This window comes from Lynx canadensis, chromosome A1 (genome assembly GCF_007474595.2).
Source record: "Lynx canadensis isolate LIC74 chromosome A1, mLynCan4.pri.v2, whole genome shotgun sequence".
In the NCBI taxonomy this organism is placed as follows: domain Eukaryota; kingdom Metazoa; phylum Chordata; class Mammalia; order Carnivora; family Felidae; genus Lynx; species Lynx canadensis.
Window position 1 is genome coordinate 148,128,540 of NC_044303.2, and position 72,089 is coordinate 148,200,628.

Consider the following 72,089-nt stretch of genomic DNA (forward strand, 5'->3'; position numbering starts at 1 on the left):
TTCTACTGAAATACTGATTTATCCAAAATTTTTAATGTGAGTTTCATGATCCTAAAGTTTTATTCAGTAACATAGGAGCTAAAGCATCACTCCTAGTTATTATCGCAAATTAAAGAAAAAATAAGTATTATGGTGGTGAGCTCCTAAGAAATCAAAACACCCTTGGCAATAGGTGGATTCTGTCTACATTCACATAAATTTTGACCTATTTTAAAAGTTGAATACTCCTACACTTACATATTCATAAATATAGTGTCTGTACTTTATTTCATGTTTTAAATTGGCAAATTAAGCAGATAAATTCATTCTATCATTATATGACCCCAGTATTCCATTGTTTTTTATATTTTTTTAAAATTTTCATATAGTAAAGTCCACATATCAAAAGAATGAACACAGCAAAGGGTTAATCATGTACCTACTCTCTGGCCCCATTTTAGTAGAAATGTAATGCTTACAACTGGATCTGTAGTAATCAATAATACATTCATATAGTACTTCCTCATCTACCATTCCTATGGCAAACATATAAAATATGCATAATATGCCAGGAAATATGCAAAGTGTCTTCATTTTAAAACACAAACTTCTGCCTTCAAAGAGTTTATATTTTCTAGTGACAGATTTGGTGAAAGAAATATACCAAAGTATCTGCATTAATTTTAAGATAGAGATTTATAGAGCATACAGTAGAACAAAAGAGAAGGTGTCAGTGCTACTTGATGGGAGGATGGGAGTTAAGATGAAAAAAATTGTCATAGTATCTAAGATATCACAGAGAAATGAATCAAGGCACAGAAGCATTAAAACAGCATGGTTTTCTGGAGAAGTTCTAAATGGATTGTCTTGGAAAAGAGGGTCCTGGGATGAAAGGAGAAGATGAAGTAGACTGAGGTGACCAATCTGTTCAGGGTCTTACAGGCTAAAATATTATTTGGACTTGGTCTCATAGTGGAAAACATTAAACATTGTTAAGAAACAATGTCTTGAGTACATTTATACAGATCTCGCTGGCAGCAAAGAATTTAAGATGGCTTAGGAAAATACAGATGGCAAAAAGCAATGAAATGAATAGTTGAGGAAATCAGGGATAAAGCATGAAGATGATAGAGTCTGGGCCAAGCTAGCAAACAATTGGCAAGAAGGGCCAAATTTGATTCTGAGCTTCCTGAATGCATGGTAGAGAAAGAAAGGCAGACAAATGAATGATCCCTAATATTCATGAGCTAAAGAGCCTCCTCACTTGTAAGAGGAAAAAGCAGTCACCTGCCAGATTTTATGCCCAAAGGGGGGGGGGGGGAAGCAAATAGTAATTAAGAATGAGCATCTTCTGAAATAGCTGAGAGGGGCATCCGCGTGGCTGAGTTGGTTAAGCGCTGACCTTGTCTCAGGTCACAATCTCACTGCTCTTGAGTTCGAGCCATGCTTTGGGCTGTATATGGCCATCTCAGAGCTTGGAGCCTGCTTTGGATTCTTTGTCTCCCTCTCTCTGGCCCTACCCTGCTCATGCTCTGTCTCTCTCTCACTCTCTCTCAAAAATGAATAAACGTTTACAAATTTTTTTAAATTGCTGAGAAAAATTTCTCCTGAGAGTCTTCTTAAAAAAAGCATTGTATTATACACTGCAGCATGTTCTCAACAGCATCTCCAAAATATAAATAATTACAAGTTTATAGTATTTATTATTTCTCATGCCCTTAATTGTCAGTTGGTAGGATAAATCCAGAATCAATTCGATAAAAGCATTTAGATGAAAGACCGAAACGGCAGAATCCAAAGCTCTTTAGTGGTCTAGACTGATCCAAGGATAAAGTTGAGATTATCAAATGGACTGGATGAACTGAGGATATCAGCGTATCACAGGAGCCAGAGCAAGTATCTTCTCTTCTGAAAGATTCTTCCAGTACTTGGGGATGTACTCTCGTTGTTAATTCATGTCATTTATGCTTCATCTGTGTGGAACATAAAAGCTTCATTCTGTAATGAAAAACTTCCAAGTTCTTGTTCTTCCAAACTATAAGAAATGTGAACATTTCTAACAGTTCATGTGCTTTCACCAATACCAAAGGAGGTACTGTCAGTAAATAGGGAAAACATTATACTACCCATGCAGCCTCATGATCACACAGTGCAAACTTCCCTTCATAAAATAGTCAAACAGGGGCGCATAGGTGTCTCAGTCGGTTGAGCATGCAACTTCCTCTCGGGTCATGATCTCGCAGTTCACGTGTTTGAGTCCTGGACCAGGCTCTGTGCTGACAGCTCAGAGCCTAGAGCCTGCTTCGGATTCTGGTTCTCCCTCTCTCTCTGCCCCTCCCTCATTCATGCTCTGTCTCTGTGTCTCTCTCAAAAATAAATAAACATAACATTAATTTATTAATAGACATTAATAAAAATTTTAAACAATAAATAAAATAGCCAAACAACCTATCTATAAATTTTGAGACAAAAAAAAAACAAAAACAAACAAACATGTAAGATCTAGGAATAGTGTCAAAAGTAAATAGGGACTCATTCTCTCAAAGCCAAACATAGATGTAAATGTTAGTTTAATGAAATGGTGCAAATTAAGGAAAATGCTATGCCTTATTATTTAACAAACAAACTTGTTCACTCCTTTATTTAATACATCACTGCCTGGCATCATGCCAAGTGTCATGATGTTGGTATGAATAGCATTCGGAGTTTACATTTCATTGGAGGGGACAGTCAAAAAAACAAATGAAAAATAAACATGATCTTGACAATGGCTATGAGGACAAAATGCTGATTATGAGAACAGCAAGCTGAACTTAACATTACAATATCGAAGGGTATGTCAGCAAAGAAACTGGTAACTTGAATAAAGATTCCTGAGTTATGGTGTCAGTTCTAACAGTAGCTTTTCTAGCTTATAATTCATTTTAGGCTAGGCATAATTTTATTCAGGCCCAAAACCTTACTGGTCTTGTCATTTGCATAACTAAAAAAGAGACCTTCTTGGAGTAGGATAGAAAAAAAAAAAATCAGCTGAAATTGTTCTCGTAAAGGTTGCTTCAGGCCAAACAGGCAATAATAAGGTAATAAATAAGACTTTATATGAGTTCATGGAAAGAACTCATTAAAAGATGACTATATTCTACTCCAGAACTTTTGTCCTAGGTAGTCTGCAAAGTAGAATTTCAGATTTTAGATTATTGCTCTTATGTGGAGAGTCTGGCTGTACTTGTGATATCATTTATTGTAATTAAATAAAGTGAGATGTGAATTTATCTTTTTTGATATTTCTTCTCTTTCTTAATAGGATTTTTAAGTGAACATAATTCTTAATTTAAGCTTTATTTTCCTAAGTGATACATCTATCAGTGTTTTAGTACCAATACAGATTCTCTCCTTTTCAAAACTGATTGATGAAAAGTTCAGATTCCCTAAGAAAAAAATAAGTCTCTGATTTTTCTCTTATGCATGAATTTTACCAACACAAGTAAGGACTGTTTCCTGATTTATTATGTCTGTGGCCATTCTGTTATTGCAGTGTCCATGAAGGAATATTTTCTGTGCTTCATAATTGAGAAATAAGACATGGACAAGTGCCTTCCTCTGTCTCCAGAGAATATTTACAAGAGTTAAGGCTGAAGTGCAAGTGATTTCAATCATCAGAACAGTGTGATAATCTCAAAGGAAAAAAATAAAAACTAATAGCCTCTTTATGCTATTAAAAATAGAAATCATAAAAATGGAAACATCTCCAACTACTGGGTCATTCAGTAGGTGTGATTAATTCGGGAGGCTGTTCTTGGCAGCAAACCAGAAACTTCCATTTGTGTCAAGAGTCCTGAACCTGTTCCACAATGAGAAGTTACTTAGTTCTCTACTGACATTCTCAAAGAAAATGGCTTATCCCTGAAATTCACTTGATAGTAAAACTATGCAAATATATCCCAGGAGAAAATGCTAACTTTGAACAAAGAAGGAAATTTCATTGATTATTTGCTTGTTTCCAGACTTGGAAGCTGGAGAATGACTCAGTCTCTGATAGAAAACACCCTATTTAAATCCTTAATTCATTCCTGAGCTACAAAAATTTGTATTTGTTATTGCCTTTTGAAGTAAAAAATATAAGTGAAATCATATTCTGTTCTATATAGTCATTATCAGCATAGTATGAGGCAGAAATCTGAAGCATATATTTATTGAACCTGAAATAACGGAAATCCAAATGTTTGGAAAATACTTAACAAATTTAAAGAAATAATCTGAGATAACTCCAATGCAGATAAAGATTCAACACTAGGAAAGAAAATCAGATTATTTACCATTATCTAAGAAGATAAAGTATTAGCTGCAATCATATTTTTTTTTTCAATTAACTGCATGGCTGTCAGGGAAGATGACAGTTGTACTAAAAGCTGTTTTGCAGAACCTGAGTGACATGCAAGACTAAGAGGCTTAATCATTACATTATTACTAGTTGGTGCTCATCAAAACTCTACTAGGCCAGTCAGGTGGTCTCTACAGGAAAGGCCAGTGGTAATTCTTTTCTCTTTTTAAAGGCAACAAAATATATTGGGGTCTCTGGGGGTGGAGCGTGGGACTCCTGATCTCAGGATCATGAGTTCAAGCCCCACCTTGGGTGTAGAGATTACTTAAAACAAAAACAAAAACAAAACAACTTATATATGATGCAGTTAGAGGAGCTCAAACTCCACTCCAATTGAAGACATTGAGATGTAAGGACAGGTTTACCATTAGCATTTGCAGGGCCTAGCACAAGAACCTAAATCAAGGATAGGGTATAAACCTCAATCTTAACAGTTATAAATGAAGCCACAGATTTTAAGTAAACCATGTTTCATCTTCCTTCCTGGATATCTACAAGTATCAAAATAATATTTAAAACACCCACGTTTTAACATGTTTAAACTTGGTAAAATATTCTAAAAATTAAATTCAATGATTACTGCACATGTCTGGGTATTCCGGCAGTGTCTGAGTTAGTAATAAGGACAATTCATATTTTTGTATTTCTATTAAACGCAGGTGCTTTGATTTAATTTCAGAAATAAAATCTTTTATTATAATTAGGATGTTAGTGTAACTTGTGCTTTGTTGAGAGTAATGCCATATTAAACTTTCTTGAGTGATTCTAATTCTTATATATATTTTTTTATTTTAATTCCAATATAGTTAATATACAGTTAGTTTCACTGTATGGCTTATTTCACTTAGCATCACACTCTCCAGTTCCATCCACGTTGCTACAAAGGGCCATATTTCTTTCTTTCTCATTGCCATGTAGTACTCCATTGTGTATATAAACCACAATTTCTTTATCCATTCATCAGTTGATGGACATTTAGGCAGATACCATATGGTTTCACTCTTATGTGGATCCTGAGAAACTTAACAGAAACCCATGGGGGAGGGGAAGGAAAAAAAAAAAAAAGAGGTTAGAGTGGGAGAGAGCCAAAGCATAAGAGACTCTTAAAAACTGAGAACAAACTGAGGGGTGATGGGGGGTGGGAGGGAGGGGAGGCTGGGTGGTGGGTACTGAGGAGGGCACCTTTTGGGATAAGCACTGGGTGTTGTATGGAAACCAATTTGACAATAAATTTTATATGCTGAAAAAAATTAAAAATATATATATATAAAATATATACAGTTAGTTTCAGGTGTACAATATAATGATTTATACGTATTTTTAATGTTAATTTCAGTGTAAAAAAGTTTGCTGGGAACTGCCAGGTGAAGTATCTAAGATTAGCATGCTCATATCTCAATTTGGAAAAAGCCATTCATTTTACAGTGAATGTTAAGGGCTCAGACACACAAGACTGCCAAACACTACAAGGTACAAACATTGTAATGGACTTCTATATGATTAATTTGTTTAAAAAAATATTTTAATTTTTTATATAATTTTCATGTGACTTAAAAATTATTTCCTACTTCTGAAGTTCTAATTTTATTTTTTTTTATTTTTATTTTTTACTGAGAGAGAGCGAGAAAGACAACATGAGCAGGGGAGAGGGGCAGAGGGAGGTGGGGGAGGAGAGTGAGAGAGAGAGTGAGTCTCTCTCAGAGTCTCTCAGGCAGGCTCCATGTTCAGCATGGAGCCTGACACAGGGTCCATCCCAAGACCATGAGATCACGACTTGAGCCAAATCAAGTGTCAGACTCTCAACTGACTGAGCCACCTAGTCACTCCAGAAGTTCTAATTTTAATGCTGGGATATCATAAAGAAAGATTTTAAATGCACTCTGTAGACAACTTTATTAAAATGTGTCTTCAGTTAGAAATATACCTTGATATATCTATACATTGTGATTGCTAAAATATATATATATTTCGTCTTCATCCCTTTTCTTGTAGAGACCTCCTAAAACCCTTGGAATTTCCTGAGTGGTAAGACCCATACAGGTGTCTTTTATTATTCATACTAAGTGCCATTCAACCATATCTGGGTTGATGTTAATGAAGTGATTTCTAGAAACCCCCTGAGGATGGAAGGTGGTTACCAGGAGGACTATCCATATAATTTCAGGGTTGGAACTTTTAGCACTGCCCTCTAAAAACCAGGGCAAGGAGAGGGGCTGGAGAATGATCAAATCATTGACTTTTTGTGATTAATGAAGCCTCCATAAAAGCCGAAAAGGACGGGGTTCAAAGAGTTTCTGGGTTGGAGAATTTGTTAAAGTAGCAGTGGAATAATCCACCTAGAGAAGTCATGAAAGCTTTGAGCCTGAGCCCTTTCCTTATACTGTGCTCTATGCAACTGGCATTCCTGAATTGTATCCTTTTAAAACAAATGGCAATCTGGTAAGTAAACTGGTTTCCTGAGTTCTGTGGGCCATTCTAGCATATTAATTCAACCCAAGATGGGGTCACGGGAAATCGTAGCCAGTCCATCAGAGGAACAGGTGACAACCTGGTGTCTGAAGCAGTCGAGCTGTCTTGTGGGACCGAGCCCCTAACCTGTGGGATCTATCAGATTGACAATTTAAGAATTGAATTGACCCAGCTGGTGTCTGGAGAATAGAGGAATTTATTAGCATGGAAAACCCACACATTTGTTTATCATAAGTGTCAGAAGTCAAGTATTGAGAGCAGTGCTTTGACTAGAGAAAGCAACAATAGTTTTGTGTTTTTTTTATGGAGGCAAAAATAATGGTATGTGCTGTAATTAATCTCAGCATTCATTGTATGAGCTTCCACTGTCACAGAAATATTTATTTCCTTGCTGTATTTTCATTATATTAGAATATCAATTTTGTCATGTATTCTTGAAAATCTCAATTTCCTGTAAATATTTTATAATTATTTCAACAATCATTTTAAGTACAATTGTTAGTTTTCTTTGGTAAGTTTTTTACTGACATTAGTACCAAGTAGAAGGTTATACCCACTGATAAAGTAGGCAGTTAGATGTGAGCAGGGGACAAGAGCTGTCCACTGATAAAAGGGTGCAAACCAAGTTCAAGTAGCTGGGACAGACCCCAGGGGATATGCTCTCATTCTCTCCTATGACCACTTTCCTCCTGTAACCTATAGCTTCATTATAATGCATTTTCATTGTAGTTTTAACCCCCTGGTGGACGAAGACTGCCATGGCTGTTTCTGCAAGGACCACACAGGGCCCTAAAATTCCCCCTCTCCCAACAGGTAGGAGGAGTCCCTTAGATGATTGGCTGCAACCTAGTCAGGAACCGCCCCAACTATGACCCATAACGTATTCAAACATAAAAGAACAACCCTGAATCCGTGCTGCAGCTGTCACCTCTGGGTCTACCCCCCTTTCCCATCTTGAGAGTATATTTTCATTTAAACTACTCGTAAACCCTTGCTTGCTTCAGAGTGTGGCTCTGAATTCTTTCTTGGCAGAACTCAAGAACAGAGGCCAGGGAATGGGATTGCTGTAGAAATGACTATTTATAAAGCGAATGACCTCTAATGACCCTAATTTAGTTTATAGAAACCACGATTTTCTCTTAAAAATTGTCATTTCAAAAAAAAAAAAAAAGACGTTAGAGTGGGAGAGAGCCAAAGCATAAGAGACTGTTAAAAACTGAGAACAAACTGAGGGTTGATGGGGGGTGGGAGTGAGGGGAGGGTGGGTGATGGGTATTGAGGAGGGCACCTTTTGGGATGAGCACTGGGTGTTGTATGGAAACCAATTTGTCAATAAATTTCATATATATATAAAAAAATTGTCATTTCAGTAGTTTTTCTTATGCATCTTGATAAACTTAATCAAATTGCTTTAATACAAATTAGCTGACAGTCATGTGTCTGAGAGTGTCTGTAGGGTCAAGTTAGATATATGTTCCATTCACCAATATGTTTCATTTTGTGGTTGATTCAAAATGTACTATATTGAATGAATTCTTACCAAAATTGTCAGCATTTTGATGATGTCAAAATGCTGATCTTTTGATGATGTCAAAATGATGACATTTTTGGTAGCAATCCAGTAACAACCAAGGCTATGACCTGTATAATCAAATTTAAGCTAAGTGGTATATATGGCACACGCACACACATAAAATATGCTTCTGGATTTGGGGCCAAAATGCCAATAAAGCTCATTACATTGTCATATGCTTGTCATTAATATTTTAGATTTTTTTAATATCGAATTTTTCAAGTTTCTTCATGCAGGTTATATATAAATATAGACTAAGAATGTAATTGCGTAATATACCAAACATTCCTTAGCCATCATGTGCTACCATGAGAATATCCATTAATTTGTCTTATCTCTAGATAAAGGAAACAAGAAAAAATGGATACTTAGCACTGCCAGAAAATGATACTTCTTTATGAAAAGGCTATTGCATTCATCTTCTCTGAAAGGAGGAATGTGACAATTTAATTTGTTTTTATCTGTACACTTCTCCCAGTCAAATCGTCCCCATACTCTGAAGCAGTGTCCATCTCCCACTTTGGCTGTGGCACTACCCGCACATCTTTACCTCATTTGAATATTATTGCCATGTGTTAAAGACACAGGGCAAGAGATGTCAAGACTTTTCTGGGCTTCTTTGAAGCAGTTAACATTCTCTGATACTAGCAGCCCAGGGCAGGGTCTAAAAGCCAAACTGTCTACGACAAGGTATTTAATTGCTCAAGATTTATGGCCATTTGGCAACAGTTTCCTGATTCCCTGTGCAATGCTTTCTCCCCCCCCCCACCCATGCCATTTCCAGTGTAAATCTATATACAAATATTTTAGTATTTCAAATTTTATCATTCAAAGAAAGCATGAGATAGACTAAAAATGCCCTCCAGTAAACTGCATTCTGTGACTCTGGCATATCACGTATTATAGATATTATACACTTTACATAAAATGAAGAAAAATTTATGGGAGAAAAGGCCAATGAACTGAGAGTTCAGAAACCTTAATTTTAATTTCACCTTCCTAACTGGTTATGCAAATCTTCTAGTCTCTCCATTTCATGTTTTCTTATCTACATATTTTCTTATTTGTTTTGCCTAAGATGGTTTTTAATGTATGAGCCTATGAATATTTGTAGTTTATGGAAAAGTTCGAAAAAGAAGTCTTAGAACTATTATTTAATTACATGTTGGTGGAGACTTTTTTCCACACAAAAAAAAGAAAAATGCCCTGCATTTTCTTCCAAAGGTGCAGTTTTCAAAATGGGCCCCCAGAAAGAGTATTATCTGCATAATCTGACAGTATGTCACAGAAGTAAATTCTCAAGTTTGAGAACCTCTACTCCACAACCACTGGAGTACCACTGCTCTAGATACATTTATATTTAGAAAGATTTAAAGAGCAAGTGATAAAATTTGAAGGAACTAATTATAGAAGCATGTGACAGATATTAAAGATAGAAACTGTAGGTTTATATAAATAAAGCTGTATAAATGTAACCTTCCCAATATATAATACATAATTAAATGGTAATGCTCATCACTTATTTTCTCTGAGAAAAGGGTAAATCATTTGAGGCCCTAAGTGTCTTTCTATTAACCACAATAGCTAGTCCTTCAAGTAATTCAAACGGGGTCTACATTATTCCAGGTGGCACCAAAATCCCAAATGTGGCCAAGTGAATGCTTCTAGCCAAGAGTCCAGGAGTCCCAGAGAGCTTAGATTTAAGTATACAAAGAGGAACAGCACTCTCCAATCATTGTGAAGTGAGAAGCCAATATTTCCAAGTTTTTTTTTTTTTTACAAGAAAGCAGTAATTTTTAGATTAATGACTCAAATTTCAAGAACCATACTTTGAGAAACGGCATTAAGCCCAATAGCTAAGTTATCAATGTTCAAAGAAGCAAATATCTAGGATATGTGAGTAGTAAGAAGGACAGGCTCATGGAGAGCCAGTCTCTAGAAGAATAACATAACTATCCTTGCTTAATCTCATTTAGGTTAATCGGGAATTAAATAGAGAAAAAAATTTAACTACTGATACCACAAATCAGGGTGTGTTATGATGCAGTAGGTTTAGGAAACTCATTTTACTGTGTGATTTTAGTCATTTGATGTTAATTAGGAAGCATGTTTAATAAAGTTACATGTGCAGAAGAATCAGCTAGATATGGTTATTCATAAACATGTGAATTGGGTGGATTGACTATTTTAGTTCACATAGTGCATGTATAGAATGCAGTAACAAGGCTCATTGCTTCCTGCGCATGTATACCTTACTTCAGCATGACAGAAGTAACAAGGAAGAATACATTTACGTACTGAGGAGCTAAGAATAGCAAAAGATTGGGGTGCCTGGGTGGCTTAGTCAGTTGAGCATCTGACTTCGGCTCAGGTCATGATCTTATAATTTGTGGGTTCGAGCCCCACATCAGGCTCTGTGCTGACAGCTTGCTCAGAGCCTGCAGCCTGCTTCAGATTCTGTGTCTCCTTCTCTCTCTCTGACACTCCCCTGCTCATGCTCTCTCTCTCAAAAATAAATGTTTAAAAAAATTATCTAAAAAGAATAGCAAAAGATTAAAATAGAGATAACTTTGAAGAAATGGAAGAATTAAAAATTCTGGGAATACACCAATATCCCCTTAAGAGATATTGATTAGCGACAGTTATGTCAAAACGTAGTGTTATTAAAAGCTAGATAAAACCTGAAGTCACTCAAAAAAATAAATGAGGAAGTTGAACTTACAGTATGAAAACATCAGAAAGAACTATGCAAAATAGATACATAATTTAGTTTAATAGGACAATTTAATACAGTTAATATGTAGAACATTTTCCCTTTTTGAAGTATACAGAGAAAGATGGAAAGAAGTTGGTATCATTCTATAGATTTCTATTATTACTATCAAAAGTCCTATCAAACCAGACTCCTTAAAATTACTATTTCTCTAAACTCAAATTACAAGTCCCAAGTATTTAACTGTTCACTGATATTAAAGTAACTTTGGATCAATATTATTATGCACTCTTTAAAAGGCAATTAACAATATGCAAAATATTTTAATTAAGATTTCATATATTGATATTTGCATTGAGAGTAAAGCATATTATCAGTGATGTTTTCTGGCATACCAAAATATTCTCATATAGCTAAAAATTCATTATTTTGTGAAATTCAGTATTCAAGTTCAAAGAACTATTTCTAAAAATAAAATGCATCATCAGATTTCTTAAGCTTTCTACTATCTTAACTATAGACACGTAGAAGAATTTCAAGTAATTCCTTTTAAAGCCTAGTTTATCACTGCAGTTGTCTTCATACTAAAAAGTTTTTGGTTTCCATTCTGGCATGTAAGAAGCTTCAAAGTTGCTATTCCATTCTGACATGAAGTAAAAGGCTAAACAGAAAAAATTCAACAACTCTACTTAGATTCTTTAAGAATAGTAAGGTCACAGAAAACAGTACTACCCCCCAAATTGGAGAGACAGGCAAATACAGAGCATTACAATTATCAGAACAGAAATACATGAGCAGAAGCCTCCTTGGGAACCAGAGCAAGGTAAGAAAATCTACACTATTAACAGGCTAGTTCTGGAGACTCCTTATGGCCAACTTTAAGACTAAAACCTCCAGGGAGATCCAGTCACAGGGAGGCATCCCCATTTTTGTGGAAAAACTTACAGTGAATATTAGAGAGAAATCAGTTTATGCTTCCAGCAGGGGAGAAGAAAAGCAACCATTTTGAACAATACTAGAGTACTCTGTTCTTAACAAGGTCTTCCCTCGCCTAACCTGCTGGGATTTTATCAAAGCCTAAACCAGGAGAAGGGAAATGCTCCATTGCAGTCCACTCTAGACATCCTGTCCTGCTTAAGTGGTGACTAGACTGAGAAACACTTGTCAAGTTCACAGTCTAGAGGCATAAGCTCACTAAAAGACTGAATCCTAATCCAAGGACTATAGAATGCTTTCCCCTTTGCCCCACACTTCACGACAAAGCCTGTTTATAGCAGTTCTTTTTACCTAGTACATCATGTCTGGCTAACACGAAAAAATTTACAAAGCATACCAAAAAGAAAAAAAAAAATAGAGCAAGCATTAGAACCAGATATGGCAGGGATATGGATTTATCAGAGTAGGAATTTAAAACAACTGTGATTAATAATCTAAGGGCTCTAAAGGACAAAGCTGACAGCATGCAAGAACAGATTGGCAATGTAAATGGAGAGCTGGAAATCCTAAGAAAATCAAAAAGAAATTCTAGAGATCAAAAATACTACAATAGAAATGAACACCTTTGAAGGGCTAATTAGTACACTGGACATAGCTGAGGGAAGAATCTGAGAGGATTTATCAACAGAATCCTTGAAAACTGAAAAAAAAAATATCCAAAACCTATGTGTAATGGGAATACTAGAAAAATAAGAAAAAGAAAATGTTTGCAATGATAATGAGTGAGGATTTTCCCAAATTAATGTCAGACACCAAACCACAGACCCAGGAAGCTCAGAAAACATCCAGCATAAAAGTGAAAAAAACTGTATTATTCATGTAATTTTAAAACTACATAAAATCAAAGATAAAAATTCTTTCCTACACAGGGACAAAGATAATTACAACCAACTTCTCAGAAAATACGCAAAAAGCAAGTGGAGTCAAGTATTTAGGACTGAGAGAAAAAACCCACCAACCTAGAGGTTCTATACCCTCTGAAATAATTCTTCACAAGTGAAGAAGACATGAAGACTTTTTCAGACATACAAAAATTGAAGGAATTTGTTACTAATATGCCTGCCTTGCAAGAAATGTTAAAAGACGTTCTTTAGAGACACAAAACTAATATAGGTTACAAACTCCAAAGTATGTAAAGAAAAGAAGAGCACTGAAGAATGAATAATTGAAGATAAAATAATGACTTTCCTATTCTTAATTCATCCAATAGTTAAAGTTTCCAAATAATAGCAATGATGTATTCAATTATGTTATACTTATGTATGCATATATATTATTGTATCCTTATTCTAAGTTATGTGAATTGCAACAATGACACAAGGGACAGGAAAAATAATTAGGATTGTTTTTATAAGGCATATATACTACACAAGAAGCAGTAGAGTGTTATTTGGCAGTGTACTTGAATTAGTTTTAAATGTATATAGCGAATTCCAGAGCAGCACCAGTGACAATGAAAACAATAAAGAAGAAATAAAATTGATACACTAAGAAAGGAAAGAATGAGATCCTAAAATGCTCCATTAAATCCATAAATGACAGAAAAAAAGTGAAATAGAAAAACAGGATCGAGAAATATGGGCAGCAAATATAAAAGTAACAAATATGGTAGATTGTAATCCAACTATATCAGTAACTACTGAAAAGTGATCTACATGGGGGCGCCTGGGTGGCTCCGTCGGTTAGACGTTCGACTTCAGCCCAGGTCACCATCTCGCGGTCCATGAGTTCGAGCCCCGCCTCGGGCTCTGGGCTGATGGCTCGGAGCATGGAGCCTGTTTCCGATTCTGTGTCTCCCTCTCTCTCTGCCCCTCCCCCATCCATGCTCTCTCTCTCTGTCTCAAAAATAAATAAAAACGTTAAAGATTTAAAAAAAAAAAAAGTGATCTACATGAACAAATTAAAAGATTGTCAGAGTAGATCAAAAAAGACCCAAATATATGTTGTATACAAGAAATCCATTTCAATTAGAAAGACACATACTTATTAAAAGTAAAGGGAGAGTATCAAAACAGTACAGTCCTGGGCACAAAAATGAACACATAGATCAATGGAACAAATAGCCCAAAAATAAACCCACACTTATCTGGTCAATTAATCTATGACAAAGGAGGCAAGAATACACAATGGGGAAAAAGCAGTAATTTTCAATAAAGGGTATTGGGAAAAGTCAATAGCTACATGTAAAAGTATGAAACTGGACCACTTTCTTATACCTTACTCCAAAATAAACTCAAAATGGGTTAAGGATTTCAATGTGATACCTCAAACCATAAAATTTCTCAAGAAAATGTAAGTAGAAATCTCTTGGATATCAACCTTAGCAACATATTTATGGATAGGTTTCCTGAAGCAAGGGAAACAACAGCAAAGGTAAATTAGTGGGGCTAAATCAAAATAAAAAGCCTTTGCAAAGCCAAGGAAGCCACCCAAGAAATGAACAGGTAACATAGTGAATGAGAGAAGTTATTTGCAAATTACGTATCTGATAAAGGGTTAGTACTCAAAATACGTAAAAAAACGTGTACAACTCAACACACCAAAACCCACCAAAAATCTAATTAAAATGGACAGAAGTCATTAACAGACATTTCTCCAAAGAAGCCATACAGATTGTGAACAGACACATAAAAAGATACTCAACATCACTCATCAGAGGGAAATGCATATCAAAACAATAATGTTGTATCACCTCATATCTGTCAGAATGGGTAAAATCAAAAATACAAGAAACAAGTGTTAGTGAGGATGTAGAGAAAAAGGAACCCTTGCACACTATTTGTTGGAATGCAAACTGGCACAGTCACTCTGGAAAACAGTATGGACATCTCTCAAAAAATTAAAAATAGAACTACCCTACAATACAGCAATCACATTACTGAGTACTGTCAATTGGATATAATGAACATCTATACACTCCATCTTCCAACAACAGAAATACACATTCAAGCTCACATGGAACATTCACCAAAACAGACCACATCTTGGGCCATAAAACATATCTTAACAATTTAAAAGAATAGAAATCCTAGAACATCTGCTCTCAAACCACCATGGAATTAAACCGAGAATCAATACAAAAAGACAGCTGGAAAATCCCAGAATTCTTGGAGATTAAATAACTTCTACTTAACACATAGGTGAAGGAAGAAGAAAAATACTGCAAAGAAAAAATGAAAAGACAAATCAAAATTTGAGGTATGCAGTGAAAGCAGTGATTAGAGGGAGATTCATAGCATTAAATGCATATACAGTAAAACCTTGATTTGAGAGCATAATTTGTTCTAAAAACATACTTGTAATCCAAAACACTTGTATACCTAAGTGAATTTCAAGAACCGCTGGCTCAGTTGTGATCATGTGACGTTGGGCATCACATATTACTCATATTTTAAGACATCACTCATTCATCAAGTTAAAATTTGTTAGACACATTTGCCTGTATTCCAGAACACTCAGAGAACAAGTTACTCACAACCCAACGTTTTACTATATTAGGAAAGATACCTCAAATTAATCATCCAAATCATTCTACCTCAGGAAACTAGAAAAAAAGAGAAGAAGAAAGAATTAGAGTAGAAATCAATGAAACTGAAAACAGTTAATCAATATAGAAAAGTCAACAAAACCTAAAACTAATTCTTTGAAAGTATCAATAAAATCAATGAGCCTTTAGCCAAGCTAAGAAAAAAAATAAATGACACTAATTGCTAATATCAGAAATGAGAGACAGGATATGACTATAGATCATGGATGCTAACAGGATAGAAAATAAATACCATGATCAACTCCAGCCCACAAATCTGATACCTAGATGAATGGACCTATTCCTTTAAAGACAAAATTATTTATACAGGAAGAAGTAATCTGAATAGGCCTGTATCTACTAAAGAAATTGAATAAAAAATTAATAACTTTCCAAATTACAAAGTATATGGCCCAGATGGATTTATTGGTGTATTCTCACAGTAAAGTAAGAAATTTGACCCATACTCTATAATCACTGTCATAAGACAGAAGTAGAGATAACACTTTCTAACTCATGCTATGAGGCCAGTATTACCCTAATACCAAAACCAGTTGAATGAGTGGCAAATACATACCAGTATCTCTCATGAGCATAGATGAAAAAGTCAATAAAATCTTAGCAAATTGAACACAAAATTAAAAAAAAAAATACACACCATGATCAAAAGTGATTTGTCCATGTATACAAAGCTGATTCAACATTAAAAAAAAAAAACAATAAAAGTCCTATCAACAGGCTAAAGAAGAAATCACATAGTCATATTACAAGTACCATAAAAAGCATTTGACAAAATTCAATATCCATTCATGATAAACACTGTCTGTAAATTAGAAATGAGGGCATGACTTTTCAACTTGATTAAGACTATCCACAAAAACCTACAACTAACATCGTACTTGATAAAGGTGGAAGCTTTTCCACTAAGGTCAGGAACAGGCAAGAATGTCTCCTCTCATAATTGCTTCCCAACATAGCACTGATAGTACTGGAAATCCTCGTTAATACAACAAGATTGCAGTGGGGGGAGATAGACAGCTTTGAAAAAATAAACTGTCTTTATTTACAGATGACATGACTATATTCAGAATAGGCATGTAAGTATTGACAAAGTAAGACCCCCCCCACCCAAAAAAAAACCCTCATGGAATAAGTGATTGTACCAAGATTGTGGGAAAGAGGTCAACATGCAAAAGTGAATTTTCTTCCTAAATACCAGCAATAAGTGGGATTTGAAATTTGAGACGTAATTTACATTCACACCACCCATTATCTACAGATTAAATTCAATTCCAATCAAAATTCCAGAAAGTTATTTTATGCCTATCAACAAAATGTTTTTAAAGTTTGTACGGAGAGGCAAGACGGAGAAGAGCCACCACAATATTGAAGGAAAAGACCAGAGTAGGAGAAATGCACCTGAGTTCAAGGCTTACTATAATGTCATTATTCATCTGGAATTGTAGAACTGGTGAAAGAATAGACAAATGCATCAATATAAGAGAATAGAGAGCCCAGTAATAGACCCACATAGTCAACTGTTATTTGGCAAAGAAGAAAAGGCAACACAATGGAACAAAGATAATCATTTTAACAAATGGGGCTGAAATAACTGGTCATCCACATGAACAAAAATGAATCTAGACACAGACACTACACTCATAACAAAAATTAACTCAAAAGAGATCACAGACCTAGATGTAAAAAAGTAAATCTATAAACCTTCTAGAAGCAATCTAGGGGGAAACCTAGTTGATCTTGTGTTGGTAATGTCTTTTTAGATATGACACCAAAGCCATGAAAGCAAGAATGGATATGCTGAACTTTGTTAAAATTCAAGTTTTCTGCCAAAGACACTGTCAAAACCATGAATAGACAAGCCACAGACTGGGAGAATGTATTGTTAACAGACTTGTATGGTAAAAGGTTATTACCCAAAATTACAAATAGTTTAAAATTCAACAAACAACCTGATTAAAAAATGGGCCAAAGACTTTAAATGACTCCTCACCAAAAAAGCAGATACACGGGGTGGCAAATAAGCATATGAAAAGATGTTCAATATCCTAGGTCATCAGGGACATGACAATTAAAACAAAGAGATACTATGAGAAGCCTAGGATAATGGCTATAATTGGGCACACTGATAATACCAAATGCTAGTGACAATGTCGAGCAATAGTAATCCTCATTCATTGCTGGTGGAAATGAAAAATGATACAGCCACTTTGGAAGTCATTTTGGCAGTTTCTTATAAAACTAAACATACTGTTAACATACAGTCTGGTCAGTAACCATGCTCCTTCATAATCATTCAAAGGAGTTAAATTTATATTCATACAAAAATCTGCACGTGGACATGCTTTTAATGGTTTTATTCATCATGGCCCAAAATTAAAAGCAACAAAGATGTCCTTTAGTAGGTGAATGGATACTAGACTGTGGTAGAAGAAATGGAATGTGACTCAGTGCTAAGGAAAAATGACCTATCAAGCCACAAAAAGACATGCAGGAACCTTAAATGCCAATCCAAAAAGTCTTTTGACTATATTATTCCAACTATATCATATCCTGAGAAAGGCACAGCTATGACAACATTAAAAAAATCAGTTTTGGGTTTGAAGAAAGAAATAGAGAAGCAAAGAAAATTTTAGAGCAATAAAACTATTCTCTACGATGCAATAATAGTGGATACATGTCATTACGTATTTGTCCAAAGTAAGAATAAACACCACAAAAGAGTGAACCCTAGGAATAAATGTGGAGTTTGGGGATTATGACATGTCAGTACAGGTTCATTAATTGTTAACAAAAATATCATATCTGATAATGATAATGGGGGAAGCTATGCACATGTGGACCGGGGACTAAATGGGAAATCTTTGTACCTTCTGCTCAGTTTGTGGTGAACCTAAAAGTGTTCTAAAAAACAAAGTCTATTTAACCAAAAATCCAAGTACTAGGTACAACAAAAAGTATTGACTACATTTCTGAAAAAAAGGAGTGGAATAGGTTTCAAACCACTCTCAACTCTTTAAAAAAAAAACAAAAAAACAAAATGAAAATCTGTAGTTTAATATCAGATAAAAGTAATGTGGGGGTGCCTCACCTGGGTGGCTCAGTTGGTTAAGCGTCCAACTCTTGATTTTGGTGCAGGTCATGATCTCACAGCTCCTGAGTTCGAGCCCCACATTGGGCTCTACACTGACAGTGTGGAGCCTAGTTGGGATTCTCTGTCTCCCTCTCTCTCACTCTCACTCTCTGCCCCTACCCTGCTCATATGTGCTCTCTCTTTCTCAAAATAAATAAATTTGAAAAAAGAAATAAAGGTAATGTGAACACAGTAGTGCAGAGGGCCAAGTGGTGAAAGTAGCCATTTACTAGGAAACTTTTAATTTCTTAACTCTTATAACCATAATAAGAAGTGTCATGCTACTAAAATATAAACTGTCTTTGTCAAACCTCAAAAATGAAGTGAGCTGTGATCTTGGTTTATATGATCTCGCTATTATTATTAATCTTTGTTTTCTACTTGAGAATGATGGTGACATTTTAACATAGATATAGATTCATGACTTAAAAAAAGTTTTAACTTTGTTCTACCACATTATAGTGTGAAAAGTTGGTTACAGTACTTTAGATTTTCTTTCAAATTTTATGTATTTACCACATTCTATTATATTCTTATATGTAAAAATAAGTATAGATTACAATTTACAGATACATTCTTTAACAAAAGCACTTCAATTCTTTTTAATATAAATCATACTTAACTATCAGTGTTCTGTTAAATACTTATCTTTACCTCCAATGCATTCAGCCCAACTCACATACAATTGGAGTTCAACTTGTGTTACTAACTGAATACACCAATCCACATCACATGAGGTTTATACAGTGTTAGATTAACCACAGTTTGGAGAACAAGAGAGACAGTAATAGCCATGGAGACCTTAGAGAAATCATTCATATTGGCATCAGGATAGATACAGAAGTAACTACTGACCTCAAATCTCCAGAGCAGTCCAAATACTTGTCCTGACTGACCAAACATTTGCACATGCTTTTTCTTTTTTTAAACAGTTCTCAGAAATTATAATGGATTTGGAGAGAAGTCTGCACATGAATGTATTTGTTAGTTTAAAAGGAGAGTTCCACTTTTCTTCACTGGATTATTTGATATGTTGTTTGTTGTGGGAGGACTCTTGTGTCTTAAATTACAAAAAACATCCTTGAAGTTGGGATTCAGAAACTTGAATTATAAATAAGCACATGCTTGGGATCACCAAGTTAACCTATGATCTGATTACTGCTGCTAGTATTGTTTATTGTACAACCACATTTAGAGTTTGGTTCTTCACATAAATGAACTTTTTAAAGGGTTTGTTTATGTAATGGGGCACCTAGGTGGCTCAGGTGGTTAAGCATCTGCCTTCAGCCTTGAGGCTGAAGGAAGTATCAGAAACACACTGACTTTCTCTGAAGCAATTTCCTTGTACACAGAGTCTGAGCAGGGACAGCACCAGGCATTTCCCTGTAAAGGCACCTGCCAATGAGGATTTGACTAGAAGAACCTAGGCAAGAAAGGGGAACTTGTCACGTAGTCTCTGAGGGCAGGCCTGGGCTTAGCTCTTTGTACAGGGTGTGCTTAGGCCACACACGATGCTTGCCTTACTGTAAAGCTATTTGCCACAGTCCTGTTAAATAGTGTGGTCCTTTTGCAGTCTGGTGTGCATGCCATATGATCAAGACAGCTTTTCCACCTTATTTGGTCTCCTACGAGCAAGTAGGAAAAATAGTGAATTTACCCTAAAATGTCCAATCTGTATTTATGTACCTTGTCAGTGTTTTGTTGCTGAAAACAATCTGATCAATAAATCTTATCCAAATCTAAACAAAAACAAAAACAAAACCAAAAGAAAGAAAGAAAGAAAGAAAGAAAGAAAGAAAGAAAGAAAGAAAGAAAGAAAGAAAGAAAGAAAGAAAAGCCAGCCTTGAGATTCTCTGCCCCAACGCTGCTTGTTGCTGGATCCTACAAACCATGAGATGATGTCCTGAGCTGAAATTAATAATCAGACACTTAACCAACTGAGCCACCCAGGCACCCCAAGGAACAAATTAACTTTAATATCTCGCATTAGTAACTGAACAAAGAAAGCTATATTATGTCCGTTAGTTTCATTATTAGCTCTTAATTTTTAAATATGAACATATTTTTTATAATATAGCAGTAATACTTAAACTATTATAGAAAAACTCAATCTTCAAGTCAAAGTGGGGTCAGGAATTTTATATTACCTTGGAAATTTTCTCAGTTTTATAATAATACTTAGTCTTTAATTCCTTTGCTCAGGTACCTTCTGAAGTTTATACCCACAAGAGAGGTAGAGGTGCTTGACAAGCCCCACACTCCTAGACACAACCCAGTGATATGTGGTCAACTTGGTTGAAGTCTCATTAGTGAGTAGTTAGAACTCTGCCTTTCCAAATATACAGGAAAAAAATATTCTTCAGGAGAATAGAAAAAGTGAATTATTTAAATTATCAAGACCAATTAATGTCAAGTTTAATGTTCTAAATATTTAAAATACAAATCATATGGCAAAAGTGTAGTCACTCAAGTGGAGAAATGGAATGATACTGTATAAGCTTCTGACCAAAAAAAAAAAAAAAAATGTAATTCTAACCATATAGAAGTATGGACACCCGTTAGGGAAATAAAAACAAGCTACAATGGCTGAGAATCCAGATAGATGTGTTGCATTTTTCATTTTGAATAGAAAACTTGTCCTAGTTTGATGACAAAGGAAAGTGAGTAATGTAAATCCCAGAATAAGCCAGGTGTCTAGAAGCACCATAGGGAATATAACAGAAGGACACACACAACTGAAAGAAACAGGTCTTCTTAAATTACTTCTGGTAGCCACAGTACCAGAATCCAACAGACTGTGGTGTCCTCTTCATCATAACCAACACAGTGATTGATTTGGGGCTGTTCCGGCACCTATATTTGGGGATCTAGACAAACAAATGGAATTATATCTTTTACATATTTTTCTTATAAATAGTGCTCTCCCAAGATTAGTTTTCATGCTAATGAAGATATATGTATATATAATATATATCTAACACATCATGTAGAAGTCTATGCTTTGTATTAATCTATACAATGTTGAGTTGGATACCCTATTCCAGATCTTAAAAGATAGTACACGTGGTAAGTATGAGAATTATTGGTTTCCTAATTACAGTTTGCCAGACATAGATTGCTTTTCAATTTTAATAAATTATAGATTTTAAGATTAGACCCAGTATTAATTTGTCTGAGTCCCCAGTGCCTCAGTATAACGTAAAGTCTCAAATGAGAGTGTTGGATGCAAAGGCCTGTCTTTGGGACCAGGTAGAACAGGAAGGTTATGTTTTGGTGTCTATTCTGCTTACATGGAGACCAAAATTCCAAAACCTTCTCCTGAAGAGTAGCTAGCTGCTTTCAATTCTTCCAAGGTCAATACAGTATGGCCATGAAGGAAGTCACTGAGTGGAAAGTAGAACGATGGTCAGCATAGAGAAAGGCTGATATTTTAACCAGTTGAGAGTTCTACTGTATAAACTTATCAGCCATAACTGAGATATTAAAGTGTCTAGAAAGACCAATTTGCCAGTAGTGACTGCAGAAAATTGGTGACTAGAAAGAGAAGGCACATATATCTCTGAGCATGGCTCACTTCTGCAGGCAAAAACATGCAATTTAGGGCCCCTATCTGGCTCTTTCCAAGACTATGAAAATCTCTCATGGGTAACATCAGTTTAACATTTTTTTCCTACATCAAACTATTCTGCATTTGAACATACATACATTTTCCAAGATTAAAAACATCCAATGAAAAGGGAGATTGTTGGAAAGATTATCAAGATTGCCTTGACCTATGGGGCACCTTCAGAGAATTTTTATGTCCAGACTTCCTATGATTTAAGATACCTTTCACAGGTAAAGATCTTGCAAATGGGGTTTCTATTTCTCCACAGAACAGCCTCTGTAAATTTCCTGGCAACTCCAGCAAGTTAATCTCTGCTGTTGCTGTTTTGTGGTAGGCCTCTCAAGTACTAGATAGGTAATCTAGGATGATTCATTCTCCAGCTCTTACACATTCTGTTTGTGATGAATGTTCAAGAAATTCATTGATGTTCTGCCCCGATAATAAAGTTTTTGGACTGGTTTTGCAAATCTTTTACTTTAACCAAAGCAACACTGTAATACTTAAGTGCCAGACAGCATCACAGTCAAATTACATTGTCTAGAGCTGGAAAGCAATTTTTGCCAGTAAGATATAGGCTGACATAAATGAGGTGAAAGACAAATGAAGATATGCATGTATTCTGTTTGAGGTATATATTAACAGTTTTGATGTAGTATTTTCTTTGCACAGCTTTAAAAATAGACTTTTTTATAATCTTAATCTAAGTTAAGGTTTGAAGGACCCAAGGCAGACAAAAACAAAACATTTGAGTAATTGAGTAATATTCAGACAAACCCAAGCAATGCATAAAGTAGAGAAATCCAGTCACATCTATGAAGAAGTGGAATAAATCTTTAAGGCTTTCCTTATAAATATTCATTTACACAGACTACACCAAGTACTATGTATGTTTGTGTGTCTGCATATCTATCAAATGCCAAAAGTCCACTAGCTAATCTCCATAAAACTAAAACTAGCTAATCTCCACAGACTATAAACCATTAGGTAATTCCTCTCTCAAGTCTAAGTTTTGCTCATAATTTTTAGGCAGCCATTTCTATTAGCTCCTAATAGTGTGTGTGTTTGTGGTGCTGGGAATGTAGGGAGTTTTATTTTTTGCCTATCTTGTTTTCAAGGTTTACTAAACATGTATTAAGTGGCAGCTATGTGAGGACTAAAAAACCAAAGTAACAAAAACAGACACAGACCCTCCCATTAATGAGCTGTAAATAAGAAGGGGGTCTAAAACAAGTAGCATCATTCCAATAGGGCAAAATAGAGAGTAGAGAACCATTGAAGAGACATAGTATCAAACTTCCTAAGAAAGTGAGATTTATTACACGTAGGGAATTAGTTTACCAAAAAGAGAGACTCTACAAGAGGGAGGACCATGCTTAATTTTGGGTTTAAAGCATTAGGAGAGTTTCCATTCCATCCTCATTTACATGGAGTTTTATACTTTTCATGCTACTAAATCTTGGGATTTAAACAGTGAAGCATAGGATCTGCTGCATATTGGGAACAAAACTTTCTCCTTTTTTGCTGATAAACTTTGTACTGCTGTCAATATAGCATTTGATATGAAGTCTATAATTACTTTATTCACTAAAGGGACATTTTTTTTCTTTCATATGAAAGGTAATTGCTACAAAGCATTATATATTGCTTGCTAATGGAAAGCTGAGAGGAAGCGGTTTAATTTTGGAGTCTGAAAATTAACCTCCGTGGATGGTCTTAAAGAGAGGTTTGTTTTTTAAACTATCCTTTCACAGTAGTTCATTACTGTGAAAACTATCCTTTCACAGTAGTTCAATACTGTAAAATTACTAGATAAAACTTCTTTTAAATGATTATTTAAAGCATATAGAGATGGGCCAGTTTGAATGATAAACAAATTTCTTAATTCAGGGGGTAAAAGGGCCTAAAGAATGGGTATACAATTCAACAAAGTTCATTTTAAGAAGCCATATGGGTAAATAAAAAAGCAAGAAAGTATTTTCAGATAAAAGGAATATTCCACTCCCCAATACATCTCACTTTTTAATTTACCTGCTAAGTTCTTATTTGGATCAATGGTCGACCCTCTCCATGAAGCTCTTAAGTATATGTTTGCACAGGTTTTCATAAATGAGTAAATTATATGTATATCTTCAATTTGGTGTCATCAATCTTATTTCATTATATTAACTAACATTCCTGATTCATTTTTGCTTATACTCCCATATCATCATCACACCTCAGACACAAAGAAGTTCCTTGATTTAACATAGTTTTATATGCATGTATATCTTTTTATACAAAGATTAAAAATATATATGTATACATATGTGTATACATAGATGCATATGAAGAGTTTCATATAATAATTAGTTCATTTATTATCATAATTATGCTCAAACACATGTTTTTGTTCTCAAGTACCTCCATTTAGAAAAATAATGGCTTTCTTATGCAATAATCCATCACAACCCTATATGAAGTGATACAATTTTCACAGCAAGATTAGATAGTGTTTTAATCTCAAAGGTTATAGTAATGCATCATACCAACAGAAAAATAGATCAAATCTCCTTTGATCTAATTTTCATTCCAGCACACTCACATGGAATTTTCAAAAGCTTATGTCTCAATTTCCCACTTAAGGGTAGCTTATTTCCATAACCCCAGAAGGTTCTTTCCAGCTCTTTTTCAGTTAATCCTCACAACCTTTGCTCCATACCATTACTGTTTTCTTACAACATACATTAGTTCCACTTCTTCTAGAGCTTCATAAATATAAATCACATATTATATAATTTTTGTTTCTAGTTTTTGTCAACACAATGCTTTTAATATCCTTCATGCTGTTGTATCAGTTTATTCTTTTTTATTGCTAAGAAGTAATAAATTATATAATAAAATTAGTTGATCATTCTCCTGTTACTAGATATTTGAGTTGTTTCCTACTTTTGAACATTACTAATAAAGCTGTTATGAACTTCTTTGTGAATTTTCCCCATTTCTCAGGTAAGTAATAAGATTATAATTGGTGAGTCACAGGTATGTTTATATTTATTAAAAAAAATTTCACAGAGCATTTAATAGTTTTAACTTCCATTTTCTTGACGACTAATAATTCTGAGAAATTTTCATGTGTTTATTGATCATTTGTAGGTTTTTGAAGTGTGTTTACATCTTTTGCCCTTTGTGGGGGTTTGTTGAGCTTTTTTATTAAGGATTTGTAAGAGTTCTTTATATATCCTGATATAATTATTACAATGTCAGATATATGTACCATGGTTGTTTTCTTCCATTTGTAGTTTGCATTTGCATTTTCCTCAATGGTGTTTTTTATGAACATAAAAAATTTAAAAGGTAATCATTTTTTTCTTTTAAGCATCCTCTAAGGTATCTTTCCTACCTTGAAGGTTGTAAAGTTATGCTATCTGTTTCTTTTAGAAACTTTAGAGCTGTATTCTTCACATTTGTATCTATGATTCATCTCAAAGTATATGGTGTGAGGTAGGGCTTAAGGTTCATTTATTTCTTTAGGAATATCCAGGTGTGAAAATGAAATGTAATTTTCCTTAATCTTTGAAATTACATTGGCACCTTTGTTGAAAATCAACTGATTACATGTCAGTTTGTTTCTGCATCGCCTGTTTTGTTACACCTTGGTCTTATTGTTCCTTCTTAAAGTAATTTCACACTCTGTTGAGTTTTTTAGTTTTATAATAGGTCTTAAAATTAGATACTCTATCTTCCTAATAATAAAGGAACATGCCCCCAGTTTATTAGTACCAAGTCCCCTGTCACTACATTGTAGACCTAATCTCTCTCAGATCATTTTTGGTGGTTAATTTTGGAAAGCTGACTATATGAAATGATTTTAAAATTTAAGGATGATAAAATAGCTCCAATAAAATATGGATTGATCCATAGTTAAGCACGTTGATTACATTCATGTATGGGTGAATTATAGGCAAATGTTGGAGTAATCATAATGGAATGGAACCAAGATGATTCTATTTCATCAGTTTTTCATAGCAAAAGTAACTGTTGTCAAATAAATAAAAAGGTTTCTTAGTCTTGTTTCTCAAATCTCCTATTCAAGGTGATTCCCTCATTCTGTGTTCTAAAATGGTTCTCTTCCCTGGTTCCTACTTTTACACACATGCTCATGCACATACACATACCTCATCCCTCCAAAGCCTGGTATCTTTAGGTTTCCCTTTTTACAAGTCTATCTTTAACTTCCCACTCCAACATCTTTTTTCCTGTTCTTTCTATGCAAATACATTTAGATCATGCATGCCTACAAAGAAAACAAAAGTAAAAAAAACCCACTAATCTCTCTTAACATTAATAAACATGTCCTTAATTTACTGCTTATCTCTTCCCTCTCCACAATGTCCCTTGTAGTATCAATTCATATTCATTCATACTGCCTACATATTCATCTGTCCTCATCTTATTTTCAAACAATGGGCCATGTTCTAGATAGGTTCTTTTTTGTGTAGCCTTTCCTCTAGGCTTCCTTTTATCTCATTCTATTTCTCCTCTGCTTCCCCCTTTCCATTACTCAATTTGTCATTAAACCAAATACTTTGGAAATAAACCAAACATATGAAACCATTCTCAGATGGTGAAGGATTACAAAACTATGCCTGAATTTAACGTAATAGGTAGAAACCATCAATATAGAACAAAGATCTTTTTATGAAAGTGAGTAACATTAAGTTGGAGATCAAAACACTATAATAAACTGATCAAATATCTAACTATACTGTGCATAGAGATTTAATATTTTCTTTAAAAAAACCCAATTTTAAAAATTAAAATTAACAGTACAAATGTCCCAGTCATTATTAATTTAAAAAGCTTTGACCTCCTGAAAATTGTGTATACATTTTAGCATCCCACATTTCTGCCTACTGAACCTACTGAACTCATTCATTCATTTAGTAAACATTTCATGATAGTGTAGCTCATTCATGAATTTTCTATAATTGCAAATCAAAGATTAATGAAATATGGTCTTATATCCAAGAAGTTCATATCAGAAATCTAAGATGTGAGGGTTTTTTGTGGAGAGGGGATGATAAGTCTGGCAGGAACATACAAAAAAGACAAGTTCTAGGAAACAAGAAGTAGAACATTTACAAAAGTAATTTCTAAATATTTATGATTGTAAGATTCAGCTAAATCAAGTGTTTAAGAAATGGCTGCTCAGGACCCTGACTTCAAGTCTGTGACAGTGGTTTGGGTAGGAGGCAAATGGTCACACACTTTTGAGAAATATAGACTTAGGCACTATTTTGAATAGCTACGTGAGAGAGTGAACAAATTAAAACCGTGAATGTGGACATGCAAAAGGGGAATCCTGTCAAATGCTGGTTCTCAAACATGGTCTCAGAATTCACATCGCATTTGATGGAATCAGTTAGATTTAGGTAATGAGGAAAATGCGGATAGGAGTTGAGAATTCTTCCAAAATGTGTAAGTCTTTGTGTGCTCTCCACAGCCTCTCTTGTCTCATTTCTTCCTCTGCTCACTCACTCCATTCTGGCTACATTGGCACATTATTTCTCAAATATACTTCATTGTGGAGAATAAGCTTAGCAATTCCCTGAGCCTTCATTGATCGGTTAACAAGGCATAAAGAATTACAAAGCCATAGTATGATCACAGCCAAGTTTGGGTAAGCAAGATTAGGTAAATAATTATAGAGAGGCCTGGGCAAAGACCTTAATGCAAAGGTATATGAGGTAAGATTAGGCATTCAGGTATTTACCCCCCAATTTATTACCATAGCAGAAAGCTGCTTTCACAGGAAGGAAGGACCAAATTAAGTAAACAGGTAAATAGGGCTATAGACCTCTGTGGGGTGATGTTGCCCAGAGTGGAGCTAATTAGCAAAACAAAGGTGCGTTTTCGACCCTGAGGTTGTATGCTCTGTCTTATCCCCTAGGCTAGCTAAGATAAACAGATATGGTGCCTCATGTGCCTCATGTCTGCCTTTAACAACCATCTTCCCACTGCCAGGATTTTGTTTTATATTGACCTAAACCCCTAACACCATACATCTTCAAAACCCCCTTACCCTCAGGCCCATGAGTTAATGATCACAGATTTATTGTCTCTTTGTTCACATCCACCACCATGTTTGTAAGCCTTCTGATCCTAATAAAAATTGAGCAAGGATGTTTATTTGGGGCTCTTGCCTTCTCTTGGACATTAGGCATCTTTCTCATTTTAATCCTGTGTCCTGCTTTCTTGCTGGACAAGAAAGAATTCTAGACCCAGAGTGTAAAAAACTCAATCTCAAGGTCTATTTCCTGTGGCTTGAAATTCTCTCACCTGAGTTATTCATGTGGCTCAGTCCACAGTATCTTTCAGGCCTTTGGTTACAAGTCACCTCATCTGAGACTTCTGTCACCATTTCACATAACATAGCAGTCCACACCTTTCTCCCATTGTTTTGTCTTAGTACACTCTGGTATGAGGTTGATGATTAAAAAAAATTTGGTTAATTGATTTTAAAAACTCTAGTAGATATAATGAAAATTTTGATGAAATCTTTTAATATCCAAGGAATTAATCTCAAATGTTGGCGTGTCAGGCTCCTTTATAGATTTCAAAAGAGATCATTTTAAGGAAGAGAGCCTTTCCTACTTTGATGGAGATAACACAGCCATGCACTTATTTGAAAGCCCCACTGAATGGTGCTGTGTATTGTATTTGAGAAAGCAATGACCTGCAAATATCAAAGAGCTCCAAAAAAAAATTTAGCCTGACTTGTAAAATCAAGTTTCAGAGTTCATGGTTAGCGTTATTTCTAATATAACCACTGTAATATAAAATGGCTCTACTAGTGAAATGCTCAAAAGAGTTAAATATCCAGCTTCAACTTGGGTCTCCATTAACTTACTTATTATTTTTTTTTTCAAGCAGTGTCCTTAAATTAAAATGATTCCTAGGAATTTTCTGTGAAATACTGACAGGTTTGACATCAGTTTTTAAAGAATCCTGGGACTTACTCAGTTTAAGTATATTTGGTTTGTGGAACAGGGCAGATGCCAAACTGTGTACTGAATAAAAGATACAATGTGGTGATTTGTTCTGAGGGGCAATGAGCCAGAATTCTGCAATTTCACATTAGATGATAGGTTGCAACAATAAATCTCTTTTAAGAAATGAAACAAATGGGACTGATGGAAAATTTTTAGAAAGGAAATCAACAACATATAGGGACAATACCTGTAAAATGTGTTATGTATTTTGATATATATCATTTATAGTACAGCTGCTTTCTAAAAAGGCAGCAATATGAAAGCTTTTGAGAGTCTAGGTACTCCATGTGGTTATATTTTCAAATATAGGATGCATAAATCGAACTTAGTTTTATATGGTACATTTGAACAGAATGTAGAAAATAGAAAATCTACTCTCTAGAAACACTATGAATATGTAAATGATGTTTTATAAATATAGTTCTAAAAGTGAGTCTCCGTTTTCTAACATAAAAATTTCAAATAAGGCTACATCTTTAAGAGAATATTTTTAAGTAGTATTGTTGGAGAAAAAGACAACAATGTTTTAAATAACCAAGTATTTGCCCCATACAACAAGTTTTAGGAACTACTCATTAGCACAAAATATTTTTCTTTACACACCAGAATCAGATGAGAAAAGCTTTAAAAAATTATCTTTCCACTGAAAGCAAGTCTGAAACACAACAATTTAATAGTAAATATACTTACATACTTTCTATTAGCCTGAGATGTGATCAATGCCAGCATGTGACATAACAAAGATCAGAAAGTAGACAAAGAGCAGAACAGAAAATTAAATACCCTACACATTAATCTTAATTCATTCATTTATCACATATTCAATGTGTCATCTAAGTATAATTTATAGTATAGCTTTACAGTTTTCATATTACTGCCAAATACTATTATTTCCCTTTAAAAGGAAACTCAGAAGGAAGGATTTTAGGTATTTTCACATTTCTTCATGGAGAGAGTTTCCACTTCTCACTATGATAAAGTCATTTCAGGGGAGGGGGGGTTGCCTTTCTACTACCAACAATTACAAAACTGGATGAAATACATTATGTAACCATTTTTAGGCACTGGATTAGAAGTACAGAACTGAAGAGTGCCTGGGTGGCTTAGTCACTTAAGCCTCCAACTTTGGCTCAGGTCATGAACTCCTGGTCTGTGGGTTCAAGCCCTGCATCGGGCTCTGTGGTGACAGCTCAGAGCATGGAGCCTGTTTCAGATTCTGTGTCTCCCTCTCTCTCTGCCCCTCCTCCACTCACACTCTCTCTCTCAAAAATAAACATTGAAAAAAAAAAAAAAAAGACATGCAAAGAAGAAAATGTGCTCTATAAAGAAAAAAAAAAAAGCCAATTAACAGGAAGGGACCCCTACTACTCACTAGAAATACAAGAGTTTAATAATTAATATATTTAGTAACTTAAAGAAAGATCTGGTATTAAGGAATTAACAGACAGGAATTCTCAACAGAGAAATAGAGACTTAAAAACAAAAAACAACCAATCAAGAACTAGCAATTCTAGCATAAAAAGTAAAATACAAAGTTACAGATAAACTTCAAAACTGTTATTTTGAGTATAAGAAGCTAGACACAAAAGCATATGGAAGATTCCATTTATAGGAGACTACAGAATAGGGAAATTTAAGATGACAGACATAACAGAGATTTGTGGTGGGGATTAGGAGTGATGACAGAGAAATTCTCTATGATGTGTGTGGTATATGGTAGAATAATAGCCTTCCAAGGATGTCCACATCTTGTTGCCCGGAACCTGTGATTATGTTACCTCACATGGCAGAAATGGAAGGTAATGTCAAAATCATGAAAGTAGAGGTGATAACAGAAACAGAGGTTGGAGTAATGTGCTTTAAAGACAGGAAAAGGGCCCAGATAACAAGGAATGCAGATGGTCTCTAGAAGCTAGAAAAGTTCAGAAAATGGATTCATCCCTAGAACGTTCAGAAGGAACCAGCCTTGCTACATCTTTATTGATATAATAAGACTCATTTCAGGTTTCTGAACTCCAGAACTGGGAGTTAATCAGTTTCTCTTCTGTTAAGCTACCAATATGGCAATTTGTTGCAGCAGCAAGAAGAAACAAATACAAGGTGGTTGTTATCTGGGTATATAAGTTTTTTAAAAGTCACTGAAGTGTATAATCACAACTTGTGTATTTAATTGTGCGTAAATTATGCCTCAATAAATTTTCAAATACACTGAAAAAAATCTCTAGAAAATAGGTTTTGCATGACCAGTTCTAAGGCTATGTTGTCCAACACAGTAGCACCTGTTACATGCTATATGTACATGGGATTTTGAAGTTTTAGCACAAAACAATCCGTCAATAAAATTATTACATGTTAAAATATTTTGCATATGTTGGGTTAAAATGTATGAAACCAACTTTACTTGTTTATTTTGTAATGTGGCTTCTACAAAATTTAAAATTACATTTGTAACTTTCATTATATTTTAACAGACAATCCTGCCTCAAGTACTTTATGAGTTCAGAGAGGGTTAAATTCGTATCTAGTTAGAAGATTCTGGGAGGGAATTCAACCCTGGAAATTTTTCCACAATGCGAGGTTAAGAAGAGAACACAGTATTCCAGGAAATCGGAAATGCAAGGTCAGAATTAAAAGGTGAGAGCTCAATGCATGTTTGAAGAATACCAAATAATGGAGGTTAGTTAGAACAGAGAACTAATAATGACAAGTAATTGCAGATTAAGTGACTAATCTCATTAATTTTGTTTGAGGTAGCACAGATTCCCAGAATATTAGAAGAGCCCATATTCAAATGTAAACATAAATACCTTGTGATTCCAAACATAAAGGATGTTGGTATTATGGCTAATATTTTATTTTGTTTATGAGACTGTTCCATTAGCTCAGATAAATTACAAAGATAATGTCTTCCATTAGCACAGAGAGTCAATTGTCTAGGGAATCAATTTTTTTTTTTTTTTGTGGCAGTTTCATTCTTAATTTGCTCATCAAGAGAGTGAATAACCTACCAGAGGTCCCACTCTAATTTTTCTGTAGCTAAGCAGGTTTTAAATTCATGAAATGGTTAAAACATGATTACAGTATACAATTTTTAAAAGAAAAATGAAAAGATAATTGTTTAAATAGTGGTATCCAGAATATCACACATCAGTTTACATAACCTGGAATACAAAAGAACTTCTAGATCATTTGGGAAAACTATACACGTCCACATCCATTTAAATCACAGGAAATATTTGGCATGGGAAAAAATGCTCTTGAATAATGGTGATTGTTATAGATGTGTGTCTATACCATAAACACATATACCAAAATGTAGTATATACTTAAATGATAAAGAAGTTTTTGCTACTCTGGTTAATTCTGCAGACTGAACATGCATTATGGTAGCCTTTGAAAATAGGTCTTTATTTTTACATATACTAGGGAGAGATATGGGTATATAAATACACATATACACATATGAAGGGTAGATTACCTTGTACATAGGAATAAATCTTAATATATATCAAATGTCTTAATAAGCACCTCTTTTTTTAACTTTGATAAAATCAAGAGGAAAAACTAGAACCATCTATAATTTGTTGAAATAAAAAAAAACTAAATTCAATACTACCAGTTAAAAAATTAAACTTATTCTTTGTACTAGCCACTATCACAATTAATAAAATGTTAGTTCCTGCACTCAAATTGGCAATCTATGGAAGAAGACACATGCATGATAGATGCCATCCAAAGTCAAGGATACTAAGAGAGAGCTCACAAATGTTGTCTTTGGAAGGGTAGCTTGTTAATGGAAACCTCCTGTGATGTGTCAAATCTGAACAGTTTCCTTAGAAATAATGCTTTCAATGCAATGTTAATGATATACTTAATGGTTTTAAGAAGATTCTTTGGAAGTTCTAGAACAAAACGTGAAATTCTAAAAATACTGAGTAGAACATGGTACTTAATATAGAATATCATTACTACAAGAAAAAATGTTAAATTAATAATAGTGTTTTATAATATAACTTCTGTTTTAGAAAGTAAAATTATATATAATTGATCTTGAAAAATATACTATTCAAATTAGGTTAGGTACATATTATAAGCCTGATGAAATGCTGTGTCAAAGGAAATAAACACTATTGCTAAGCTGTGTTCCAACAAAGCATTTCAAAGAGGTTTCATGTTAATTAATAATAGGCTAATAGATGTTCTCTGCTTTTTAATTAAAATAACTTGAAGGTGACTGTACAAAATGATCAACTTCTTGTTTTGTGTGCTTTGTAATTTGAGAACGAAAAGCTACAGTATTTGATCCATGTTTATGTGCAGTCATTCCTTCCAAAATATTTTATTAGTACCCAGAAAAGAGATAAAGAAGGTTGATAAGCTAAGATTAGTATATAGCCCACCTAATATTGTAGTAAGATTGTCTAATTTCTAACTGGAGTTACTTATTTAAAAATTGGGGCGCCTGGGTGGCGCAGTCGGTTAAGCATCCGACTTCAGCCAGGTCACGATCTCGCAGTCCGTGAGTTCGAGCCCCGCGTCGGGCTCTGGGCTGATGGCTCAGAGCCTGGAGCCTGTTTCCGATTCTGTGTCTCCCTCTCTCTCTGCCCCTCCCCCGTTCATGCTCTGTCTCTCTCTGTCCCAAAAATAAATAAACGTTGGAAAAAAAAAATTTTAAAAATGAGTGATGTGGGATACAAGAGTTTGGATTAATGAGGAACTGGAAGGACTTCCAATTTCAGCACTATAGCTGAAAATACTTTTAGAATTCTTATTCCTAAAATGCAAATCATATCATAAAGGGGGGGAGGCAGAAAGCACTGAAGGATGGCCATAGTTGATTGGGCTGAATCAAGGTTCAGCACACTCTAGGTACAAATAGGGTGAAGAATAAAGAGCTGACTGGCCTTCCTCACTGAGGAATTGGAGGCTTTTACAACTTCAGTGTAGAGGATTCATTTTTCCTCTGTTCAGCCTAAGCCAGAGTTCCTAAAACATTGATTAGGAGACTCAATGGTAAGACAGAGGAATTTATGTTGATCATTATTATTCAGGGTCTATCTCCAACTGCCAAGCTTACAGGCTTGTAATTACAGCTTCCCTCAATGGAATAAATAATCTCAAAAAATTATAGCAATAACTGGCTGTATGACTTCAGTAACCAGCTCTCTGTTGTTGAGAACATGCAACTTTAAAACGTTTGACCATCTTCCAGTATTTGTGAAGATGAAATAAAATGTGATATAATGCATTCATTAGGTTGGAAAGAATATGGCAAAACTTCTAATTTTTGACATTGGTTGCTGATTGATTATATTAATGCTTCTAAGTGATACACCTTATTGTGTTAAAAAAATACAACTTTAACATAAGATAATCTAACAATGAATTTGAGATTCTTCACAATATCATTTGGCATAGTGGCATAAAACAGATGATAAGACTGATTCTATGGATAAATAATGGAATATGGATAATGATTCCATAGTGAAGTTCTCAAGAAATTTTATGCCTAATATACCTTATGATCTTCATCAATGTACCTCTATAAATTACCCAGAATGTTCATGTACGTAAGATTTTTAATGGATGTAAACATTTTAAAGTTTTGAGGCCCTTTATTACCTCTTGCAAATCAAATCTTCCTGGTAGAAATTTATTTTATCAATTTATCTAAATCTATTTTTAATCTTTAAGTTTATTTATTTATTTTGAGAGAGACAGAGACAACACAAGTTGGGGGTGGGCAGAGAGAGAGGGAGAGAGAGAGAATCCCAAGCAGGCTATGTCCTGCTAGCGCAGAGCCCAATGTAGGGCTTGAACCCACAAAGCAAAGAGATTATGACCTGAGCTTAAACCAAGAGTTAGATGCTTAACCAGCTGAGCCACCCAGATGCCCCCCTACTTTTTTTTAATACCCTATATTACTCCTATTTCCTATTTTTTATATTTCTGTTTTATTTAAGAATATTTTATTTGCTATCAAGAATAGATAATACATGAAAATTAAAAAATTCAAAAGGTATACATTGGTAACAGTGAAATACATGACTCTCTTCACTCTTTCCCCCAGCTACTGGATTCTCTTTGCTAGAAGCAATCTCTGTTATCTTCATGTTTATTTTTATAATTATTTAATGCTTACATATATATATATATATAATTTTTTTAACTTAAAAAAAAATTTTTTTGAGAAAAAGGGAGATGGGAAGAGGAAAGGGAGGGAGAGGGGGAGAGGTGTAGAAGGGTGAGAATGGGGAGAGGGGGAGAGAATGGGAGACACAGAATTCAAAGTAGGTTCCAGGCTCCAAGCTGTCAAGCACCGAGCACCACATGGGGCTCAAATTCCTGAACCATGAGATCATAACCTGACCCAAAGTCACACGCTCAACCAATTGAGCCACCCAGGAGCCCCACACGTTTAATGTAATGGCATCACTATTTATATACACTATTGCCTAACTAGGTTTTTCCCCCTTTAATCATCTATAACGGACGTTGGCAAACTGCATTTCACAAGTAAAATCTATCTCTTGTTCAAATAGAGTCACTCATTTATTGTTGTATTATTTATTTTTGCTTTCATACAACACAAGAGTCGAATTTTGTCTCTACAGGGACTTTATAGCCCCCCAAAACTAAAATATTACCTGGCCATTCATAGTAAAAAAGTCTGTGCAATAGCTAGAAGGTCTTTCAATACATACACAGAGAGAAGTACCTAAAACTTTTTAACAACTTTGTAATAGCCCATGGAGGAAAGGGAGCATGTAATCTTGAAGCTATCTTTATAGCTATACTATTATATAGTGTTCAGTATGTTTTTAGACTGTATCTGACTCCTTCTATATATAGTGAACATACTGCATTCCCCCCCTACTTCACTTCCTAACTCCCTTTCCTACTTTAATTGATTGTATTTTTCAGAGTTGACCCTCATAGCTTTAAATATACTTGTATTGCATTACTTTTGTTATCAGCCTAACATTGGACCCCAAGAAATTATATTATATAAATAATATCCGCTGTTTAAACTTCATCTATCTGTGTTAAATTAACTTCTACCTTTCCTCTCCAATCTCTAACTTTGCTACTTTTAAGGTTGACAGTCTGAATTTTTAGCACTCACCTTCTTTGGAAACCTAGTGCCCCATTTTCTATCATTCTAGTCTCATAGTAAATGTGAATTTACTGACACAATTTCCTCTGTTTTTCTCTCTCTGGAGATCCAAGAAAAACAGAATTCTATTCTTGGTTATTTTGTGTGTGTGTGTGTGTGTGTGTGTGTGTGTGTGTGTGTGTGTGTGTAAAGCCAAAAGCCTTTCTCTGTCAGTTGAAATGATTTGCTTCCCCTTCATTCTAGAAACTATATTTTCATATGTGGAACCATTCTTGCATTGTTGGGGTAAATTCCACTTGGCCATAGTGTATAATCCTTTTAATATTCCTTTGAATTTAGGTTGCTATTATTTTTTTTATTTTTTTTTAACGTTTATTTATTTTTGAGACAGAGAGAGACAGAGCATGAGCAGGGGAGGGGCAGAGAGAGGGGGAGACACAGAATCTAAAACAGGCTCCAGGCTCTGAGCTGTCAGCACAGAGCCCAACACGGGGCTCGAACTCACGGACTGTGAGATCATGACCTGAGCCGAAGTCGGACGCCCAACCGAGCCACCCAGGCACCCCAAGGTTGCTATTATTTTATTGAGTTTCTTGTTTCATGTATCCTTAAGAAATATTAGTGTCCAGTTTTCTTGTTAGGTCTTGGCCTTGGTTTTAATATTAGGCTGATAGTGTCTTCAGAGACTGAGGTAGAAAATGTTTCCTGCTATTTTGGGGAAAAATTTGAGGATTCTATTAGTTATATTTTTAAACATTTGGTAGAATTTGTGAAAGCAGCAGCAATGTGGTCCAGTGTTTTTCTTCTTTGGAATTTTTTGATTACTAATTTATTCTCTTTACTGTTGTGGGTGCATTTAAATTTCCTGTTTCTAGGAATTTGTCCATTTCATCTAGGTTATCCAATTTATTTTGGCACAATTGCTCGTAGTAATCTTATCTTTTTACTTCTGTGTCAGTTCTAGTGCCCTCACATTCTTTCTTGGTTTTAGTTAATTTTTTCCCCCTTTTCTCTTCCAGGTTCAAACTGGGTTAGGATTTGTCATTTTATTGATATTTTCAAAGAACCAACTTCTGGTTCACTTTTTTTCAAATTTTTCCTGACTTCTTTCTTTTTAGTTTCACAGCTATAGTTGTATGGAACATTCTATACATGTCTGTTAGGTCTACTTGGTTTATAGTGTTGCTCAAGTCTTCTATTCTCTTGTTTATCTTTTGTGTTGTTCTATCCATCACTGAAGGTGCCGTGTTGCAAACTCCAACTCTTGTTCAACTATTTCTCCCTTCAGTTGTGTTTTTGCATTATATACATTGCCCCTAACAACAGAGCTGCCTTTAAGTTGGAGGGGTCAGTACATTTGTTTTTAATTTCGCTACTGGTAAAGAAGTAGTTACTTCTGTCATTTGCTATATTTTTGTTGCTCATTTCCTCCATTACTACCTTCCTTTGTGTTAGATACAAATTTTCAAGTGTCTCTGTTTTCATGCCTTTTTTAATTTGTTTTACTAGTTTATTCTTAATGGTGTACTTGGGAATAATTAATATCTTAATTTATAACAATGTAGGTCAGATTAATACCATTTTACTTTCAATAGGATACAAAAACTTTGCTCCTGTTTCCTCCACCTCATTTTATTGTTATTGTCACAAATTACATCTTTATACATGATATGCCCATCAGTACAAATTTATGGTTATTGTTTGATGCATTTATCCTTTAAATCATATGGGGGAAAAAGAATTGCAAACCAAAAATACATTATTTAAACAGAGAGAGAGAGAGGAAGAGAATAAACAGGGGAGGTGCATGACCTAAGCCACAGTTGGATGCGTAATGGACTGAGCCACCCAGGCACCCCAAATCTGATCTTTACACTTATCTTTGTAGGTATCTTTTTATAAAATTTTTATTTCTTCATATGAATTTGAGTTGATGTTAGTATTCTTTCAAATTCAGTTGATGTTAGTATTCTTTCTGTTCCATCTTTCCTTCTCTACATTTCCCCTGCTTCTTACCCTGATGTGTGCCTTTTCTCATTTATCTTTCTTGAAATCTAGTTACATATTTGTTACTGGTATACAACAATCATTTTATGTATTTATATAAAATGAGTTTACGACAGTAAGTCTCAATAACAGCCATTATGATTTGACAGTAAGTCTCAATAACAGCCATTATGATTTTTATTTTCTTATGAACTTTATTTTTTTTAGTTTATTTTGAGAGAGAGAGTGCATGAGCAGGGGAGGGGCAGAGAGGGGATGGTGAGAACAAGAATCTCAAGCAGGGTCTTATGCTTAACTGACTAAGCTGCCCAGGTGTCCCTTCTTGTCAACTCAGAAACTTCCAAATATGCAATACAGTATTACCTACAGTCACCATAGTATACCTTATATCCCCAGGACTTATTTTACAACAGGAAATTTGTCTTTTTGACCACATTTATCATTTCTCACTCATTCTCTTTGTACCCCATTTCCTAACCAAATCTTCTATTGATGGATTGGTGCTCCTTCAGTATAAGGATACTGTGAATTTTCCTCACTGATCTAAGTGGGCTGTTTCTGGTCATGAATTTTTTTTCTTGCCTTCATCAACAGTAGCCTCATAGAAATCTCGCCCTGGGCAAAGCTTTGCAGAAGATTTCTTCAGTCTTTTTTTCCTGAATCCTCAAGTCCTATCTTCTTTGTTTCAAGTATCAACTTGACATCAAATCCTCACCTTGCATAAAGCAATTTTTATACAGTCTAAGGAAATTTTCATGCTTGGTCTCTGCACCTGTTTCCACAAACCTAAACGTTGACAGTTCTATAGTTTCAGCTCAGCTTACAACACAACACTCTATTTTCTGTTCTATTTCTGGTTCACATAGGAGATGACTATTTCATAAACCTAGTTATTCCACACACACCTCCCAAGAAAATTTATTAATTCTAGGTTTCTGGGAATGAAGAAGTGTCTGAACACAAGATGTTGCAAAAAATCAAGACTAGAGTTGCATAATACAAAGTATTAATCATTATTGATAAACAGAAATATACAAGTTATGATAGGTTTAAAATTTTTATGTAGAAGAATACCCATAACAAGGAGGTCACATATGCCACCTGTCCAAATTTCCCATCTCTCTTATCAGTGACAAAAATTAGTCATCCTGTGTAAGAATTTACTATTTTTATGCAATGCATAACCCCAACACTCCACTTGTTCTTTCTTCAAAATTTGTCTTTCCAGCCTACGGTCTTCTTTTTGTCTGGTAATCAGCCAAGATAGGCAGCCTTCCCCAGGCAATTCTTATGTTTTCCCACTTCAATTCCCAATGACCCATCCTATCAAATTTGAATTATTTTATTTCCCTGGAATTTAGCTTTACTATCTGCCTTCCTCATAAAATAACCTAAGGACAAAAATATATAATATAGAATCATATGCCACCCTTTCAAGATAATATGTATGTAGTGAGTTTCATTTGCAAATGATGCTCTGAACTAGAATGGAGACCCATTTTTATGCATACATGTAAATATTTAAATACACTCTCAATTAAATATATAATTCAAAATGGGTAATTTTGCCTTCTGTTAACATAGCAAATTACATACAGAGTAAAAAGTGATTATGATTCTTAGTAACTGTGGATAAACTACATGTTAATTTCAAAGGTTTCACCATTTATTGCCAATATGAAAGGAGTGTGAATTTGAGAATAATATGTATTAGTAGAAATCTGAAGACAATATATTTGAGTATTGTTCCCATACACAGTGTTGTTCAGGTTTTTAGTGAAGTATTACTTGTAGGCATTGAAATGCAGGACCTGCAATTTTAATAAGATACTAGGCAGTCTTACAAAATAATTTGTTAGTTTTTATGTGCTACCCTCTGAAACAGGTAAAACCCTCTGAAACAGTTTTTATGTACTACCCTCTGAAACAGGTATGAAATTTATGAACTAAATTTCATAAACTAGCTGCTATTTCCCAGTGCACCCTAGTTTGGGAATAAAACTGAGCACCAGTCTTCAAGTTCCTCAGCCCTGTTCCTAAATACCTGGTAAGAACTCTAGCTCCATGTCAGTTCTTCACAAATGGTTCTTGGAATTACCTTTAAGTGATTCTCTGAGATCTGCGAAAACTCAGTCTCTACTTTCACATATAGACCTATCCATCCCTCCTTAATCTGGTAATCTTTAAACACTGTTGATATCCAAAGTGGCAGTTCTGTTCCCAAAGTCTTCTAAAGTTTTTATTTCTTTTCTCTTTTTTAAATTTATTTATTTTTATTATTTTTGAGAGACAGTGTGTGAGAGCAGAAGGGGCAGAGATAGAGGGGGATAAAGGATCCAAAGCAGGCTCTGTGCTAACAGCACAGAGCCCGATGTGAAGCTTAAACTCATGAACTGTGAGATCATGACCTGCGTTGAAGCTGGATGCTTAACTGACTGAGCTACCCAGGCGCCCTTCTATTTTTTTTTTTTTTTCTCTCATAGAAGGAGATCATGGTTGGTGGTACTGACCCTAGTAGAACTCAGGGCTCAGACACTGAAATGGGAACAAGCTGAAGTTCCATGATTAATCATGTGGTGTCCCTCAATAGCAAAATAACAGATACCCTCAAATTGTAACACTTCTTGTTGTTCAGTATTCACAGAAATTTTAGAGAGAGATCTTGTAGTTTACTGGACCTTATCACTGGGTGAGACGCCATTCAATTGGACCTATTTGGGAGCAATGTTGAGACACACATCATCAACTCTCTTTCAAAACTTGCCTCACTAGCTTAAACCAAACTCAAGAAGCTCCTAGGTCCCACCTCTGTATGGACCCTTGCATTAATTTTCCCACCGGCTCATCAGACATGTTCACTATGTACATCTAGCTCTCACTCTGGTACCATACAGGCTGGCTACATGGTCTTCTAAGTTTAATAGAGCTTATTTGAAGAAAATATCTTATTACTGAACACAGAAAAAAATGTCTCTGTCTCCAAAGTGCCTTTTGTTATTTCATGCTCAAATTCCAAATACAGTTGGGTTTCTACAAAGTGATTATTGAAGTAATGTTTATTCTGAAATTGATTTGGTAGATTTTAAATTATTGAAACAGATTTAAAAAGCATAGATAACAATTTGAAAATGTGTAACACCATTTTATGCATTTAAGGAGTAAAAATGCTAAATAGCAGTAATTCCCTTTTCTAGACAATTATAATGATATTCAGTTAATTTCTTTTCGAAATGTTTATTTTGTTTGGAACTGAAATGCTATATTGGTAAAGCATCATTGGAGACTATAGCTGCTAAGTAGAAAGATATTCAGAAAGTTAGTTTAATGATATCGGTTTTCCAATCTCTGAAGATAAATGACTTGAATGTAAAATGAGGGATATTATGCTTAATTAGAAAGCTTTGACATCACTTCCAGAAGAAGGTGCTTCTCCCCAGTGACAGGGGTCACAATAGAATATAAACTAGGTATTTTTACAAATGCTACTGGGTAATCTACTTCTGCTTTTCTAGATCTTGAAGAGCTCATTAAATGGCAAGCTTCACATATTATGCTATGCAGGATTTCTGAAATGCTGGAGAATTAAATCCCAGTGGCTCACTGCTTGTCCACTCCATATGATACTGTGGTCCTGGCTTGGAGTAGCTGATGGTAGTCAGTACCTTGGCAGATAAATGGCATTTGTTTAATTTAAATGACACTCGTCATGCTCCCTTTTGTTCTCCAGCACTATGAGGTTAATTGAGCAGATATGAAAAATTAGCCAGGCTCAAATTGCCTCTGCTCTAAGTCAGAATTATTAATCTACTGGCCTTAATTTAGAGCTTCTCCATTTTCTATGATAGACTGAATTATGTAGACTGTGTAAGGGACAAATGCTAATGATAATAACATAATTTAAAAATTTTCATAGGACTAGGAATTTCAGCCTAGTCAAATTTAACAGATTTCAAATTCTAACCAAAAAGATATGGCTTTTCTATCTAATTTATTTATGCCATTATGCGAAGGGAAGTATGAGAGTATGTTTTATCAATGACTTCTAATTTGCACATTTACTTTTGACCTTCAAAACCATTTCACACTAAATATAATCTTAGATTTCATGAATACAGTGTCTTTCCACTTTATGTAGATAACAATGTGTTGCAGACTTCCTATCTTATAGTAGAGTAATTAAGGCCACATCAATTCTGTTTCCATATAGTAAGTAATTACAGAGGTGATTGGAACATTTCTGTAGAGGATTAGCTTAATTTATCAAGCAGTGGCTCTTGTGGAATAAATGAGCAGAGGCACCTTTCAGCTACATTGTCGACTCTTTTCTACCTATAGGATACTGATGGGATGATTTACTAGAATCCAATGACCTCCATGACTTAGAATTAAGCGCAGCTCCCCAAGTGGAGACCACCAGGGCAGAGTAGGAGCCTAGGGGAAGACAGTAAAATTTCCTACTGCATCTCCATACAAATCCATTTCTTCCTGTTCTAAACTATCTGTGTCCAGTTTCCATTTACAATTAAAGCATATCTTACTGTGTACATCAGGTACTAGATGTGGACATCTGTCATAGTCAGAATTCCACTTTGGAATCTTTTAAATCTACAAGGAACCATCTTTGAAACTGAAAAGGTAAAGATTTATTTCATGTTAGCATGGCCTCATTTATAGTACTGCATTTTTGCAGCTGTATTTTTTCATGTGTTTTTCACATTTCAAAAATGTATTCTCTGTGTACATATTTTCCTCATTAAACCGATATAATGACTTTTTTGGAAGGCAAGAATTGAAGCACTTGATTCATTTGCAACTGTAACATGGGTACTTACTCCCCTCCCTTATTTTAAGTCTCTAGTATAGCACAGAGTTCAATTTTAGCCATGGAATTTAATTGTGAACATGACTAGGGACAAGCCACACAGAACTTGTGTCAGCTGGCATTATAAGCTCAAGCGAATACTCAGGTCTGTTTACAAATGCCACGTGGTATTAGGAATTATCCACATGTAATATTCCTGTGAGAACAAATGAGACTCTTGGAAGCTGTCTGCATAAATATAGGCAGTAATTTTGAATGAATGGGGGAAAAAAAGAGCATGAGGTAAAAGTGAAAACTAACTTTAAAAACATGTTGTCTATATAGATATTATCTCTATCAGTGGTAATTTCTACATGTGTTGGGAGATAAAAACCATATAAAAAGATAAACCAAAAACAATGTTTGCCCTGACCCAGGAATTTACTCTAATTTTTATACTGATTGTCAGTCCTGGAGAAGAAATAAGTTCAAGAAAATAGCTTTTGTTCAATTTTAAGTTTGTGTTACCTGATTTGTGGTCCAAGTTGTTTAGACAGTATCTCTGTTATCAGAAAATATCACTTATCTAGTTGGTGAAAATTGTCAAACTATGGAATATTTTGAGTTCTTTGTTAAAAAAGGAAATGGAAATGTACTCAAAAGGTAAATTCAAGGAAGTAATCCAGTTTAATGTATTACATCAAGTTTAGAACTTTATTAAAGACGTAAGGAATTTGTTCAGCCTCTTTTCATAGGCTTTAAAATTTTCTACCCTAACATATGCATTAACATGTACACCAGTGTATTAAAATTATAAAAACCAATGGCTAAGGTTATCTGTAACTTTGCAGAAGTTTACGATCACACAGGAATTGTTTGTAATTAGAGATAATTTGGCTTCTTTAAAATACAAGTTATTTATATATGTAGAAAATAAGCCATGAAAGGATATAACATTCTGCATACAGAAAAAAAAAATCAACTAAATATAAACTTAGCAGGAATAATGCAGAGAACAAGTTAAAAAAATAATGGAAAAAAAATGCAATATTGCTGTAAGGAACAAGAGTGTACTCAAGGGAAAGGAAGGCATTTCCAAGAAATTAAAACTTCATAGATTGTCAATTGTCATATTGTGTTAAATGAAAAATGATTCAATCACAATACAAATTGTTTTTTTCTGAAAGCTAGACAAGTCAATTTTAAAATTCATTTGGAAGAATACATACAAGAATAGCTTTGAAAAACCTGAAAATGATCAGTGGAAGAGAGATGAAAGATGTATTAAAATAGAAGGCTGTAAATTAAGTGTGTTTATATTGAAAAATTGAGGGATAAATAGTATGTTTTTAAAAAATTAAAAATGGATTGAAATGAGTAAGGAATTTATGATAAAGGTGGGGTGAGGAAGTTCATTTTAATCAAGAGTACTGAAACAATTATATGCCTAGATGGAAAAATTAAAACTATATTAAATCCTATCATCCAATAGTATAACTTATATAAATATCAGATAGTTTCTAGCCAAGGGGTAGAGAAAACTTTTCTATGACCTAAGGTTCCAAAACCACCAAGAAAAAGCTTGATAGATTTAGCTACATAAACCAAAAAAAAAATGCATTCATTAAAGTGGGATGAAAAATTACAAAAAGATATATTTACCACTTACATTATAAATATTTTATAGTCCTAACACACAAAATGTTTCTAATATTGAGGAGACCAACAACCCAATAAAAAGTGGGCATAACACAGTTTATAGAAGAAATGCAAGTATCCCCCAGAGTAAGAGAAGATGTTCAATCCAGTTCATACCTATAATGCGAATACAAATTAAAACTGCATTGATACGCCACTACTCATCTATCAAACCCAGAACATTCAACAGTTTGATAACATAGCATGCTTGTAAGACTATTGCAAAGAGAAATAAACTCTCACATGGTTGGTGGAAATGAAAAATGATACAATTACTACTGTGGTTACAATATGTGGCTAAATTATGTAGAAGTTCAACACCTAGAAATCTACTCAAACATATGATAGCAAAAAAAATGAAATGTCTTATGCACACAGCTATTCATTTTTGAATTATTCATAGAACAAAACACCTAGACCTATGTTATTGCTACACAATAGGGTAGTATCTATCTTTTAAAGGAATATGGAAGGAAGGCCTTTGTAGAGTACCACTATATAAAAAGAGGCAGAGAAATATATATATACATACATGCACACATATTTCTAAGAAATCAAGAATAAACCTACAACTAATGAGAATAGGTGAAGGAAGAAAAACAAAACATGGGCATAACAAACAAGACTTCCTGGAGTTTAGCTTTTTAAATGAATTTTTACATGGTCAATTATTTAAATGTTTTACAAAGCTCTAATAAAATTTTAAAATTCTCTGAAGCTTCAAAACTTATGAAAATACCCAAACTGCATATTGTTTGCCCAGGAAATAATTACTTTCGAGTTACCAAGCATAGTTGATATGGAAAAGTTATTCTTCACTAATAAAAAAATAAGTAAATAAAACAGTTAATAAATGTAGAGGAAATGAGAGGACAAAAAAAAAACATACATACGCAATTCACAAGAATTACTGTGGTAGTTTACAATGACAACCCACGGACCCAATAATTCATTTGAACACTTCTGAGACAATCATCTATCATGTACCTCCTGGTACTGTAGCAGGATTCTCACACAAAGGCATGGGACAACACCGAGGCCTTTCTTTGAGAAAGTGGCTTTATTTGTGCCAGCATGGGCTCAGCAGTGTGTAGCCTTTTATGCCATTTCTATTTCTTTGTCTCCTTTATATGGTGACACACCGTCTGATTGGACACAGTCCAAGGGTTACAGAGTGGCGTCAGAGCTAGGCATATGTGTGTAGGACTTGATGGGGCCACATTGTCTTACTTTGTTCTGAGAAGGCCTCTACCACATTCCTTATGGACGGACTCTACCTCTGCCACAGAAAGTTACAATAATCAACAATACAATACACTGCTACCTAAGATATATTTTTGCTAAGATCAATATGCCCATTTACAGGTAATGCAGGGACTAACAAGACATGTTTTGACTCCATAAGGAGATCATCGGCCAAATCCAGAATGTGGAAAGACTGCAGGGCAAATGAGCAAGTCTTCAACAAATAAATAGTATGAAAAATAATGAGACATGAGAACATTACAGAGTAAAAGAAACCTAAGGGACATATCAACCAAATCTAATATGTGGACCTGATGTGGATCCTGATTTGGTCAAACCATAGTAATTTTGAGGCAATCAGGTATATTTGGACACAGATTAGGTATCAATAAACATTGAATAAATTGGTTAAATGCGATAGTGTACTGTGATTAACAAAATACTTTTTTTTTTTTAATTTTTTTTCAACGTTTTTTATTTATTTTTTTTGGGACAGAGAGAGACAGAGCATGAACGGGGGAGGGGCAAAGAGAGAGGGAGACACAGAATCGGAAACAGGCTCCAGGCTCCGAGCCATCAGCCCAGAGCCTGACACGGGGCTCGAACTTACGGACCGCGAGATCGTGACCTGGCTGAAGTCGGACGCTTAACCGACTGCGCCACCCAGGCGCCCAAATACTTTTTTTTTAATAGATACTACACTGTGAGTATTTAAGGTAGAAATTTTATGTCCAAACTTACTTTAGAATACTGAAGTAAAAAAAAAAAATAAAAGTGGGACAAGATTAGCAAACAATGGTATGCTAAAACTAGGTGTTGAGTAGAGTATCAGTTGATCGTACAATTCACTTTTTTATATTTGAACATCTTCATTTTATCCTGGAAATGTTCAAATATACACAACAAAAGAAGTGCTGCTGAGTCACATGCCACCATTTCAGGGAAGTTGGAAATTGGATGACTAATTGAAAACAATAGAGCGTCCATAGTAGCACAATGTGCTTCTGTTTGAAAAGCAAAGATAAGCCTGTAAGAAAGCACTTTTATTTTCTCAGACTTGCATGAAGAGTTAATTAGAAACATGCTAAAGAGAGATCATTCTGAGAAGCAAGCCGTAGGAGGAGAGAGGCTGACCACTGATAACAGACTGACTACTCTGGCAAAGACAAACCATGTGAATAATATATAGTTCCTATCAAGTTTAATGAAGGCCAAGTGTGTCAGTGTGAGAAAATAAATATGGACAGCTATATCGTAGTGCATGTATTAGTCCTAATTTTTGGGTGTGCTTTTCACATGTTTTCTAGTTGATTAAAATGAATCACCAGGACACCTGCATAACCATTGGATATCATAGAATGTGAGATATATTTACATATATATCCATATACAGGATTACAAGATTGTGTAAACATATTTTAGCATATTTGGTATGTTTGCTTAAAACTTAAGTCACTTATGAAGCTGAAGCTTCATTTGTACTTTTTATTTTTGTTATATTTTAGACAGAGTGTATGTGCTCCTGGGAGCAGGAGAAAGGGGAGGCTGGAGCCTGACATGGGACTTGGTACCATGACCCTGGAATCATGATGTGCACCCAAATCAAGAGTCGCACACTCAACTGACTGAGCCATCTAGGTGTCCCCGATTTGTACTTTTTAAGTTAATCTTGATTTTCTAAGTTATAGCTGCTAACATTAAGGTATTTTCAAACCTTCCCTTCTTCCCAAAATCAAGCAAAAACATTCACATACAGATTATATACTGTCAAAAACAGCACAACAGGCCTAAAATAGAGTTGATTATGCTCACCAAACAGAGATTTACCTAATTATAGTTTTGGCTTTCCCAGACATGAATTTTTTTTTTTTTTTTTCCCAGATCTGGAATTTTAAACTAGTCAGTCAGAAACTGCCTGATGAGCACTGGATACATAATCTACTTAACAGACTCTTGCCATCTTCTAAAGGAATGTAACTTGCAGTAAGCAACCTTCTTTTTGGCCTGGTACAACTTTCTTTTTTTCCCCCTCTTTTTGGTCTATAAAAGTCATTTTGTACAGCTCCTCAGAGCTCATTTCTATCTGCTAGATTGGATGCTGCCCAATTTGAATCAATTTTTGCTCAAGTAAATTAAAGTTTTTACTAAGCCTCAATTTATCTTTTAACAGTACTGGATGGTCCATCAGCTAGTTTGCACTTTATTGATAATGCTTATGAGAACACTGCCGAATACGTACCGTTTTCTCAAAGAAACTAAGGCCTAGGTATGTTCGATTTTAACATTTATTTATTTATTTATTTATTTATTTATTTATTTATTTTTTTCAACGTTTATTTATTTTTGGGACAGAGAGAGACAGAGCATGAACGGGGGAGGGGCAGAGAGAGAGGGAGACACAGAATCGGAAACAGGCTCCAGGCTCCGAGCCATCAGCCCAGAGCCTGATGCGGGGCTCGAACTCCCGGACCGCGAGATCGTGACCTGGCTGAAGTCGGACGCTTAACCGACTGCGCCACCCAGGCGCCCCAACATTTATTTATTTTTAAGAAAGAAAGCTCACATGAGCAGTGGAGGGGCAGAGAGAGAGGATCCAAAGCAGAGGCCTTAAACAGGCTCTGCATGGACGGCAGAGAGCCCAATGTGGGACTCAAACTCATGAACCATGAATGAGATCACGACCTGAGCCGAGGTCAGAGGCTTAACCGACAGAGCCACCTAGTGCCCCTGTGTTCTAGTTTTTATAACACAATGCAGCACAAAATTTTCATACATTTTTTTCATAAAAGAGCATTTTCCAAATAAAAATGCATTTCCCAATTATTTGGATTTCTCAAGTTATGTGCTATTCCTCAAGAGTTTGTATAGATGATACAGCATAAATCTTTGTTCTAGAATTTGGACCAAAACCCACTGATACTCTATTTAGGTCTCTTTCTGGAAATATTTTCTCCTCCATCTTATTATTCCTCACATGGCATCTACAGTCTTTTGTTTCCCTGTACTCTCACAACACATTAACGCTTACTATATAGGCAAGTTACTACCTTGTAACAATGATTCTCAGACTCAAGTCCCAGCAGATTTAGAGTTCTGCAGGGCCCCTTTGAGGGCTTTCAAATAAAGAGCAGAACTAATCATGCTGGTCTCCAATCCCAGCTCCCCTCACTCTTAGATCAACCATAATCATGGTGCTTTCACCAATAGTTATGTTCAGTTCATTTATTTTCAGAGACACAGAGACAGTGTGAGTTGGGGAGGGGCAGAGAGAGAGAGACGGAGATAGAGAGAATCCCAAGCAGGCTCCGTGCTGTCAGCACAGAGCCAGACATGGGGCTCGAACCTATGAACCAGGAGATCATGACCTGAGCCCAAACTAAGGGTGGGGATCTTAACTGACTCGGCCACCGAGGCACCCCAAGATGTAAGTTTAGTGAGGATTCGGAGGCTAAAATCACTTCCAGTAAAATTATAATGCAGGTAACTCCAAAACTATTATATTGACATCCAGAAAGTATGAATGTTTCTTATACAGTTATTGTTTGCTAAACATTTGGGAGACAAAGAGCTAAGATGTAGGCCTTGAACTTGAGGAGACTGAAGACTAGTAGGAGAAATAAGAGCTGTACGTAAACTTCAGTAGGGGGAATTTAAGACTCAAGAGGGAAGGGCAGGGAAGAAAAACAGAAATTTGGACAAAGAGAGCAGAGTAAGAAAAACAATCCAAATGCAAGCCGAAAATTTGGCGTATTATGAAGCTCAAGAGACTTTTGCAGGGAAAAGAGGAGAGGACTTGAGTCTGCAGCCTTCTCAGTTCCCCTGCCTCTTCCAGGGTCAGCACCTGGGTTTTGTGCAAATGTTTCAAGTGTTCGGATACACTGTTTCTTCCAAAACATGGATCTCTAGCACATCAAACATTAAAGAGAGAACAACGTATTCTTATTTTAGGAAAGGTTGCTGCACTAGATAAAGCTGAGGGTTTACTTTGGAGTCGGGGTGTAATCACAGATTTCATGGCATTGATGTTAGAAAAGAACTTCTTTGGGATGTGGGTGTGTGAAATGTACATTCTTGTAAAAAAATCAAGTAGCATCGTCAACAGTAATATAGTTCACTTTTGGTAACAGTATTGGGCTTTAAGTGGTAGTTGATGAGGGAACATAAGGCAAGCTGACAGGCCCCAAACATCCCCAGACCACACCCCCAGGTGGGATATGTTTGATATTCCTTGGGCACTCCAGGCTTGAGTCTCCATCTATTCCAACTATCTTAGTTCATCACAAGAAAAAGGCATTCTTATCGATAGCCTAATCTCCAGGAACCTATAGACTCTGTTACCTGGAGCCCTAACATTTTGCCTCCTTACTGATGTGGGAAATAAAGGTAGAAGGAAATGGCACATAGAACTAAATTTCCTCTAAACATTGGGGTACATGTGCCCCTACGCATCAGATTTATATATACAATGGAATACTACTTGGCAATGAGAAAGAATGAAATATGGCCTTTTGTAGCAATGTGGATGGAACTGGAGAGTGTGATGCTAAGTGAAATAAGTCATACAGAGAAAGTTGGATACCATATGTTTTCACTCTTATGTACATATTGAGAAACTTAACAAAAGACCATGGGGGAGGGGAAGGGGGAGAAAAGTTACAGAGAGCGAGGGAGGCAAACCATGAGTGACTCTTAAGGACTGAGAACAAACTGAGGGTTGATGGGGGATGGGAGAGAGGGGAAAGTGGGTCATGCACACTGAGGAGGCCAATTGTTGAGATGAGCACTGGGTGTTGTATGGAAACCAATTTGACAATAAAATTAAAAAAAAAATAATAATAATAAAAGGCAGAGTAAAACCTTTCTCCAGGAACTCCCTACTATGTTAATGCTAATGCTTTGCTAGGGGGAAAACAATCTTAGCCTGACAATAGTTAGCCTCTAGGCAGCTCTTCCTGCCCTTGGGTCCCTTTCCCATTTTTTAAGAAAATCACCTTTTTGAGCCAAAGAAGTCTTCAAGAATTCTTTATTGGTTGTCAGTTCCGGACCCGTGAACCCCACTATCACCCCCAAAGCATCAGTAGTAAATGTCAAAAAAATTCTTCCATTCTCTCCCCGGTTGGTCTCCTCACTTTTTTCTTAATGTGGACTCCCCTTCCTCTAGTGAAAATAAGGACAGTAAAGTAGGTAACAATCCGAGAGAAGAAACTCCTGACAAGAGGTGGTAGGAGTGGAACTAATTCCAAACCTTCATTATGCAGTAATTATCAGACTTGTTCTTTAGAGATGGTTTGGCATGACATTAGTGAATTAAAGACCCTCATCAATATACAAAAGGGTACAGGTTCCAGCTCCATTGCACAAATTTGAGAATGGGTAAATATTGCCCAACACAAACTGAAATCAACTTTCCACATTTGCCTGTTACAGTAGATAGTGCCTTCCTTAACACTTAAAAACTATAAATGTGCATTTAAGCTGCCTAAATACTGAATCAGTATTCCAAATGTAAGACTACGACAGTAATTATGGCTTCCTGCACATAATATAACAAATTCCACAGCAAATTTAATGGACACTTCCGTTTCCAAAGTGACACCATCATTTTTGTGTGTGTGCCCTACCTGGCAATACTGTTAAATGTGCATTCCCAATACAGACGTAAATGGTGAACTGAACAAAATATACTATTAGGTGACGGGATCTTGACAGTTTAATACTGTATGTTACAAAATGCTTAAAAAGCAAATTTCTTCTATTGAAGCAAATGTCGTCTTCATATGACTTACAATGTCACAATCAGCAGTCTTTTATTTTCCTTTTCAGTCAGAAAATAAAATCCCATAAAAAAAAAAAAAAAAAACATGAAGCAATATTGTCAAGGGCAGCCCTTCCTTTTAGTTCTATAGTAAAGAAAGACAAACCGCCATGTCAAATGAAGAAGTATAAATCATTTATTGGTCTGATGTATAGTTTTTGTTGCTCACAGGGTTAGTTTTCCTAAAGTGGGGTTTAGGATTAGAGGCATGTGGGTGCTCCACCTGCAGAGAGGGGGGCTGATTAGCTCAGACAATGACTCAGCAAGAACATCTCCTAGAATTACATACACGTATGTTTAAAGAGCTGTGTTAATGAAGAACCTCCTTCAATTAGCAAAGATACAAACAATGGAAAGGAAAGATGTTCACAATAACAAGTCAATCAAAAAAGCAAGCAGCTCATAACGCTAACAGATTTATAAAAGTCTGACAGAACAGAGCAGGTCAAGGGCTTTTTCTCTGCATATACACAGGTTCTTAGCAAAGGAAAAAAAAAGCCTCGTGTACATAAAATACGTTCAAAGCGTGGAGCCCCAAATCTTATTTGCTCACTCCTAAGAGCCCCCTAGGTTATTTTAGGTAAAAACAAGTTTCAGTTCTGTAGTTATTTCCTGTCCAGTATGGTAATCAAAATTCTGAAATCATTCAAACCTAAGTGAGAAGAGAATTTAAGTCTGGTACTGTCTATTCTCATTAGGACAGAGGTAAAAGATGAGAAACTGCCACCCTTCTTCCATGATGTCAAGAGAGGTTGACATGTCAGGGGAGGGGCAGGTAAAGAGGGAGACACAGAGACTGAGGTGGGGGGGGGGGTGGACATGAATTCAGGAGGTGTGAGATCATGACCTGAGCCAAATTTGGATGCTCAACAGACTGAGCCACCCAGGAGCCCTGAAATTCTCTTCTCTAATACAATGCTTTTACAACCTCAGGCATTTGGGACCAGGTGGCACAAAAAGGATTCTAGGCCCCTCCTTTTCATGCCCTGAATGATCTACCACCTCAATTTGGGCTGTGGGAATATTTGTCACGTACGGTTATTCTCTTGCAGCTATCTATATACATGAATAGAACATAGGATTCATTGAACAGATATATACACAAAAAAAGATTTATTTTTAATTCTAGTAATTCTCTTTAGTCACATGAACGGGGTGCTTCTCCTCTGCTCACCTTACCATATTGCTTTCTTTAATCCATGAAGATTAACAAATTAAAGTCCTGTTTATAGTACCCAAGGAATACACTGCAGTCTGAAATACGAATTACCAAAATACGTGTCAGCTTATTGTCTGATACGGCCAAAAGACCATTCTTCAAATTCATGGACTTTGCTTGTCTACACAGTGCCAACAATTGTATTTATTTCACTTTAGATAATTTTTCTTTCTATTCTCTGCTACAATACTGCAGTGATGAATTCAAGTTCTTTCTGCACTCTGGGAAATGCCTGCAGCAAACTCCCTGACAGAGAATCCTATAAAAATCCTTTCTACACCTGAGGGTCAGAGTGGCGTTTGAGACCTTCCTTACCTTAGGGGCAAACAAAACAAACTTTTTCAAGTGGATTATTACCTGGAAGATTCTCCCAGTAGTGTTTAGGATTGATTTCTTATCCTCTACCAGATACCGCCCTTTTGAAAATGTGGAGACTAACATTTCTCCTCAGGGTGTTGCACAGCTTTTGTTGCTATTTTACTTCTGATTACCTAGGATTTTCCTTTAGTATGCCGAGTGTGTATCTTGTTTTGAAATTATCCAAGAGATAGACAAATGTTGATGAGGAAAAAATATACAATTAAAAATCTATGCTATTATTTATGAAAAAAAAACCCACAATTTCTATCCCTCAGTCACTCCCTACCGCACTGTAATTTCTTTTGTTTATACTAATTCCACGAACTGCTCTGACCAACATCACCAGTGTCCCTCTATCTTCCTAATCATAACTTTCTCTGCTCCTCTAAGCCAGGGGACACTTTAGGCTATTTGAACCTTCATCAAAATCATGCTTTTGACTTCCACAGCATATTCTCCCGTCTTACTTTTTATTTTGTTCTGACAGTTGTCTTCAGTCACATGAATGGAGTCCTTGTCTACTACTCGACTTGTAATATTGCTTTCTCTCTGGGATCCATGAAGAGCAACAAATGAAATTCCTGTTTACTCTTGAAGCACATCCATGGTGTTACAGACCACATTTACAGCAACAACTTTTGTGATCCTATTTTGGGGTGGCACATTAGCATCCAAACTATTCTAATAAGCTTCCTGGACTATATATATATTAAAAGGCTAAAAGCTATGCTTATCAAATTCTTTTGCAGTTGAATATATGAATATGGCTTAGACTTAGAAAGAATGGATAAATTTCTAGAAACATACCATCTACTACAACTAGATCATGAAATAACTGAAAATCTGAACAGATCTATTACTACTAAGGAGATTACATCTGTAATCAAAAATTTCCCAACAAACCTAAGTTCAGGACCAGAAAGCTATTCAATGGCAAATTACACTAGTGGAAGACAAATTAATACGAATATTTCTCAAATTCTTCCAAAAAAAAAAAAAAATAGGAGTGAAACATCTCCAAACCCATTTTACAGAGTCAGCATTATTACCCTGATACCAGAAACCAGACAAGGACTATATAAGAAAATTACAGGCCAATAACCTTGATGAACATAGATCTAAAAACCCTGCATAAAATATTAGCAAACAGAATTCTACAAAGTTAGTAGCTTAAACCAATGCTAATTTGTACACACATTTCATAGCAGTATTATTCATAATAGCCATAAGTAGAAGCAACACAAGTATCCATTGATGAACAAATCAACAAAATATACTATATGCGCACAATAAGTTATTTTGTCGAAACAAAAGAAACATTCTGATATATGCTATAATAAGGATATACCTTGAACACATAATGCTAAATGAAATGAGCCAGTCACCAAAAGACCAATACTACAGGATTTGACTTACCTGTGGTATCTAAATTAGTCAAATTCATAGAAGAATGACTGTTGTGGGGGTTTGTGGGAGAGAGAGAATGGGGAGTTGTTGTTTAATGGGTATGGAGTTTCAGTTTTTAAGATGAAAAGAGTTCTGGAGATTGGTTGAAAAACATTATACTGTGAATATAGTTAACACTAATGAACAGTACACTTAAAAATAGCTAAGATGCTAAAACAAAAACTTCTAGAAAAAAATAGCTAAAATGGTAAGTTTTATATTTATTTTAACACAATTAAAATTAAAAAAAAATGAAAGCATTTTCAAATACACACAACCCCCCTCCCCCCCAATTTTTTTTTTTTTTTTTTTTTTTTTTACCTTAGAATTCTCCAGGTTGAAAGTCGAACACAGGACTCACTGGGAAAAATCAAGGTGTCAGCAGGGCTATGTCTCCCGAAGTTTCCAGTGGAGAAACTGTTTTCTCTAGAAAAAGCTTCTCGAAACGGTCATGTTACTCGGTGTTTAAAGCCGCCTTCCTCCGTCCTTAAAACCAACAAGGTGATTTGAATCCTCTCAAGCTTAATCACTGATTAACTGCAGCTGAAAATGTGTCTCCACTTGTAAAGAACCTATGTGATTAGATTGGCGGTTCACAAACTTGGAGTTCTGGGGTGAAATCCAAAACTGGTTCCCATAACAGAGAGCAAGGAGAAACTGAAGAAAGAGTCAGGACAATCCAGACTGGGAGTGGCAGTTTTAATAAGCAAGGGAACTTACATCTGAGGTTTGTCTTGGGCAGTCAAAAGACAAAATAAATCTTATCACCCATCTGCCAGAATCTTAGAGGTTTATATAGAGGCTTATACTAGGTTCAGCACATATAATGTCCAGATAGATTCAATAACAACTTAACTTTTCCAAGGCTAAATTCTTGAGTCATCTCCCAGTGTGGGAATGGTGGGCAGAATGTAAATTCCAAAGACAGAGGAGGGGCCAGAAGCCTCTGATTGCCCAAGCACAGCCCCTGGGTCAATCAGCGGTCATGTCCTCTTGATGACCTTCTCCTACAGTTGAGCCCACCTGGATAACCCATAGCAGCTACCCATCTCAATCTCTCTTTTTTTATTTTGAGGTGGGGGAAGAGAAACAGAGAAAGAGAGAGAATCCCAAGCAGTCTCCTCACTGTCAGTGCAGAGCCTGACTCAGGGCTCTAAACCATGAACTGCGAGATCATGACCAGAGCCAGAATCGAGTTGGAAGCTCAACCCACTGAGCCACCCACTCGCCCCACCCCCACCTCCATCCCCATGTCAATTTTAAATACAACCCCTTATGTCAGGGTAGGTAGCATACCCACAGGTTCCAAGGAGTAGGGTATAGACATATGGGAGGTCATCCTGCCACCCACAGTAACATAGGAGGCAAGCTAGGTAATAAGCACTTGTTTTGCTGCCACAGTAGCAGTTATAGGAGCATGGCTTTGTAGTCGGTAATCAAAACGGCGGCTCTTTAACCCTGGCATAGAAAGTGTAGTTTTGTTAATAGCTTTGGTAAAAGTGGCTTCCTCTTTCAGTAGTTTCCTGATTATGGCTGAGCTACTTGTCCCTAGAAGTTCAGCCCCAAGTCTGCTCCATTAGGCAATTTATCAGTTGGGTATACAATCTAAAATACTGTGTAATAAATCTATTTCTACAAAAATTAGCAACATTGGATTATATTGTCTGAAACTGAACTGTGGCAAGTTTGACATCTCTATTACTAAGCAGAGAACTTCCTGACAAACAATGCCCACTGACCTGATGGGTATCTACTTTTGGGAAATCTTTAGGGATTTCAAAAAACAGCATACAAAACCTAAATTCATAATTTTATCCTCATATTTGGACCTCTTTCTTGTTCCCTGATCTGAATTCCCAGTTTAAGCCTTGGGAATCATCCAATAATAAACTACCTTTTTAAATCTCTAATATTCACTTAAGAATAAAATAGTATTACATCTCCTCAAATTCATACCTGCCTATTTTTCCCTTACTCTTCATACTTCATCAACTCTTAACAAGTTACTATGAACACCTGTTAACCAATATCTCAATCACTAAAGGCTCTTTTTTCCCCCAGCTTTATTGAGATACAATTGACAAATAACATTGTGTAAGTTTAAGATGTACAGCATAATGATTTGATATACATATATATTGCAGAATGATTACCATAATAAGAATAGTTAGACATCCATTAATCCATAACCTCACACTGTTACTTTGTGTGTGAAGGGGGAAGTGAGGACTTTAAACATCTTTTAAAACATTTTTTTAATTTTCTTTACTTGGACAGAGAGACAGAGACAGAGAAAGAGCATGAGTAGGGTAGGGGCAGAGAGAGAGAGAGAAGAGACAAAATCCCAAGCAAGCTCTGCACTGTCAGCTCAGAGCCCTGATGTGGGGCTCGAAATCCAGGAACCGTGAGATCATTACCTGAGTTGAAAACCAAGAGTCAGACACTTACCCGACTGAGCCATCTAGGCACCTGATTACCACAATAAGGGCAGTTAGACATTCATCAATCCATCGCCTCACATACTTTGTGTGTGTGTGTGTGTGTGTGTGTGTGTGTGTCTATACGTGTATATGTATTGGTGAGAATTTTTAACATCTATTCTCTTAGCAACTTTCAAGTATATAATACAGTACTGCTAAATATAGTTACCATCTGTACATTACACCCCCAGAACTTAACTCATCTTATAATTGGAAGTTTGTACTCTGACCAACTTTACTGATTTCCCTCACTCCTTACCCACCCTCCAAACTACCGATTTACTGTTACTATGAGTTCAGTTTCTTTTAGATTCCACACAGAAAGTGAGATCATACAGTATTTATCTTTCTCTGCTTGATGTATTTCACTTAGAATAATGCCCTCAAGATCTATCCACATTGTTACAAATGGCAGAATTATTTTTTACAGGGATGAATAATATTCATATATACGTATATACATGTATGCACACACACATTTTCTTTATTCATTCATCTGTTGATGGACACTTAGTTTTTTCCCATAATTTGGCTATTTTAAATAATGCTGCAATGAGTATGGGGGTGCAGATATCTTTTTGAGATAGAGATTTTGTTTCCTTCAGATACTTAACCAGAAGTAAGAGTGCCATATTATAGTATGTAGTTTTATTTTTAATTTCTTGAGGACACTCCATACTGTTTTCCATAGTGACTGTACCAATTTACATTTTCACCAACAGTGCACAAGGGTTTCCTTTTCTCCATACCCTCTCCTACACTTGTTTTCTCTTGTCTTTTTAATAATAGCCATTCTAACAGGTATGAAGTGATATCACATTGTGGTTTTGATTTGCATTCTCCTGATGACTAGTGAAGTTGAGCACCTTTTCATGTAACCTGTTGACCATTTGTATGTCTTGTTTGAAAAAAAATGTCTATTCAGGTACTTTGCCCATTTTTAAATCAGATAATTTGTTTCTTTGTGCTATTCATTTGTAGGAGTTCCTTACGCATTTTGGATATTAACCGCTTACCAGATAGATGGTTTGCAAACATTTCCATGGGGATATTTGTTTCATTGCTGTACAGAAGATTTTTTAGTTTAATATAGTCCCAATTGTTGGCTTTTTGCTCTAGTTGCTTGTGATTTTGGTGTCACATCCCAAAAATTACCGCCAAGAGGTAATTGTCAAGGAGCTTTTCCTCTGTATTTTCTTCACTGCCCTCACCAAGGCTCTGTCTGAAATGTATATTGGATCATATGACTACTTTGTTAGAAATCTCTCAAAGACTCCGTATCTTTTTGTCTACACTAATGTATTCACCTGAGCATACTATTTCACTTCTGCTGACTTCCACACTTTCATTTTTCATCACGATTCTAAATGCCACCCATGCTCAAGCACCCTAAAACACCCCTGGCTTCCTGAAATACTATACTCCCTCTTTTCAATGAGATGCTATCATTTTTAGACATGCTATTGCCTTTATTTGAACCTCTGTCTACACATACGTGTTCCAACTACCTAACTCTTAACCTCAGCTTCAAATTTTTAGCCTTTGATGAACATCGGAATCTTTGGGTTTTTTGTTTTGTTTTATTTTGTATTGTATTGTTTTGTTTTGTTTTAGAGTAGGGGCTAGCTTGTTTTGTTTTTAATTATCTTGAGTCAAGGCATAATCCTTGGAATTTTCCACTGAATTGGCTTATGCCCAGGAAATTATTGAACGCCTAAGAAATATTCCCAAAATTGTTCTGATGCTCAGTTATGACAGAGAATTAATGTTATGGTGGTTAAACAGATCAGATTTCAGAGCTAGACAGGCTTTAGGTCTAATATAATTTCTGCCATTTCCTAATTGTATGATTGTGGACAAGTCACTTCACTGTCAAAACTTCAGTTCATATAATAATAATAATTAGACTTTCTAAATTGTGAGTTTTTAAAAAAAACTTTTTTAGAACAGTTGTAGATTTACAGAAAAATTGAAAATGTAGGATAAAGCTTTCCTAAGTACTCTGCACCCAGTTTACCTTATTATTAATGTCTTATATTAGTATGGTACTTAAGTTACAATTAATTATTCCTAACTGATATAGTATTAATAACTAAAGTTCACAATTTATTCATATTTTCTTAGGTTTTACATATTGTCCTTTCTCTGTACAGGATCCTATCTAAGATACCCCATTACATTTTGTTTTCATGTCTCTCTAGGCTACTTTTAGCTATGACAGTTTCTCAGACTTTTCTTGGTTTTGGTGACCTTGACAATTTTGAGGAGTACTGCTCAGATATTGTGTAGAATGTGCTTCAATTAGGATTTTTTTCTGGTGTTTTTGTCATGCTTAGACTGAGATGATGGTTTTTTGAGAAAAAGAATAGAGATATAAAGTACCATTCTCATCACATCATATCAAGGATACCTGTTAACATGTCATTACTGTTACACTGACTTGATCCCAGGACAAGGTAGTACTTGTTATATTTCTCCATTGTAAAGTTGGTCATTTTTCCTTGCTTCCATACTGTGCTCTTGGGAAGGAAGTTACTACATGTGGGCTTTACTAAAGGAGTAGGGAGCTATGCCCTCTTTCTTGAGGGCATGGTAGTGATGTATATTATTTGAAATTTTCTACATAGAGATTTATCTCTTCTCCTTCATTATTTATGTATTCAAATCGCAAATAAATATTGGTATGTACTCATAGATATTTATTTCATATATTAGGCCATAGTTCAATAGTAATTAATTTTGTTATCTAAATTATTCGAGCTTTAGCTCTTGGGAGCTCTGTCATTTGGATCCTATGTCCCTTTGACATACCTCCAACAACATAGTTTTGTTTTGTTTTTTCATTGATTCCTTTCTTTCTGACACTGCAAAACACTCAAAGTTCATCCTTTATATTTTTTGCCCTAGTCCTACAATCAGCCATTTATCCCAAAAAGTTCAGGTTCTTTTTATTGTAGGATGGTAGTAGAAATCAAGTTTGGGGTGCTATGAATGCTAATTGACACTGGGGTGTTAATACTTCTAGGTTCTCTCAGCTGTCAGAGCAAGGGAATATATGTGTATCCACGAATATACATACGTGTGTATAAATATATGTACTTCAAAACATATTTCTGTACATATTTCTATATGTACCTATCTGTATCTATATTATGCTAACCATTAGCTCATACTGATGTCTTCAACTCTAATTTGTTACCTACCATATGGCCATATGAATCATTCTTGACTCCTCCCTTGCTTATTTTGTGGCCATTCCCTCTGACAGTGAGAAATCTAACTCTCACAGTTCTTCATTTACTTACTTCCAGTGTGTGTTTATAGGGATATCAGAATTCTAAGCTTGTACCCTCATGGGAAGTACCTGTTTCAGCTCCAATATAGTGCTCAGGCACAGTTTCTATTCTCTTTAGTGTTATGTACTCTCTCCATTTCCGAAGTTATGGAAGTCAGCATTTTCTTCCCCTACTGTTCAGTGGGTGTTTTACCTTTGCAATATAGTTATATTATTTTGTCACATTCTGCATTCCATCCTTGGATCACCTCAACGATTGTTTTTTTTTAATTTGGCAAACAGTAAGGTTCATTTCTGTGATAAAAAGTTCTATGTGTAAGGTACCCAATATTACCATACCATACAGAATAGTTTCACCCCCCCTAAAAATATGTCTGCTCTCCATCTGTTTAACCTTTTTCCCCTAAAAAGGCAACAATTGATTTTTTTTTTTACAGTCACTATAGATTTTCATTTTCCAGAATGTAACTGCAATGACACATTATACAGCATTTTAACACTGGCTTCTTTCACTTAGGAATATACACTTAAAATGCTTCCATCATTTTCATGGCTCAATACCTCATTCCTTTTTATCATATAATACAATATAATTGTATGGTGTACCATATTTTTTGAAAATCTATTTGCTTATTGAAGGACATCTTGATTACTTCCAGCTTTTGGTGAATATGAAGAAAGGTGGTAAAACATTCATGAACAGGTTTCGGTGTGAACATGTTTTCAAATCAGTTGGATAAATGCCTAACAGTGTGATTGTTGGAGCATACGTAAACTCTTTAGCTTTGTGAGACACTGCTAATTTGTCTTTTGAAGTGTACCATTTTTATTTACGCCAGGAAAGAATGAGGGTTCTTGTCATTCTACATATTCACTAGCAATAGGCATTGTCAGGTTTTTGCATTTTAACCATTCTTTTTTTTATTATTATTATTTAAAAAAATTTTTTTTTCAACGTTTTTTATTTATTTTTGGGACAGAGAGAGGCAGAGCATGAACGGGGGAGGGGCAGAGAGAGAGGGAGACACAGAATCGGAAACAGGCTCCAGGCTCCGAGCCATCAGCCCAGAGCCTGACGCGGGGCTCGAACTCACGGACCGCGAGATCGTGACCTGGCTGAAGTCGGACGCTTAACTGACTGCGCCACCCAGGCGCCCCTGCATTTTAACCATTCTAATAGATGTAAAGTAAAATACAATTTTTGTTTTAATTTGATGGTCCCTAATTACAAATAATGTTGAGCATCATTTTTCATACACTCACTTGCCAACTACATATCTTCTTTGATGTTTGTTCAGGTTATTTTTAAATTGGGATATTTTTCTTACTGTCCAGCTGGAAGAGTTCTTTGCAAATATTGGATATAAGTCCTGTACCATGTATGTGTTTTGTGACTATTTTCTTCAGTCTCTGGCTGTCGTAGACTCTAAGTCTAAAGTTCTCTTTTGGACAGCAAACGAGTGGATGCAGGATTAAAGCGAGAGATGGCTAATGTCCGGGAAAAAACAAGAGCCCCGAATAAGGTCCTTGCCACGTTTTTATTAGGACCAGAAGGATTACAAACATGGCGACAGACATGTACAAAGGGACAATGAATCTGTGATCATTAACTTGTGGATGTGAGGGAAAGGGAGTCTTGAAGATATTCACAGTTAGGGGTTGGGGTTAATACAAAACAAAATCTGGGTGCCTGCTGTCAGAAGGAAGGTTGTTTACAGTGGACATGAGGCAGCACCTCTGTTTATCTTAGCTAGCCTAGGGGATGAGACAAATGGGAATAACCTCAGGGTTAACAAGGCACCTCCTCTTTGGTTAACCATCTGACTCTGAGCTGCTTTGCCTTCAGTGCAGTGGTCAATAGTCCAATCCACCAATTTACCTAACCTGACCCTATCCTCCTGTGAAAGCAGCTTTTCTGCTACAGTACTAAACTGGGGGTGCTTCCACCCTGAATATCTAATCTTGTTTATTTCATATACCTATGTATTGGGCACCTTTGTGTCGTTTCTATTTCAGGCCTTTGTCTTTCCCTCTCTGTTTTGGGGGCTCTGCACCCCCTCTTTATTTTGAGGTGCCTTGGCACCTTCCTATTCCTGGCACCTTTATGCCTCCCTATTCTTGGGGTGCCAATCTGATTTACCCAAACTCGGGTGTGAGCCTTTTATGACTTTATATTTCTTTATGCCTTGTTAACCCATTGGTGTAAGCCCTTGGGATTCCTAAGCTTATCCCCCACATCTGGCTAATATATTAATTCTCTTAACAATGTCTTTCATGGAGCTGAAGTTTTTATTTCAATAAAGTCCAATTTATCTTTTTTTTTCTTTCACAGATTATACTTTTGGTGTTATATCTACAAATCCTACATTAAACCCAAGTATCTACTTTTGCTTTATTTTATTTGCACATGGTCATCTGATTTGTCCAAAGCGATTTAAAAAATATATAATTTTCCAATTAATTCATTTTGCTCCTTTGTGATAAATTAATTACTTTATTATTAATTACTATATGTTATTTTCTTTTTCTTTTTCTAGGTTCTATTTTCTGTTTCATTGACCTATGTGTCTATTATTTTCCCAACACCATGCTGCCAATATTACTGTAGCTTTATATTACGTCATAAAATCTGGTAGTATTATCCATATGTAGAAAATAGCTACTGGTATTTTGACCGAAGTTGCAATAATTTATATATCAGTCCAGAAAGAATTGACACATTAACAATATTGAGTCTTCTCTCCATTAACATGAATATCTCTCAATTTATTAGATCTTGGATTTCTTTTATCAAAGTTTTATAGCTTACACATACAGACTCTATACGTATTTTGTTAGAAATATAACTAAGTATGTCAACTTCACCGCTATTATAAATGGTGTTAATTTTAAATTTCATATTCCAATTGAACATTGCTAATATATAGAAAACCAACTGACCCTTGTATGTTGATATACCCTGTGACTTTGCCATACTTGCTTATTATTTCCAGGAGCTTTCTGTTGTTGTTGTTGATTCTTTGGGATTTTCTATATAAACAATCATGCCATCTTTAAAAGATAAAATATATAAAATCAATAGAAATAATGAACAGTTGCGATGGTGAAAAGAGACTACACGTATCAGCACTATCAGACACAGATGTTGATATTATTAATATTTACCACATTCAAGAACATAAAAGATATATTAATGATTTAATTAAACTCAAAATATTAAAATAAAAATGATCAGGTGAAAATTATAGGGGTAATGAAAAAGTAGAACCAAACAAATGTATATAAGAGAAGATGAGATAAAGCTGAATTAAAAAAAAAGACTATAAGTTAGTAGAAACTATACTGAATGAATATTGAAAGAATAAAAAAATAGAAAGCAGAGAACACATCGTAATATAGACATAGAGGAAACTGTGAGAAAATCCACTATGTGTATAACTGGAAGACCTGAAAAGGAGAAAGAGAGGGAGTGATAAGGTGGCAAGCGTATTAATTGAAGAGATAATGGGTGGAACTATGTCTGCTGGGACTGCCATAACAAAATACCACAGATCAGGTGGATTAAACAACAAAAACTTCACACAGTTCTGTAGAGTAGAAGTCTGTGACCAAGGTTCCAGTAGGGTTGATTCTTTTGAAGTCTCCTTGGCTCGCAGATTATCATTTTCATGCCATATCCTCACGTGGCCTTTTCACTGTGCTCATGCATCCCTGGGGTCTCCTCTTATAAATACTCCAGTCTTGTTCTACTTAAGAATTTTGGTGGAACACAATGTAGTCTGTAACTAGAACTTCACAAATTTGTTTAAAACACACACACACACACACACACACACACGCACACACACATTTATCAACATACCCAAGAGCTATGCATAAGCACCCAATCATATGGTAGTTTTAAGTCAAATATTTGATAATTAACTTAAATATAATTGGAGTGAAGATTCCAGTGAAAATACAAAGATTGTTAGACTGTACGAAAAACTGAAGTCAAACACTGTATTATTTGTAAGAAACAAAATATAAGATTACAGAAAATGGGAGGTTGGAAAATAGAATATGCAGAAATACCAAAGGAAACTGATGAAGTTATATGATTATCAAAATAGAATTCAAAAAGTTAGTAAAAATATATCACAGATGAAAGTGTAACCATTATAGGGATGCCTGGGTGACTCAGTTGGTTGAGTTTCCAACTCTTGATCAGGTCACAATCTCACAGTTTGTGAGCTCATGCCCCACATGAGGCTCTGCGTGTACAGCATGGAGCCTGCTTGGAATTCTGTCTACCTGTCTCTCTGCCCCTACCCCAGTCATTCTCTCTCTCTTTTTCAAAAAAAAAAAAAAATAAAAACTTAAAAAAAAGAAAGTGTAACCCTTTATTTTGATAAATAATGAAACCCAGAAAAATACAACACAATTAAAAACATGTACATTTTAAAATATGGTATCGAAATATATAAAGTGAAATTGGAAGATCTGAAAGGAAAAATAGACAAACTCAAGACTGTACTGGAGAACTTTAGCTATCAATAAAACATGTAGATATGTATTTGAAAACAATGTATAAACTTTCAACAGCAGAATTAATTACTTAATCTACATACATCATTATATGTTAATATATGTATATTTTTAAATATTTTTTTAATGTTTATTTTTCACAGAGGGAGAGAGAGAGAAAGAGTGGGGGAAGGGCAGAGAGAGAGAGGGAGACACAGAATCCTAAGCAGGCTCCAATCTGAGCTGTCAGCACAGAGCTGTCAGCAGGGCTCAAACTCACGGACCATGAGAACATGACCTGAGCCGAAGTCAGACACTTAACTGACTGAGCTACTCAGGGTCCCAATATATGTATATTTTTAAATGTTTATTTATTTATTTTGAGAGAGTAAGGGGTGTGCACTTGGGCATGCAGGAACAGGACAGGGGCAGAGAGAGAGAGAGAGAGAGAGAGAGAGAGAGAATCCCAAGCAGACTCTGTGCTACCAGCATAAAGACCAATGTGGGGCTTGATCTCACAAACCCTGATATCATGACCTGAGCCGAAATCAAGAGTTGGACACTTAACCCACTGAGCCACCTAGGTAGCCCCCCACCCCTTTTTTTAGAGTTCATTTTCTTTTTAATCAGTAATCTCTATACCCAGCGTGGGGCTTGAGCTCACACCCTCGAGATCAAGAGTTGTGTGCTCTTCTGACTGAGTCAGCTAGGCACCCTGTATGCTAATATATATTAATTTGTGTGTATTATAATATACATTAATTTACATATATAGAATTCAAAGCCAAACAGCAAAACGAACATTCTTTTAAAGCACATATGGGCTTTGTACAGAAATGACCATATGCTAGTATATTTCAGCAAAATTTAAAAGGCTGAATTTATATAGAGTATATTTTCTAAATTCATTGCCATTACCTAGAAATAAATTTATCATATGTTTAGTAATAAAGAAATATAATTTAAAATAGCAGGTGAAAAATAAAGTCACAATGGTGATCAGAAAGTGTTTTGAGCTGAATGATAAAATGAAAATACTACAAATCAAATCACTGAGATACAAGTGAATCTATCCTTAGAGAAAAATGTGTAGCTCTAACTGGATTTTGTAGGAAAGGTTTTTAAGAACAGCTAAAAGGTACACAGGTGTTTTATGTTCAAAATCAATTGGCAAACACTTAGACTCATTGCCATAGCCAATGAAAAGGAACGCTGGGGAATGTAATATTTTATGATGCATCTAGACAACATTTAACAAAAAAATGTATATTACTAGGGGAAAATAGGAAAATATATATGGAATTCAGTTAGCAGCAGTTGCCACACAGTAGCGGTTGGTAAGAGAAATGTGAGCCTGACTCCTATGGACTTAATTTTCCCATCACATGTGACCTGCGCAGAATGTACTTATAGTTTCCACTGTATTTCTTAGCATGATCAACTTTACCTGCAGTAACAATCTCAAAATCTCAATGGTTTATCAGAATAAAGCTTTACTTTATGTCTGTTGCAGAGTCAAATGTGAATTAAAAGGGTGGGAGATGGATGGTTGTTCTGCTCCAGGGGGTCATTCAGAAACCTAGGCATCTTCTCTCTCTTACCCTAGAACCCAGGAGTCCTCTGGCTTCTGAATCTCCTGTATCTCTCTTGTAGACAAAAGGAGAGAGAAGGTTTGGAGGATTATATGAACATCTCCCATAGTAATTTCAAATGTGGTATACGTCACATTTCATTGGCAAGCACTTAATCACATGATTCTATCTACAAAGGGGGCTGGACACTGTAGTCTGCATGCCTAGGATGAACACAGAAACAATTTCCCGACCAGAAGGCCAGTTTTTGCTATGTGCACAGTTCTCTAGTACATAATTCCTTAAACAATGTTAATAGAACTAGAGTAGCAATATAATATTCTTCTCAGAGTATATGTTATAGGTAAAAACATGTTGGAATTAAATTAAATTAATCCCACTTTACACTGAAGTACACCTTACATTTGTGAATTATGTCTTTCAAAACTACCATTATTTCTGAAATATCCTTATGATTGATGTTGAAGAAAGCATGGTTATTTACCTATTTTTTAAACATTTTTAAAATGTTTATTTATTATTCTGAGAGAGAGAGAGAGACAGACAGACCATGAGCAGGGGAGGGGCAGAGAGAGAGGGAGACACAGATTCTGAAACAGTCTTTAGGCTCGGAGCTGGACTTGGGGCTCGAACTCATGGACTGCAAGATTATGACCTGAGCTGAAGTCAGATGCTTCACTGACTGAGCCATCCAGTCACCCCTACTTATTTTTATATATCAGATAGGAGAACTTATTTTTAAATACAATGTTCGGAGAACAAAAGCATTTTCTATCAAATGTGGCCAACTTTTTTAAACTTCTATCATGAATAAAATGCTATGAAAATAGGTTTGTTTCATGGTGCTCCTGTTTTTTTTCCTAATTAAAATTTATTACAGAAATAATATATAACCAAGGATGATTTATTCCACTTAAAATATTCAATATGGCCTTAACATTACAAAATGTATGTCCTTATCAAGTATGAGTCCACCAAATGTGATTTCAAAGAGAGCAAACGATTTCATTAAACAAGATACCCCTATGGGGCGCCTGGTGCCTCAGTCGGTTGAGCGTCCGACTTAGCTCAGGTCACGATCTCGCGGTCCATGAGTTCGAGCCCCGTGTCGGGCTCTGGGCTGATGGCTCAGAGCCTGGAGCCTGCTTCCGATTCTGTCTCCCTCTCTCTCGGCCCCTCCCCCGTTCATGCTCTCTCTCTGTCTCAAAAATAAATAAAAAATGTTAAAAAAAAAAAAAGATACCACTGAATGTCTACCATCTAATTCAATACAAATTTGATGACAAGTGTCTCTTTCAAAGTTGTTTTCCAATATTTTTAATTGTGCATATGTCATAAAAATGAGGTCCCCAAATGATAAAACAAAAACTATTAGAATAAACAAAGTAATACAGATGAATTAAATAAACTATATTGTGATTGCTAAAATATAAGCTAAAATATGGTTATCCTATTTTCTAAGCCTCTGGAAAAAACATTAACATAACAAAACACAAAACAGCTACAATAACATCCTAGCATTCCTTTCTTATAGGAAAACTTGTTGATTTTCCTGCTGAATTGATATACAGTATTTACTTCTGTTGCTGACTCCAGCACTTTGTTCCATCTCATTAATTCAAGGAGTAAGAAACATCAAGGAACATCAGGAACATCATTAATCCAAAGACCATTTCTGGCCATGCCTAAGTGAAGCTATTAAAGATATTTCAAGATCTGACTAAAATAGTTATTAAAAAGCCTAACCACTATGTCTCAATTTATTTTCCTAGATAATTGTTACATCTTTGTTTTGGGTCATGGATTGATACATGTCTTTGGTTTCATTTGCTGCATTATTTTCAGGCCAAGGTGAAAAGAAAATCTAAGTCACAATCAGAACTACAAAAAATCTCAAGCTAAGTTTTAGAATTTTCCCATATCATAATACAGTTCTCGTAGAAGGTATGGTTTACTTAGAATCATTAGACACTCTGGTGTATGATCATCTTTCATAGTCTGTATTAAGCAGAAGGTTCAGTTGTTATTCTATGTTTTGTTTAAGAATTGTAATTATATATCACTGCCTGATTAAGAAGTTCAACGGTGCATTACAGGTACATATATGGGCAAGCAGCATGAGCTTTCTGAATTGATTTTTATTTAAATGCATACTACTTTGGGTTTAGTATAATTTTACCACCCATTTATAATTTTACATTTAAAAGTGTGATTATTTCATTAATATCTGTTTCCCCACAAGACTGATAGCCTCATGGTGACAGTGACCTTATCTATTTCTCCACCCTAGCCCAGATAACCTAATCCCTGCTATACAGTTAATAGTTGATGCATGTTTGATTAAAAAAATTAAATTAATCAAATACACTGATAGCAAAATAATAAAATGTATAAATTGTTTTATTCTGGATTTTTTTTCTGTCCATATTAATGATTAATTTAATTTTAAATGGTGGCATGGGAAGATACATACCTGCATTGATGCACGTAACACCCATACTCTCTCTCTCACTCTCTCTCTCTCTCTCTCTCACACACAAACACACACACACACACACACACACTTTTTTTTTTCTAAATTACCAGACATGGAAAGAGTTTAAAGTAACTAAGTCTGACATAATGATTATTTTCCCTCCAGTTATTCAAATACATTGACATCAGATCCAAATGTATTCATTTTTTACTTTTAGATTTTTAAATAGTCATTTTTCTATTTATTTCTTTTTATATGACTCAAGGGACAAGGATTTCTAGGGAATTGCCCAGAACTACATAAACTATGTCTCTAAACTAGCCAGGATTTTTAAAATTTTTTTTTTATTTTTGGTTGATACTAGTTAATCATCCCCATTAAAATGGGGTGGATGCTTTTATTCTTGAACTGAGATCCTATACTTTCAGTCCGTTTTATCTTCTCTCTTAGTAATTCTTAGAGCAATTGTAATGATCATCTTGTGTTTTCCCAAACCTTCATCATAAAACTCACTGAAGCTCACTTCCCACTTAGCACTGTATAGACCCAGAATCTGTAATACGGTTCATGGATCCATCCTGCTCTGCATCAAAGCCATCAAAGGCACTTTGAATCTAGAGGCAGCATGCAATAGAAGAAAGAGAAATACCAACTACAGTTGTTACGAAACTTAGAGTTCATTTCCAGTTTTGGCCTTCAGAAGCTGTTTAAGCATGTGTATTCTGCTAATGTTTCTGATCTTGGGATTTCTTATCTGCAAATGGTGATCATTCTATATTAACACAGTTAATAGCTCTTACCTTATTAATAATTATAAGCTACATATATGTAAGTTACTCAGAGAAGTCAGTTTCTGGCTACAACATTAGCATGACTAATTATTAGCTGAATTCAACAAAAGTATAATGCCATGTGGGAAGGAAGCCATTGAAAAGAACATAAGGAACATTACAAAAACAAATTTTACTTGGTCAAAATTTTCTAAGGGATTTCTCTGGTTATAAAAATGTCACCATAGCACAACTTCGCATTAGATTTCCTTATTTAACAACAAGGCCGGACTGAGTTTCTGCACTCTTCTGGAAGGCAAGAGACTTCCAGTTATTTCTAATCATACTCGTACACATTTTCATATTAACCTAAAAATATTTTAATAAAATTACAGAGTGGAAGAAATTATCTAGAACACCTAGTTCTAAACTTTTTTAAAACAAAACAATTGATATAGAGGGTAATTATGACTTTCTCATGGTTTCTTAATACCAGAGAGAATAAATGTCAAAACTCTTCATTCCTTCTAGCATACTGGCTCTGATCTCACTGATTTGCTAAGGTCCAGTTCCCTTCCATTCTCCAATTCCTGTTAAATTAAAACTAATTCTACCACCAAAAGAATCTCCTGCAAAATTACACCGACTGGGTCTTTTCCAAGTTCAGAATCTTGCAATGGAAGTACCTATATTTCTATCTAGTTCTTGTGTTTTGTGATTAATCATGACATTTGCATAACCTTTGTATTTGATCTGCACCACTGAGGAAAATACAGAGAAAGAAAGCATGAGTGGTTAGTGACTGCTAGAGTACTTTGCCCATAGCCTGTGGTATGAAAGGACAGGAGTGGGTTTAAAGTTCTTGGAAATAAAGAGTCAGAAATCCAAAAGTGAGTAGAGACTTCAGAATTTGCCAGCAGATCCCACTAGGTTAGTATTTATAATCCAATCTGCTGGAGTTTATGAAGCAGAAGAGTGAAAAATGTGAGACTCTGCTTGAGGCTGAAAACAAAAGAAGAGTGCCTCATTCTGACTTATGAGACTTATAGGCCAATAAATCTAACATGAGAAATACCATCCTTTAAAAATGAATACATGTTCATCTGTGATTTTGATCTCTAAAAATGATCTTGTTTTGAGAAATAGATTTGAAATGTTGAGCGACTCAGGTTTGCTTACATTCTCTACACTATATTTATTTGATCCTGGGTAGTGTAAAATGATCATCAAACTACTCATCAAATCTAACAGACGTTAAATATTGAAAGACAACTTCACCTGGCATGGACATGTTACTGAAATGATTCTACAATATGGATGCTATATCATGCTTGAGGGGCACTCTTCAGAAACATAGAACTCTTTAGAAACCCTTTTCTTTATATAAAGAATGACCAAGTTCAAGTGCAAGATGAGAATGGGATGACACAGAAATTTGTGATCGCTTCTGCATTCCTAGTTTAAAATTTCAATGATACATTCTTATACTTAATAAATTATATTAAAGGAAAATGAAATATTTAAAACTCATGATTTCCTAAATACTTAGCTACATTTTACTACTGTATACACTCTTGGAGTTATTTACATCTATTGTATCAGTGGGGTGAAAATAGTATGTAAGGGTGGGTTACTGAATATCTCTTCTCAGATATGTTCAGAGATGTTGGAGTCATGAAATTGGTCCTAGCTGGTAGGGTCTACAACACAGAAATTGTCAAATACTATAAATCAGTGATTGACTTATTGATTGATTATTGTCCCTTTTTTAGTAAAAGGCGAAAGATTTATGCGATCTGAAGAGAAACCAGAGTATTATTGTCCCTTTTTTAAAAA